The sequence below is a fragment of the Ambystoma mexicanum genome, chromosome 4q, assembly GCF_040938575.1.
Source record: "Ambystoma mexicanum isolate Mex_15411 chromosome 4q, UKY_AmexF1_1, whole genome shotgun sequence".
Taxonomy (NCBI): domain Eukaryota; kingdom Metazoa; phylum Chordata; class Amphibia; order Caudata; family Ambystomatidae; genus Ambystoma; species Ambystoma mexicanum.
This window is the reverse complement of record NC_090928.1, coordinates 937,876,043-937,948,131: the sequence shown is the minus strand read 5'-3', so window position 1 is coordinate 937,948,131 and position 72,089 is coordinate 937,876,043.

Below are 72,089 nucleotides of genomic sequence, written 5' to 3'. Positions count from 1 at the left end.
GGAGAATTAAATGGGAAAGAATACAGGGAACAAATCAACATTTACACAATTTGTCGGAGTACTTGTCCCTAGTTTTTGACATTTTGGACAGCACTGCATCTGCTGGTCATGTAATAGAACAGTTCACGAGGTTACAGGTGGCTTTGACCAAGGGATTCATGATTAACTACAAGAAGAATGTTAAGCCCTATAACAGAGGGTGGTTTGATGAAACTTGCATTGTTTCCCAAAATAACTCTTTCAAGGGCCTTGAAAGCACTGATGGGAGTAAGCAAGGAGATAACCCAGGACAGGGCGCATTATCGTGGGGAGTTAAAAAGAAGGAAGAGGGAAACTGAGGGGGAGTTATGGGAGTTATTTACTGTTTTACAGTAAAGGAAGTGTTGTTGCATTCAAACCAGCCACAACCTTTTTTAATGTATCCAGTATAGTGACCTGCAGTGGTTGTGGCACGAGTGTGGTAGATTATGCCTACTGTTGTGAAAGTTTTCTTGCCAAGAGATACTTGCCTGTGTGTGAAGCTAGTATGCTTGCTGTTGTTTTTGGTACCATCTGTGTTGTACCTTAAAAGCATTTGTATCAGATAGTGGCTATGTGAGTTTATGTGCAAGGTGGAACGATTGTCTGAATTGCAAAAAGTGCATAATATGGCATGATTTGCATTTTGCACGACCTGATGAAATGGAATGAATTCACAATTTGGTATAGATACAAACACACATTGTTCATTAGGGATGTGCTCTTGTGAAACATGATTGCAGAGACTGCATATATGTTTCCATGAGTATGACATCTGGAAGATATCATTTATAGGTATGGTTTTGGCTTCCAGTACTTGCAATACGTACATTCAAAATTCTTGTGGAACTTCCTATGTGTTTATGCTGAATTTTACCATTCCTGCAATGTAGTCCAATTCTTGCCTTATTCCTGAGACACTGTAAGTGTTGTCAGGATTATTTGTGGCATTTTATGAAGCTCAAGCATTTGCAAAAACAACTTGTCTGAGCCGTTCAAGAAAATATTTTGAACAATTGGCAATCGGAACAGGAGATTGATTGCTACATTTGCATAGCAATTTACACTGGTTGTGTTGGAAAATTTAAATGGTCCAGAGTTATGTCTCTGTGATTTTCTGGACCTCCACTCATTTTTTTTCAAGAAATATTTCTCTTTACATCTGCTGATGGATGTGCAGTTGTGTTTGCACTAAATCATTTTGTGGTGTGCTGCTTAATTCAGTAGCAGTTGTTTTTTGTGTCTTTGGTGGTACTGTTGGGAGATCTCATATAAATTCTGTTTGCATCAATTTTCTTTTTAAAACAACTTTACCTTTTTGAAGAACAGGCTAAATATCTAGATGGGGTGTGTAGAGTGCACGTAGTCTGTTGTAATCTAGGATGCAAGGAAAGTCAGCCTTGACTTTGTTGGCATCCAAATTGACTAGAAATAGTCCTTTGAATGTACGGAGTGTATGTGAAAGTGCTACATAACTCATACCTTCTTTAAAGACTGTGCTGCCACTGTCAATCAATGCCTGATGTAGGGTTACGCCTTGTGATTTGTGAATAGTGACTCCATATGCAAGAGACAGAGAGAATTGTTCTCTGTGTGTATACATGTCTTTGAAAAGAAGGATTCATGCTGTTGAGCATCCTAACTGTTTAACTTCTGAATGTTTGTCAAAGTGGATGTTGACAAACTCAATGTTGTTGTCATGTGGATACGTCTGGAAGCCAACAACTGTACCATTGACTAAACCTTGCACAACGTCAAGGTTATGTTTCAGAATTACTCTGCAGTTTAAACATAACATTAACATTTTCTCCAAACAAGCTGTGTTGGAGATACATTTTTCAAAGCTATTTAGTCATACTTTTGCTCGTTGACGCATAGGGAGTGCCATGCCGTGAAACTCCAGCTTGTATGTGGAGCTAATATGCACTATTGATTGCATTTTTTTTATCATTGTCTCATTGAATTGACTAAAGCTTGCTGGGTCTGGCATTAAGGACATGCATTTTACATTTTTTGTGCTAATTGTTCCATGACATCAGGAGCAGATGTGTTACGCCCATATAGCTCATGGATGAGTCTAATATTTAAGATCGATTGTGCATCTTTAGAAACAAGACCAGTTCTAATGCTTTTAAAATGTTAGCATAGGTGAGGGTCTGCAGGCTCATGCACGTTTTGAGTTAGTTCTCTATATTGGAAATATTGGCAGAGATTTACATTTCCCATGCTGCCAAGTGTGTTGCGGCAATGTTTGTGTCCTAGTAAGGTTTTAAAAATAGGTTTACCTTTCACTGGTGTGAATTGTAGGGGTCTCCAAAAACAATAAAGTGTTTTCCTCCAAAGAATTGCTTGTAATCTGTTTTTAGGACTTCTTGAAATCTGAGGTGAATTAAAGCCAACCATGCTCACCTCATCTATTAGGTTGTTGAAACATAAGGGTGGCGTCCTGCCACACAAATTCAAATAGATATAACTCTGCATTAACATTTGCTGCAAAGATTGTACCATTTAACATGCCAAGTATCAATGAAACTGTATACTTATGCTAAATGAAGATGTAAACAAAAAAACACATGTACATAGAGACCATTAGCCTATTTATTTAGCTGATGTCAAATGAACATGGGTTTGGTTTCCCATAGTCTTTTGTAATTTTTTGGAGGACAACACCTGCCTAATATTTGGCAGACATATTGAAAAACAGAAAAGCAAACATAAAAATCAGTCCAAATTGCTCATAAGTGAACATAGAGATGCCAATACATAGACATAGATGCAGGGCAGTCGTTCCGCAATGGATGCTGCTGGGGGTAGCCTCTATACAAATCAAATCTAAATCATGTTCCTATAGAGGAGCCCCCCTATATGAACATAAAGCACTTGGAAAATTAATTTATAAACATAGAGCTGAGACTAGTCTTCACAAGTACATCCTAATTAGCACTTGAAGAGTGAATTTATAAACAGTGAACTGAAGCCAGTCTTCACAGGTACATTCTAGTTGTTGTTTCCAGGGTGTGCCGGATATTGGGAGGTAACCAAGTCTTTGGTCAGTTCATCCTAATTAGCACTTGAAGAGTGAATTTATAAACAGTGATTTAGATATAATTTGTATAGAGGCTACCCCCAGCATCGATGTCTATGTATTGGCATCTCTATGTTCACTTATGAGCAATTTGGACTGATTTTTATGTTTACTTTTCTGTTTTTCAATATGTCTGCCAAATATTAGGCAGGTGTTGTCCTCCAAAAAATTACAAAAGACTATGGGAAACCAAACCCATGTTCATTTGACATCAGCTAAATAAATAGGCTAATGGTCACTATGTATATGTGTTTTTTTGTTTACATCTTCATTTAGCATAAGTATACAGTTTCATTGAAACTTGGCATGTTAAATGGTACAATCTTTGCAGCAAATGTGAATATCTATTTGTGTGGCAGGATGCCACCCTTATGTTTCAACAGTTTACAGCTCTGAAGTCCTTCCACACTCCTTGAGCAGTCCCTTTTGTTATTCTACCTCATCTATTAGGAGCATTCCATTTGTGTCAGAATTCTGTGTACTTCAGTAGCAGCTTCTGCTGATAGTCTGTAGTACTCTAATTTGTTTTGGAAGGAGCAGCAGTTGGTGTAAAGCAACACCTCCTATGTTGTAGGCAGCTAAAACTGTGGGGGCAGTTACAACAGATGAAAGGTTGTTGTCTGTTAGGTTTTGGAGGAATTTGCTGACGATTTTAATTAAGAATGTTTTTCCAGAACCAGCTTCACCAATTACATAGAAGAGCATAGGTTTATAATTTTGACCGCTACAAGTTTTACTTTCATGCTTCAAACCATGTTCAATTTCTTCACTCACTTGTAGGTAAATGCTAGGTTGCTCATGTCATGGTTTATTACACAGCACACGCAAGCCAGGGATCTCCTTCCACTACAATGAGTGTGGCGCACAATAAAAACTCTCTGATTTTTTTTATACTTCGGATCCTTTTTAAGAGGCCTCCAACCTGACTCGCACCCAACCTCCACAAAACCCCATGTTACAATGGACTAGGAACCAGGCCGGTGTGTATCAATAAGATATTTATTAATTTATTATTTAATGAGAATAAGCAGCCTACATCAGCCAACAATATTGTGGCATCACAAAAACAAAATATCCTTTTTGATGAAGCAGTATACTGAGATAACCCAAAATACATAGTGACAAGGATTTCCCTTTTACCTCTTTCACCACTACAATCAAAGAACAGTTCAAAACCAACCAAGGAAATGAATGCAAATAAACAGGAAAGTGCATGCACACAAAATTATGCTTGAGCCCCAGCAACCCTCACCCTCGTCCCCCAAACATGAAATAGGCTTGCCAGTTTTAGATGGAAGGCAGTGGCAAGGAGTGGGAACACAATCGAAAAATTGGATTTGGGATATAGTTCACAGAAACAATATCGGTAGCAAGCAAAGAATAGGAAAATTCATTTTTTAGAACACAATGGAAGAATGCGGTTTTTAATTATTTATCACAGAATAGAAATAGAAGAATAGAAAGACCTATACTTAGTAAGACAGGCCTATACTTGTTGGCCTATACTTAGTAAGACAGGCAGGGCTTTTAAAGAATACTAGTCAGCAAACAAGGGGAAGATCTGTTTTAGGATATTCGACACATGGGCAATGGGAAAGGAAATGCAAATGGAAATTCGTTTGTACCGCACAATGGGGAAAGTGGAACAGAAGGGAAAAATCAGTTTGGGGGATTTTGAGCACAATTTCAATGGGAAAGAAAATGCAAAGGGAATTCATTGTTACTGATGCTTAAATGACAGGCGAGCTCTGGGAAACGTGGTAGCTCACAAGGGGAAAATCGTGTTTGTTTAGGATGACAGTTGCAATGGGGAAATACAGCTGCAGATGGAAATTCGTTTAGCAGGGCAAAATTTAAACACAGAGACAATACTGGACAACACTTTATGACAATACCAGTTCACAATACACAGGGAAAATATGGTTGGTTTCAAATTCCAACAATGCAAATCCCATTAAATAAATGGGCAAATTAATTGATTTGCTTAGAAAAATACACTAAGGATTTACACAGGCAATTGGGGATTCTTCAATGGGGCAATGCCTGAAATACACAGGCAAATGGGGATTTTGAAATGGGGAATTATCTAATGCAATGCTACCAGAATACCAGGTCTACACACTCTATGGTTTTGGGGGTTTAGTTCTACTTACAGGAGAGGTATGGACTGAACATCAGGAGCATCAGAGCACCACTGCTGGGGCAGCCAATGGGGCCAGTCAAGGATGTCCTCTTTCCTCTAAGGGGTCCCAAGTCAGCTCCTAAGTCTACTGACTCCCCTGCAAGATTAGGCCTCACTGCTAGTGCTGGGATGTTCCTCCAGATTTCAGCCGTAGATCACCTCAGGTGTTAGTAGAAAGAGCCCTGATCTGAGGCGGGGTGACTTAGTTATAGGGAAAATGACATCACTATTGTGTCATAGTTCCAGCAGAAGGGATTGGTGGAGTGTCACTAGTCCACGCCCATCTGTGTGCTGATAGGTCCAGAAAATGTGGGAGTGCTTTGGGACACCAGGGGAGAAGACCACTCCATCATTTTCCTTCGACAGGGGGCTTGGTCTGGTTCAGGGAAAATCTCACTGCATGACAAGTGCCCTTAATCTCCATGTTTTGACAAATATGAATGTATTTTTGAAACCTGTATTTTGCCCGTGACTCACATAAGCCTTGTCAGGTGTCTGTGGGAGTTCCTGTGCGGAGCTACAGTTTTTAATCATTTATTCGAGAATTATATCAGTGAGAACTATGGCCGCTGGTGGGTGGCATATGACTCATAATTTGCATGTTTTAATCAACTTTTCATCTCTCTCACAGTCGCAAGGAGGGCCACATTACGTTTTCCTAAATACATTGGGCTATGTAGGTCCCACAAAAATCATTTTGGGATGCCCAGAAGGGGTGAGCGGACACCTTTCCATAAATCCCACAATGACTAGTGTGGGGTAAATATTATTGATTTTACACAAAGAAAATAATTTCTCCCATTTTACACAATGGACAGCCAAAAGCACTCCTTGGCCCCACCCCCACCCTTGCAAGTCCCTGTTCCTGGCAGAGACATCAAGAGGGGTTCTGTATTGAGATTAGCTTACACATTCCAAGGGCTAACGGCCAGCTAATGCAATTTCTATTGCAACCTGTGTGACCTGAGACTTAAAACTGGAGAGTAGTCCTGACATTATCTTGTCCATACTGTGAATTTGATCTCTATGCCTCCTATTCTTTGTATATTTAAGTTACACTTTTGAAGAAATCACAAGCAAAGAGAAATGCATGGCCTTCACACACTCAGACAAAATTGCCTCTTAACTCACATTTCCATTTAAAATGAACTCTTGAAAAGCACACAATTTTAACATGTAGAAGTGTCACTGCAAAGTTGTTCCCTGCATATGGGAGTTAAATGAGGGCATCATAATTACATTTTAAAGGATTTGATGCACATCTGGCTTTTCAGCTTGTTACTTTGGAGGCAAAATCGAAATGTCATTTTGGTTGATTTCAGCAATGAAAGGCCTTCATTTTACTTCAGCAGTTTAAACCCAGTTCAGCATCCCAGTATGTCAGAAACAAACTTCATATTTGGAAACTCTTGCAGACACTTTGATGAGCATTACTTTAGTTAAAGGGAAAAATGAATATTCATGCATTTGTTTCTTTCACAGTACAAATGCTTCATTTGTGCTGCAAAGGTTGGAAAAACAATCTCAGCATTTTCCTTTCATATTCTGGGCAGTGTTGTTTCTGAGACTGTTACTCCAGCTCTCCAATAATTTGGCAAACTTTGCTACCTGTCTTTCCCTTTTGCCAGGCAGTTGGCAACCTTAAATGTCTTAATGTTTTGAAGCCCAATTTCACTCCTTTTCACCTTGCTTCCATAAACCTCATGTCTCACATTATTTCAGTGCAGGCCTTTTACTTAGAGGCATGTCCCCCACTGACTCTGGCCTTGTATTTATGGCATCCAGCGGCTATTTCACCCCACATATTCCCCCTCCTGGCTCTTTGATGTATTTATGCAGAGAGAGGAGCAAGGAGAGAATGGGATGTCCATTTTACATTGCCTGGGTTCATCCCAGGAATCTCCTTTACAGCGCTTCTGCTCTTTTGCTGGTCCTGATGGAGTGGTGCTCTGGTCGGTCCTCTACACTTTTTGGATTATTATTTCCATTATGTTTTTGATCCTGGGTCTCTACCGATCCGGCGGCTCCACCTCGGGCCTATAGAGGCAAGGAGTTATTTAATCTGCCAAGAAGAAAGGAGAGATTAATTATTTCATAAGATATTATTTTTCCCAGGTAGGGACGTGAAAATTGACAACAAAAGAACAAGAGACACATACCATATATACATTAGAAACTTTTTTTCTTACATTCCAATCCTTCATAATCACTTCAAAATAGCAATAATCGTTCTACTCCCTGTAAATGTCTGATTTTCTTCGCTCGTTCCAATTCTTTTACCTTTACACTTCAGATAGTTCATGGGCTCTACCCTCACTGGGTTCTTCAATCAGTCACAAGTTCTGCCTGGGATGACAACACTTCAACTGATTGATATGAACCCATTTCTCTTCCATTTGTTCTCCTTTAGGGATGCAGATCTTATAGGCGACAGGTGAAATGTTATCTATGATTTCAAAGGTGATGCGCCAGGATGGGAGGAACTTCCGCTCTTTGGTCTGGTTTCTTTGAAAATTGTACAAGTAGACCTTGTCTCCAACTTGGTAGTCTTTGTTAGTGGTCTTTAAGTCGTAGTGGGTTTTCATCCCCTCTGCCGACTTTTCCCGATTTCGCTGAGCATACGCAAAAGCATGCTGAAGGTGGTTTTGCAAATTCTCAATGTATTCATGGGTCGTGGACACATTGATCAGGGTCTGCTCTTGAGTTCTGTAGAACAGATGCTGAGGTAGCACCATTTTCTGTCCAGTCATGAGCTTGAATGGAGAGATTTATGTTGCAGAAGATGGTGTAGACCTGATGGCCATTAAGACAAGTGGTAGTCGGATGTCCCAAGTAGGCCCAGAGTTCACCACAAACATCTTTAGGATGCCCACAGTCATTTTATTTTACCCCTCAGCTCCCTCACTAGAGCCTGGGTAGTATGCAATGTGGAGTTTTCTCTTTACCCCGAGTATCTCCCACATCTTTGTCATCACCTCACTGGTAAAGTGACTTCCTCAGTCCTATTCAATCCTTTGGGGAAGGCCAAAACGTGAGAAGATGTGATTGATCATCAGGGCAGCTGCTGTTTCTGCCGTGAAATTTGGGGCTGGGAGGCATTCCACCAACTTGGTAAACAAGCATGTCACAGATACATGTGACATGGGTCATGGGTCGCCGGATAGCTTAACTGCTTCCCTCTGCATCAATAAAAAGCAACACCACTAAATCTGTGCACATTTTTTATGCAGAAGGAGGCACCTCGAATACTGCTAGGGCTAATACCCTCACCTTTTCTCCCCACAGGCTTCACTCTCATGGGGGAAGGCTGTCAGTTTTGTTGCTCCTGATAGGGGGCCGGCCTGGATCCTCCGGTATGGCGGCTGGGTTGGCACACCCTGAAGGCACCCTGCAGGCTAACACCTACGCCCTTTCACCCCCGCAAGCTTTGCTTTTCAGGGGGGTGCAGGCAGTTTTGGTGCTCATGGAAGGGGGAGGGGCCTGGTTCCTCTGGTACGGTCTCTGGGTTGGGACACCCTGAAGGCACCCTGCAGGCTAATACTGGCGCCCTTTCCCCCAGCAGGATTCTATGCAAATGATACATGTTATCTCAGACAGAAAAAGAACACATGTAGCAAGCATGTTGCATCTGGGTTGGTGATGCTTGGATCTTAATAAAACTGCACATATATTGGATGCTGTTCGGCTGGTTTCCTTGTATGAAAATGGTGTGTTTTTATCTTCCTTTGCTCTGTCTCCCTTAGAATCATGACCAAGCCACGGTGTCGAGGCCCTCCTCAGGGAAAACTCCAATGCTTGCATCTGTCTCAAAATGAAGTAAAAGCACTGCATTTTCGCCATACATGCAATTTACAACAATACACACTGATATCGACTTTGAAAGAAAAATGAGGATTTACAAAAGTCTCTTTTGAAGGGTGGGCATCTCATCGCCACCACTGCAAGTGTTAGAGGGTTTGGTATGCCAGATCACTTTGCAGTGTCCTGGAAGTGTGTGTGCTGGAGGATGGGGGCACACCAGTAAGGAAGTCCATTGAAGTCACTTTATTTTGCTTGGGGTCAACAAGGCAATTGCATGAACATCTATGGTGACCAGAATGAAAGTCCGTAGAATGGGGCTGTCCGAGGCATTCATTTGCTTCTGTTTTATTGTTGTGCAGATCTTCAAAGAAACAGTTCAAACACTATTTGACAGGCTCTCCAAATTAGTGTTTATTTGATAAAAGTTGTTTGAAGGATATCTGTTATCTTCACAGAATCATACAGGTGATTTTCACAAGTTAGCCCTCAACACGTGTTTCCCCACTTCATTTTAAGTGGTTCATCAGGAGGTAAGTTCGCATTAGTTGCTTATGTCTTATGCTGGTATAGTAGTTGAATTCCTGTGCATCATAGTAAATAAAGGATCGTTCTGATTTGTATTTCTTTACTGGTAAGAGGTCAGTCCCTGGATTTCTCCTTTGATGCGATTAGGCCGGATTCAAGATCGTAGCTGCGAACTTACCTCCTGATGAACCACTTAAATAGAAGTGGGGAAACACGTGTTGAGGACTAAACATGTGAAAATCACCTGTATGATTCTGTGAAGATAACAGATATCCTTCAAACAACTCTTATCAAATAAACACTCATTTGGAGCGCCTGTCAAATAGTGTTTGAACTCTTTGTTTGATGTTTTGCTATGCTCTCTTCAGCCTTGGGAGCAATCAAACACCCATGTAGGCAGCACCAATAAGATTAAGGACATATTTCAAACAATATTATAACATCCAATTACTCACCTGGCTCACTCCTTTTCAAGGCTGTTTTTTTGTTGTGCAGATCTCACTGGAATTCTTTTGCAGTGCACGGCCCTGTTGCCGGCTGCCAAGCTATCCATATTGGCATGTTGTTTACTTTGTGTTGACACGCTATCAAGTGATGATATTACAAACTATTTACATATGGCATTTTTGAGTACCCTTGGAAGGAGGACAGGCTAAGTGGTTTGCACCAGGATCATAGAAATCGTCGATTGAGAACGATGAGGAAAGGGGCAAGAAATCATGACCCTGCAACACAATTTGCCGTGGAGTGTCATGCTGTGTGAAGAGTTGCAAGTGCCTATAACAAGAATGCATCATTCCATGTTTTCTGGGGGCTTGCATGTTAAGCAGACACATTTCTTGCATTGCAGAATACGTATTAAATGATGGACTGATATACAAGGCAGCACATGGGTGCCTCACAAAAGGCAGAAGAAAGCAGTGGACATCCTACACTCTCAGCGGTTACTGTGGTGGGCAATGAGGTCACCCTGGTGAGTGGTCATTATTTTTGGAAAGGAAATGCACTCTTAGGAGAAAACGCATCTTCCTGGTGCAGAGGAAGACGTGTCCACTCTCTTCTGCCCTCTCTGCATACTCAGTCTAAGCAGAACAATGTGTTTTTTGTGCCTTTAATCCATTACACATGGGCATTTTAGAACCTCAGTAGATAGAGTGAAAGAGGGATCTATAAAAGCAGGTGGTGGCTGGAAGGCAGAGCCACATGGATGCAGAGTTGAGAGGAGGCGATGAGGTCTGCAGATGTTACAGAGAGAGCGGGCACCAGGCCCCGGGAGACGAGCTGAACTGCCTGAGAGCTGTGATGCAAACAGCATTGGCAACAGGTAGCCAGTCTGACATGGACCTGGCCTGTCGCCCCTCCCCCTCAGGCCAGTCTGCTTATCAGAAGATGGAAGGATGTGAAAGTGCGAGAGGGTGAGCACATGGAAGGAGGTGATAGGTGTGGGCAACAGCTAAAGAGCAACTCCCAGGAAACTGTGCTTGAAGTGGCAGCCCTGGGGCTTGATCAGGAGCACCCCCCAGTGCAGCCTTCCATGCCCTTGTGAAGTCTTTCTTCTGTGTCTGGCAAGGTGCACATTGGATAGGAATACATGCTGCGACCCAACCTGCGGACACCAATCCCTGACGTACATAAGTGGGAACCTGACATGGAAAAAGTAAAGTGAATCTGTGGATATGCATCTATCTTCAAATGCCATCTTCCCCGCACTATACCACGTAGCATTAGGTTTGACTCAAACTAGGTGGTAAAAAAGGAAAAGCTAGGAGTCAGAACTGAAACGCAAAAATAAATGAAAGGGCAAACGTAGTGAGGGGATTATAGAGGAGCCCATAGGGTCTGATTTACAGAAAAAAGAGCTAAGTTCCAGCAAAAATTGTTGGCGCATGCGCTAGGATTGCGCTAGGATTGTGCGGTGCAAATATATCGTGTGAGAAGGCGATTTATAGAGATAAGTGCAAGTAAGGACCAACAGTGCAAAGAAAATAGGATTGAACGACCACCAACGCTCCTACTGCAAAACAAGGAACCATCGAAACCTACCGTTTTGCGCACATTACGAGCGTTACACCAGATGCAGCAAAAAAAACACAAATAGCATGGTGAGTACCCACAAGCAACCTCCAAGAGCTGCATCCATACCATCAACAACCTCATGTGTAAAATAAATCAGCAGACCCAAAATGCAGTGTGCACCTACACCCACCATTCCCACCACCTGTACCCCTACAAGATTAAGCCACCAACAAATTAAGCCACCCACATGCACAGTGCACCCATACCCGCTATTTCCACCCCTTTTACCCCCACCAAACTAAGCAACCTGCATGCACAGTGCACCCACACTAAAATATTGCTACTCCCTGTACACCCACGAAACTGAGCCACCCACATGCAAAGGGCACCTACACCCACTATTCGCACCCCCTGTACACTCACATGCAAAGGGCACTTACACTCACTATTCCCACCCCCTTTACACCCACCAATTCAAGCCATCCACATGCAAAGGACACCTACACCCAACATTCCCACCCCCTGAACATGCACCAAATTAAGCCACCCACATGAACAGTGCACTTATGGCCACCATTTCCACCCTCTGTACTCCCACCAAACTAAGCCATAAACATGCGCAGTGTACCCACACCCACTAGTCTTACTCCCCGTACACCCACAAAACTGAGCCACCCACATGCAAAGGGAATCTACACCCATTCCCTGTACACCCAATGAACTAAGCCACCCACATGCAAAGGGCACCTACACCCACTATTCCCACCCCCGTTACACACACCAAACCAAGCCACCCACATGCAAAGCACACCTACACCCATTATTCCCAACTCCTTTCCACCCACCAAACCAAGCCACCCACATGCAAAGGGCACCTACACCCACCATTCCCACCCCCTGTATACCCACCAAATTAAGCCACCCACATGCACATGGAACCTATACCCACTATTCCCACCCCCAGTACCCCCAGCAATCACACCACACTCCTAATTCCATACCCACGCATCCCCCTCAAAGGACCAGCACACAGAAGGTGACCACAAAACCACAACAACACAGCACCCAAACACCCCCCATGAATCCAAAAACAGACCACAAGTCCAAACCATATAAATGTGACATGGCTGTCATAATCAACACCCACCAGAGGGGGCACAACAGTGGATGAGCGCTATCAACCCCAGCTAGCGGTCGTGTCGAGCAGCATGCAGATGCCCTATCTGCACCTGTATGCATGCAACAGGAAGTCAGGAAGCCAACCACCCCACACCTGGTATGTGTGCCCCTAGTGCAGGCGCTGCCCATTTGCCCTGAGGACAGACTGACGCTGAAGAGAGGCCTAAAGCTGTGGGCCATGCGGCACCCTGCCCCTGGCAGGGACTTCAGTAGAAGAGCATGATGTGCACTGTGAGGTGGACCATGACACACTCTGCCATCAATCCTGATCACTGGGTACCCACCAAGCAGAACAAAATGCCCATAGTTGAATGTGAGTCACAACTAAGCACATCAGCAGGATGCACAGGCAAGGAGAATGCAGTGAGGGCTGGACCTTGTGCCTAGTGAGGGTCACATCAGGCTGAGTCCTCATGATACTACACCATAAAATAACACATGCCTGTGGCCACATGAAAAATCCAAGACATGCCAGTGCCCAGCCCAATGACCAACATATTTCACCAGAAGTGTCACCACCTCCAGTGTGCAACCACAACACCCTACGGTAACCATTGATCAAACATCATTCCAACTACAACCTGTATGTGTTACAATACGAATGAGTGTCCACAATCTGTGATGCCACTGTTAATTGTTATAACCTCAATTACTGACATTGTCACTGTATGTATGGTGCAACTACTCATCAAACATAACACCCCTCCTGAGCAAATTGACTCCATGTGTCTCGCCACAAAAACATGGTGGAGGACTACCACCTGATTGGCTCAGCACATCCACATGAATGTGTTGACACATCATTCCAAGAAGTGAGAGTGACCAGTTGGCCATGTCATCCCCATCCACCCTAGTACACCTGTCGGAAAAAACGAATACTACCCAGATGTGTCTGCACACCACACAATAACATGTACCAAACCCATGCATATGCATCGACTAGATGCATGGACTGAGAAGGCAACAATGATTACATCTACATATACTGAGCCATCGGCTCATTTCTGTGATCCTGACACCTGCATACAACACACATTTGATTTGTTGGCAATGTGCACACGTAAGCCCGAATCCTGCATGCACAGTAGACAGATGCATGTACCAATGCCACACAGAACATTGTCAACACAAAACTATGACAGGCTGAGTGTTCACCCATGAATCCCAATAAGCATACCACATGAGAATGGGGCATGCACCATCAAGAACAGACCAGTGTGAGATGCACTACAAAAGATGTCTGCACACACACAAAAGCATTGTAGAAATTGATTCTCAAACAAAAAATAACCACACGATTCTAATCAAACAAAAACCCCAACTGTATTGGAATTTAGACAGAACAAAAAGCATGGAACAACATTCCAAGAAAAAATGTACAGGAATTCTTCTTCAAAAAACAACAATAATGAGGCAAAAACTAAATAAAAGAAAACATCAACAGTCACGGTGGCAATCCAAGTCCTGATAACTCCAGCTGCAATGATGCAACAGACTTTGCCACCAATTGCCACAGGCATGCCTCAGTGTTGTCCCTGAGGGCCTGCAGGCTCTGTCAAGTGGACTGCCCAATTTTGAGTGCAGCCCTCCTGCTCTCCCGCAGAATGGCGGCACTAAACTGCTCCATCCTTGTACGTGGCACATTCTGGCAGCCTCCTCCTCCATAGCCTGCAGTCTTTCTCCCTCCTGCTGCCACATGTGCTGCAGTTGGCATGTCATTGCCACATCAATCCTTTGCCTTGCCTGCTGCCTCCCCTTCCAGATCAAGATTGCCTGCTGTGTTCTCAGTGCCTCGAGCCGTCAGCATTCTTGTCTCTGCTGCAGCAACTGCTCCTGCTAGCTGGCAGCCCGCCTCTGGTGCTGGGCCTCACTCTGGCAAGATGACTGACCCCTGGAGGGGAGTACTGCCCCACCACTTGCCTCAATTGCCATGTCCACCTCCACTGCCTGATCATGAGAGAATGAAATTCCAGACCCTGATACTGCCAGAATGTCCGCTGTGTCCACTTGCGCCCCACAGAACGAGAAGGAGGCACCAGACTAGTTAGTGGGTGGATATGGGCAGAGGATCCTGGGCTGGTTACCACCACAGAGTGTGGGGCACTGCTGCTGATGAGGAGGTTGGTGTTACGTGTGCCGCCTGTGCCATTTTCACCACACACAGCAGTGCACCAGCCATCTGTAACACCAAGTGGTACACCTGCCCGTAATGGCTGAAAGGTTGGCCAAGGATCATATCCATGGACTCAAGTGCAGCCACCTGCCTGCTACGGCCTGAGATCATCAAGGGCAACACTGCATCCCGGATTGTATTAGCAGCACTCACTGACAGGGTAGTATGTCTAGTGGCATCAACAAATGTGTGCAGCCCTGCCCCAGGCACATGTCCCCATCCGGCATATTGGATGATGTACCACCACCAGACACCATGGCCAGGCCACCAATTGCGCCCTCCCCCTCAACCACTCCTAGCTCTGACACCCCAGATGGCACCTCTCTGGCAACCGCCCTCTATAGGGGGATTGCAGAATCCCCCTGCACCTTAGCCCCTGAGGACTCACCTTCAGGTCCATGCCAACATCCCTCATGTCATCCCCAGCGCCATCAGAGGATGTATCCTCGGTAGCCACCTGTTCCTCCGATGATGTCAATGATGGCATCCATCGGCATGGTCAGCGCCGCCTCCGGGAATGTCTTAGGCTTGTGACTGTTTCGTCCTCGGTGCTGGACTCCACATCAGCATATGACACTGGATGGGAAGTCAGAGAGGAGAGGCAGTTCAGCATGTTTGTACACATGTGCATGTGCAAAGATCGGCATGATAACATGCCACCATCCCACACACAAATGGCACGACCCAATCACAACATGACTGTGATGAATCACCATGAACAAACATGTGAGAACTAAATACAAGATGACAAACCCCTTCAAATGCATACATGGATCTGCAGAGTATGAGCAGTCACCTCCCCAAGGGCAAAATAGTCACCATGTCCAACTGGGAACATGTATATGGTGTTTGTGTGGACTGGAACATATGACCAAGACACACAGCCATTATCATTGCAGTATCAACACAACCATTCCTCACACTTCACTGACCTAGTAACCTCCTCCCGCATATAACCAAGGCTCATGGACATGGTTAAGGTGGACATGGCATACACATCCTGCCACATTAAACTGCCTGTACCTGGTCCTGCAGTACAAGGACCTGCATGTGAAGACCCGGGTTCACCCTCAGTAGTATCCTGAGATGCAGAGGAGATATTCTATGCCGCCCGCCTGAGTGCAACTCCTCAGAGGTTCCTGCCTGGATGGCAGGGGAGTTGCTAGGTCTGGAAAAGACCCGGGGCTAAGCTGATGTCGGAACTGTTGGGACTGGGGGCTAGCTGGCCTTTTGGCTGTAGCTCCTGAGATTCTATCCGGGGCTACAACCAAAAGATCAGGGGCTATAGCCCCCTTAGCCCCCCCTAGCAACGCCGCTGCTGGATGGCCACCCTGGTCTTCTTTTTGCACCAAATCCTCATCTCGTCCCATCTCTTTTTAACGTGTTCATGGGTACGTTCAGCCGCACCCTCTACATTAACTGCAGCATTGATGTTCCGCCAGATCCTCTGCATACCAACTGCCCCAAGCTGCTGCTCCGGCTGGACCTGAGCGTCATAGTGCTGCAGCACTTGTTTGCATAGAATGGCCACTTCTTCCACTGAGAAGTTAGCTGCCCTCATCCGCGCTACTCTTGAGGTGGAGGTGTCCGACATAATGATGTTGATGCTGGTTGTCTGAAACAGGTTCTGGGATGCACCTGTAACAGAGACGAAATTGTAAGGACCTTCAATGTGATGACGTAACAACACTCTGAGCCACTCGTAGCGCACCTACACTTCATGGCTCATAATATGCTCCCAGCACATCGTCCCCCATGCATGGCCCAATGTTGACTCAGCCATCTAAGGCAAATCACCCACTGCATACATACACCATGTCCAGCTGTGCATGTCCCTGCAGCCCACCGACTATGTACACTTGCCAGCATCGTCCATTCATCTGCTGCAGTGGATCCCATATGCATTAGTATTAAATTACAGGCAAACTACTAGGTATTACAAAAATAACCATGCAACAGGTGCAGAGCATTGCATGTTTGAGCTCCCACACGAAAGACAATGTGCCCCCCAACAGTACTCCCTCCTAAAGAGTGCCACCATCCCACCCCCACCGGCCAGCATGCACACGCAGTGCCACCACTTGCCCATGTCCTCTCACGCCACTCACCTGCAGTGAGTATCAATAGGTAGCAATGCAGCGTGGATTGGGCAATGGCACACCTGCAAAGTACTGCAAATTGCACGAGCTGTCCACAACAGATGCCACGGAGTGTCTGGGAGAGTTGGCAGGAAAGCTCCCTGTGGACCCAAGCAACTCCAGATGGAACAGACGGGTAGGTCAGTTTCACGTAAGTTACGCACATCACAGCATGCATAGTGTGCACACGCAGCAAACTACGAATACTGTGCGCAAGCACAGGGTGCATCTGTGCATCTTATTTGCAACAGTGATCGGACACGGAGAAGTCCTATGCTCAGTTATAATGGCATAGGTGGAGTATACACAGCGCAAGCGCAGGACAGCATTAATTGCTACTGTAGATCTCCATGGACACAGACATGGATAGGAGGGGTACTGGCAGAGCTGGGAGACCATTGAAAGTGAGGGGTCCAGCGCCTCAATGTTCCAGGGCAAGGGCACAAACACCATGTGCTGGAAATGTACCACTGCTAGAGGCAGGCAATAGCACAGCCACTGAAGTCGACACAAGTACCCCTACAAGCCAAGGGCCGCCAACTCTCAGTGAGAAGGGGCCAGTTCGCTAGCGCACAATTACGGACGAAGAATTGCAGATCCTCATGGACTTCGTTTAGGAGAACCAGTCCAAGATGTACCCCTGGGGTAGGGGCACAGTTACACAGGCCCAGTGTAACCCGAGTGGTAGGAGGCGACGGACCTTGTGAATGCCTGTGGTGTGGAGAGGCACACTGCAAAAGAGGTAAAGAAGCGCATGGATGACCTGACCAGGCATACAAAGGAGAAGCTGGAAGAGAGAGTGTGTCCTCTGCACAGGCAACTAGTGGTGGGCCGCCACACATAGAGGAACTCAAACGTTTTGGGGAGGTAGCCTCTGGCCTCATCTCAAGTGAACAGGTCATTGGCGCCAAAGCCATTGACACCTTTGGGCATGCTGCAGGTGAGTGATATGTGTGACTGATCGCTGTGATTGTGATGCCATTTTGCATGTCCAAGTGGGTGTGGATTGCTAATGCAGGGTGGCATGCACTTCATGGTATTGGCGTACAGGCTGCACATACATGGGTTACAATGTTATGCTCAGTGCATTGTTGCCGTTGGCTGCATAGGGTAGACATCACTGTACCATGGCAGTGTATGACATTGTCACCAAGGCACTGTTTCCAGCTGCTGCATGACAGCATGCACAGCATCTGTGCCCATATCTGTGTGGTGTGTACTGTCAATGTTATGTGGACACGCATGCCTCCAACAATGCCATTGGCTCATGCATGTGTGTGTCATTCAATGCTCTGGTCACACAGAGACCCAGGGATGTGTGCAATGGCAGTGTACTGAAGGAGGTTGGACCATAACCTCCGGCCCTCATGCTGGTAGCAGACTGGCAGCAGACTGGCCAGCCATGCATAACCAGGATGCATGTGTATGCACGAGTCCAGGCTAAGTTTGGCATGAAGGTGCATACTGGTGATATCCGTGTGGGTCCTCTGCATGTTATTTGTGGTGCATGTTTGTGTTGGTCCCTTTATGCAACCTTCATTCTGACCTTTGCAGGGGGAGGACTGTCAGCTTTGCATTGCCTAGTCACACAGGGGTGGGAGTGCAATTACGCTGGCCAATGATTGCACATGGCCATGTCCACACATGTGGACTTGATTCACTGTCTAACGGGTTGCAGGGTTGGCATCAGAGTGCAGCAGTCTCTTGCCACCTTGGCACACAGGACCTGGGTTTGCACCTGTGCCACTGTGTATCCATTTCATACTCCTACTGCCGTCATTCACCTGCTTGATCATCAAATGGTCCTTTGACTGGCCATTCACGGCCAGCTATGTGTTGGCATGCTTTTGCCTGTTCTGCCACAATTTACACTTCATGCTTGCACAGTAAGTGTGTCTACATGGTGATGTTGACATGTGTGTTTACTGTAGCAGGCACATGTCATTATGCACCTCCATGAATGTTGACTAGGTCCGGTCTGATGGGGCTACATTGGGAGGCTGAAAGTGGCTTGTATTGTACATGGGCCTTACATGAAAATGCATGCCACCATGAGTGTAGTACATGTGCATCCTGATGGCTTACGTATCATGCTGTGGTTGCATGGTTTTTGCTCTACTCAGCCATCAGGATTACAGTGCCATCATGTGAGTTGTGTTCAGGGTGTCTGGGGTGCAATGGTGATTCGGATAGATTGGACATGGATGTGGGACTGGACTATGGGAGCAGGGTTGGAATCTGTTGCATGTGTCTGTTGGCCATTTTCACTGCTTGCATCTCATGTGTGTCATGGATGTATTTGCAGGTGTTGCCCTAATTGGTGTTGTCTTACGTCTTGTAGGTGGAGCCACAGCTCAAGTGGACCAGGTGGCTGGGGATCATCAGGGGATGCACAACCAGGCAGCAGCAGTGGTTGCACTGCTGTGCATGGCGAGAACCCACAGCTGTTGCAGGCCATCCTCAACATGTCCGCACTGGCATCTTCAGGGAAGGAGGAGGGGGATGATGTGGCAGGGTTCCTGAGGCAGTTGGTGGATGAACAACCAATGAGAGTTCTCAAGGACATGTTTATGCTTGAACTGGTAGGGGGGACTGAGCCCGAGGGTGTCCAGGAGATCGTGGCCTTGCATGTGGTGAGTCAGGCATCACCGTGCAACACTGTGCCTGGAACACTGCCCACACCCATCCCGGTGGCAGAGGAAGCGTGTGCCTGTAGTGGGGTGCATCTGGACCCGGAAGCCGCACTGGTGCAACCACCCAGGCAGGGTGACACTGCATCTTCGTGTATACGGTGCCCAGGCACACGTGGAAGACGTTTGCCTGCTCCACACCTGGACTGGGCAGATGAGTTGGTCCAGGAAATCTTGCAGCAAGGTGTGGTAATGCTGGACATTGGCAGTGACATGCATCGCCTGGCTGAAAGCTTTATCACGACTAATTCTACAATGACCTAGAAGTATCAGCTGTTGCGTAGTGAGGGATCCGCCCTGGGGTTCCGTCTGCATGATGTGATGAAGGCTTCAAGGGAGAGTCTACATCTTGAGATGTCTGCCCTGAAGGACACCATCAGTGCACAGATGGAGGCATCAAGGGCTGCTGTGCAGGCAGACATGGGTAAGGCACAGAAGGAGAGTCACCAGGACCTGTTTGCACTTGGCAGCCTGTTGCATGCCCCCGTGTCACGTGTTGCAGCCACACAGGAGGGCAAGGCATTGTCAGTGCATGGCCATGGTGTTGCTTCCCATGGTGATCCACAGGATGGATTGTATCTGTTTTTGTTTTAGTGGTGATATTTGGTTCCCTTCACTGAGTGGTGTAGTACATTCACAATTCACCAAGACCCCTTTCTCATCACCCCGCTGACTTTGTGCACGGACATGGATTTTTTTTTTCATTGTCATTTTGCTTTTCTGTCCACAGAGGAATCATTTGTTTTCTTACTTGCACTTTGCCATCATGTGTCGTGGCCAGCAGGTCCTGATACGGTGGTGGTTTCAAAGAGACACAGAAGCTGGTATGGTCTGCCAGGCATGTTCAGTGATGTCAACTAGCATGCTGGTTTCTAAAGTGTCATGATCTGACATACAGGTAAATATGTTGTTTGGTCATAATTTGCTTTTTGTGTGGTATAGGTGTGACAGGGCACATGCACACTAATGGTAATGTATCTGTTTGCTGTTAGGTCACTTTGCACTGACGGCTCCCACACTCCATGTGAATGCAAACATGACACTCTCCAAAATTCGATTTCCCCATTTCCTCTGCTGTACACTGGCCCTGCTGACACTTATGAGGGGGCACAGTGTTAGGTGGAGGTGGTAGGGACGCACAGCACAATGTCAGAGGAACAAGGTAATGTGGTTTCTGGCTGTCGTTTGCATGTTTGTTGTCCTATGCATTCTGGTACTGTCCTGAGTGTCATAGGTGGGTTGTTCCCCATATGTGCAGGTCTGGTGTTAAGTGGGTGACTGTCACAGGCAGCTGACATGGGGGTGCTACTACTACTATTGTTCTGTGCCACGTTTGGGCATTTTCTGCATGCTTGTGGTAGTTTGCACACTTGTGGTGCTAATGTGCGAGTGTTTCTGGTGATGGCCCATTAACTGTCGTCTGGGACTGTTTCTGGGTTATTAGGTGTCATGAACTGTGTTCTTTGAATACTATGTTCTGCCATGTTTGTTCTCAGGTAACCAGTACATCATGCATGTGCATCACGCACGCATGAGCCTCACCGTCAACATATTTTTCTTTTGAGGTGACATGCTGGCACATTTTTCATACATTTCAGATGTTGGCATTTATTTAATTTCATTATTTTCATTGCCCATTTGTACAGCGCTTATACATCAAGTGAATTGTGTGTCATAGTGCCCACAGGCCAACAGGGAAGGGATATGGGAATAAACAACACATATGACAGTGAAGGATGGAGGCGGCCCAACTAGGCCTTTTGTGCATTCAGAACGTGCAACTGATGTGTGAGTGAAGAGATGAGGGAGTGGGGGCTAAGTGCTAGGTGTATCAAGTGGTAAGTTCTAGGAAGTGAGCAGCAGTAAATACCTAGGTGGAGGGTTCAGCCAGCAATGAATAGGCAAGTGCAAGCCTGTGGTGACATAGGCCAGTGGGTGCAAAGGAAAAGTGCTGGAAAGGTTGGAGGCTGTGGGCAATTGGCTGTGGGATGTGAGGACCTGGGAGCTCGCATAAGGGCACTGGTCACCAATCTCAGCTACTGTGGAATGTATCAAAGGAGTGAGGAAGGGAAGGAGGAGGTGAACAGTAAGGTCTTGAGGAGCTTCGAAATTTTAAGATCTGTCTCAAGATGAAGAGGAAGGGAGAGGCTGTTCCATAGGAGGAATCCTGCTGAGGAAAGTGATCAGCCACCAACTCACTGTTTGATGAAGCACTCAACTCACAGTGAGTTGGTGCCAGTGGAATGTAGAGACCTGGAGGGTGAGTATCTGGTGGTAGGAAGTTGTAGGTAGAGTGGACCCTGGGCCAGACTGCTTTGTGGATGATGCAGAGGGATTTTATTTTGTTCCTTGAGCTCTGCCACCAGCTTTGACACACTCCTACCTGACGGCTACAAGATCCTCTCCGTGCCCAGGCCCAACCGTTCAGGGGGTGGTGTTGCCCTTATCTTCCCTGAGTGGATTCCTGCCACTGTCACTCCTACGCAGACCTACTCCTCTTTTGAATGCCTTGTCTGCCGACTTTCTCTCTCTCCTAGCCATTCCCTTACCGTGGCTACTATCTATCGGCCACCTGGCCAAATTTCCTCCTTCCTCTCGGAGTGGGCTGACCTCTCCTCCTCACTCCTGTCCTCAACCACCCAACTCCTCTTTCTCGGTGACTTCAACATCCATCTCGATGCCTCCTGTCCCCCCTCAGGTCTCTTCCGCGAACTCTGCAACTCTCTCTCACTCTCTATTCTCCCGTCTGGGCCTACTCACTCTGCAGGGCACACTCTTGATGCTCTGATCTCTTCTGACCTTCCCCTCTCCCTCCCTCTCTCCACTCCTCTCTCTTGGAGCGATCACTTTCTCCTATCCTCCCACCTCTCCCTCCCTACCCCACAGGCAAAGCCACCCTCCTCACTACCACCCACCTTCTCGGTCATCCGACCCATGAAGCGCGTGTCAGCTGAGGCCTTCGCTGCTACCTTCTCAGCCCCTTCTCCCCCCTCGGCTGACTCCCACCCTGACGCAGCCCTCTCCATGCTCTACTCCTCTATATCTGATACTCTCGATATCCTTGCCCCCGTCATGAGAATCCGCCTGAAGCCCAAAGCCAAATGCAACTCCTGGTATGACTCGGATCTCGTCACCCTAAAACGCAAGTGCAGGGTGGCAGAGAGGAAATGGCGTGCTTCATGTTTATCCTCTGACAAACTGGCCTGCCGCCTGCTCCAAAGGCAATACCGGCTCTCCGTTCTCACCAAGAAGAGAGCCCTTATCCAAGCCCGCATCTCTGAGGCATCTAACAACTCGGCCGAACTCTTTAAAATCTGCAAGGAGCTGGCCAACCCTGCTGCAGTCTCTACCTCTCCTGTCCCCTCCCAGGCCCTCTGCACTGCACTGGCCTCGCACTTCATCTCAAAAACTCAGGACATCCTGTCCTCGCTCTCCTCCTCTCTCCTCCCTCCCTCTCTTCCCTGCTCTTCCTCTTGCTCTCCTGCAGCCGCCCCTCCGCCCTCCTTCTCTGCTTTTCCACCTTTTTCTGCTGATGAGGTTTCCAGACAAGTCCGATCTATGAAAACCTCGTCTAAACAGGTTCACCCCTGTTCCTCCAAAACCATCAAGGACCACATCGACTCCCTGGCTCCTGCCCTGGCTGACTTTTGCAACCACTCATTCGCCTCTGGAGTCTTCCCATCCCCCCTCAAGCACTCCCTTGTGCACCCCCTCCTCAAGAAACCCTCTTCTGACCCCTCCTGCCCGGCCAACTATCGCCCAATCTCCATTACTCCCTTCCTGGGCAAGCTCCTGGAGAAATTGGCCATCTCCCAGCTTAACCTCCATGCTGAATATGTTGGTAATCTTCATGACCATCAATCCGGCTTCAGAGCGGCCAGAAGCACGGAAACTGCTCTCCTGAACATCCGTGAGGACCTGCTCCTGAACCTCGATTCCAACACTCCCTGTGTTCTCATTCTGCTCGATCTCTCCTCTGCCTTTGACACTGTCAACCATGCCATCCTGCTCAACCGTCTCCGTGATAACCTGGGTATCACTGGTCAGGCTCTGGCATGGCTGACCTCTTTCCTTTCTGGTCGACCCTCCCAGGTCCAAATGGGCTCCTTCCTCTCTGACATCTTTTTCTCCACCTGTGGTGTCCCCCAGGGATCCAACCTCTCTCCCTGGCTTTTCAATCAGTATCTGGCACTCCTTGCCCACCGCATCGCCGCTCTCTGCCCCCACTTTCAGTGCTATGCGGACGATACCCAGCTCATTTTCAGGCTACCCTCGGCCTCCTCCTCTCCTTCCCTCATCTCCGACTGTCTGTCTGCTATCCAGGAATGGTGTGCCGCCAATGACCTCTGCCTTAACGCCAGTAAGACTGAGATTCTACTCATCGGCACACCCACTCCCTCCTTTCCTGCAGCTCTCTGGCCGGCCTCCCTTGGCCCCCTTCCTGCCACTACCTGCAAAGCTAAAAACCTCGGGGTCATCTTCGACTCCACACTCTCCTTCTCTCCTCATATTTCCGACGTCTCTAAGAAGTCACATTACCAACTGCACCTCCTCAGAGGTATTCTTCCCTTCCTCTCCTTCCCCCAGAAGCTCACTGTCTCCCGAGCCCTGGTTCTCTCAAGGCTGGACTACTGTAATAGCCTCTATCTTAATCTGCCTGCCTCCACTCTCCGCCCTCTGCAACTTATCCAGAACAGAACTGCGAGACTTGTCCTTGGCCTCAAGCCCAGGGACCGTATCTCTCCAGGACTGAAATCTCTTCACTGGCTCCCAGTGGCTGCGAGGATTAAGTTCAAAACCCTCTGCATTGTCCACAAGGCCTTCTGGGGCCTGGGGCCACAATACCTTCAACTCTCTCTTCCTAAATATCTGCCTTCACGAGCCCTTCGCTCATCCGTCTCCAACTCCCTCATGGTCAGCCGCTTCTCGAAGCAACGAGCTGGGGGCAGATCTCTCTCCGCAGCAGGGGCCTCCCTCTGGAACAGCCTTCCTGCTTCCCTGAAACTTGAGGAGAACCATCTCCGGTTCCGGAAGCACCTCAAAACCTTCCTCTTCGCTTCTGCCTTCTCTCTCCCTCTCCCCTGCTAAACCTGCTTAACTCCCCTCCGAAGTCTGCACTTAACCTGCATCTGGGCCACTCTGTGACCTCGGCCCAGGGCCCAGCCACTCTCCACTTGCACTGCCTCCCTGGCTCCCCCTGCACTGCGGGACTGTCACTGCATCCCTACAGCCCCCTTCCCAGCACTTGCTCTGCACTTACCTCGCACTTGCCACCAGCTGGCCCTTTTATTTATTATTTATTATTTTATTACGCTACTTACCTTGTATTGCACTTTCCCCCCCACCTCCTCCCCCTGCACTTCTCCTTTTCCCCTTACCTCTGCACTTGCGCGATCTGAATGACACCTGGCCTAGTAGGATCGTTTGTCTGTCTTCACCTTGTTTCCCCCCCTCCCTGCCTCGTCGCGCCTTGAAACACTCGTGTATAGGCGCGTTACAAATACCATATCATATCATATCATATCATATCTTGCAGCATCTGGGGACCAATGGAGAATTTTTGGTGCTCGAGAGATGTGGTCCCTGGGCTTGAGGCCAAGGATGAGTCGTGCAGCCCTACTCTGGTTTGGCTGGAGGGGTTGTAGAGGAGAAAAGGGTAGATTAAGGAAAAGGCTGTTGCAGTAGTCTAGCCTTGAGATAACCGGAACTCTGGAGATATTGAGCTTGTGGGGGTAGGTTAGGTGAGGGAGATTTCCATTGAGTGGGTGGAGTTTGACGAGGGACTTATTGTCAAGGACCCGAACTTGAGGAATGAATGGGAGAGAGGAGTCAAAGATTACTCCAAGGTTTCTGCCTTCAGATGTAGGAGTAGGTAGAGAGCCCATAGAAGATGGTCAGAGTGAGGGAGAGAGACAGGGAGCAGGAGTCTCAATTGGAAGGATCTGATTCTTGCTGGCGTTGAGGCAGAGATGATTGGAAGTACACCAGCACTGGATGGCAGATATGCAGTCAGGAATGATGGAGGAAGTAAGTAGATGTTCAGAGGGTAGTTTGAAGGAGAGTTGTGTGTCATCTGCATTGCACTGGGAGTTGGGGAGTATGTGTGAATTACTTAGTAATGTGTTGCCATGTGTCCCTGTCGTGTTTATTTGTTTGCTTCTGTCAGTGGCTTAGGGTATGCATTGTGTGGTAGTGGTGTCACTGACCATGTTTGCATATTTTTCAATGGGGTTGTCAGTGGGGGATGTGTGTGTTTTCAACAGGTATGATTCACACACCATATGTCCACCCTTGTATGCCATTCTCAGGTAGTTGTGTATGGCCCAATTGGACTTGCCATGTTTCATCATCATAGGCATTCAAGGATGTGGGTATGGTGTGACTTTCACACTATACGTTTTTCAAGTGAAGTATGTCTTCACTAGCAGGTTGCGTATGTGCTGGCCCCTCACCCTTTGTCCTGCTGTTGGCATGAGACCTGCCCGTGGCTGCAACCCCTCAACCACCTCTACTGGTATGCCACTGAAGGTGGCAATGTTGTGCAATATACAACATGCCAACATTATTTTGCATGACAAAGCTGGTGCATACAACAGTACTCCATCTGAATGATCATGGCGGTGGAAGCATGATTTTAGCACTCCAAACATCCTCTCAATTATGCCATGGGTCGCAAAGTGTGCTGTGTTGTAACAGGCCTCTGCTGGTATGGTCGGATTTCTGATTGGTGTCATCAGGAAAGATGATATGCAATGTCCCCTGTGGATGAGTAAACAACAGTATTTGGTGATGGGATTGTTTGGAATGGTGGATTGTATTGGATGTGAACCCCTTGTGTGTTCATGTGTGTGTGTGCTGGCTGATACTCACCAATGAGTCACTTGTTGCTGAATGTTCCTGATGCCAGTGACTGATGAATGGGGGAAAGGCATAGTACATAGCTGTTGTGGGTGTATCCAGGGTAGTTTGCATTGACATGCATTATGAGACCCTTGGCATCACAGATTACCTGCAAGTTCAGTGAATGCCAATTTTTCCGGTTCCGGTGTAAAGGAGGAGCCAAGTAACCCCACTCCAACTGCCCCGCCTACATTACCTGAAAAAACAAACCAAAGTATGTGACGTATACAGAACAGTTAAACCAACAAAGAGAAGAGCGTCATATCTGTGCAGTACTCATAAGAATACCTACACCTAAAAGAATATGGGAGGTAAAGTACCCATTGAGGAAATCATCAGGGCCGGACTGGGAATGAAAAGTGGCCCTGGAAAATGTTTTCAAAGTGGCCTCATATTCTGCTGAACGAGCGAGCACAGCGTCTGAGCCCAACCCTTCTATGAGGGTATTGGCAGTATCCTCCAAGAAAATGTTGAATAAAATTAGTCAAAATGAGTGCATTTAAAGCATGTTTTAAAGATATATGGATTAAAAAGTTAGTTTTAAATAAGTTCATGATCTCTCAAAGTAGATCTTCAATGATAGAGGGGCCTACGACATTACACGTTTTGCCGATGTGAAAAACGAATTCTGGTATTAAAGGTGCCCAGAGAACACGGTTCCCTATCCATTTCATCCTATTCCCGTGCTGGTAAGTACACACAGATAAAAGACATTCTTAAACGAGCATTGGCAATGCCATCAGTTTTGGCTTTTGTGTAGGCATGGGAAAGGCATTTTCCAAGCACTTTCGTAGTGGTATTAACTGTCCATTGATGGTAGCAGCTGCAAAGTGGTGAGAGTACGTGGGCATATAATAGCACAGCCTGGTGAATGCCTAATATTTATACACAAGCTCAAACTGTTGGCTTTGCCAATGCTTGTTTTTAACAGGACTTCAGTGAAGGACACGCATAGTACTTATAAATTGAGTGGCTGAAGGCAGGCCCGGTCGACATGTTTATTTCACAAGTAGCGCTTTTACAGTTCCAATAAAATCATTAACTCTCAGAAGACTGCTTTGAGAAAACACTGGCAGGCACTTTAGGCAGGCAGTTTGATGGTAAGGCTTGTTAAAGCTAGCTCAAATACAGCATAGGAGGACGTGTTTTAGGTGAACAGGGGCAGAAAGCTGGTAGAAAAGGCCATAGGGATTAGCAAAGCAATGGCCAGTCAATGGGTGGGTAAATAACCAAACAATATGTACAAGCTTTGTGTCCCGCCTCACATGCTATTTCTTCCTAGCTGTACTCTAATGCAATAGTTTCAGCTTATAGGTGGCACTTTCGCCAAAACTAACAAAAAGGTTGACTTGGTATGAGATCAGTGAGTTATGCCAATGAAGCGCCCACAATGGTGCAACAAAGTGGCTCGCACATGTGCCGTCAACCATAGTGGTTTGCTTTTCGGTGGCTCCACTTCGCCAATGCCAATGTGTTGGGAGAGTTTGGGGCCTCATTCAGCACCATACATGCGGCGAAGGGGGTGTTTTTTTTTTACCTGTGCCCGTTTCACCTTTTTGATTGGAATCACTGTTGTTTTGTAGAAGTGAGAGGGCTCAATAGGCGGGCTAGACACTACTCATCCTTGTACTTCTGCGGGGCAGTAGTCATTTTGTCACTAGCGGGAAAGTGAAAGGCTGCTCCGACCTCCGGTGGAACGAGTGGTTGTAGAAAGGTCAGATGCACAAAGCAAGGTGATGAGTCAAAAGTCCAGTACGAGGTCGCTCTCACCTCCCAGCAGGTGGATGGCACAGAATGTGACAGCTTGCCGACCACAAACCCCACATTCAAACAATAGCTACATTTTTCCTTACAAAAAATGTATGTTTATTGTATTTGTATTTATTATTCTTATATATCGCTTTACTCCAAAGCGCTTATAGCTGAGTCAATTTGGCAGACTGTCACACAAGAAATCCTGGTTTGTGGTCCTAGCTTCAAGTCCACTCTATTCTGCCTCTACCTATATTTAGCAGGGATTTCACCAACTACAACAGCAGCGAGACAGGACAGTGATGTCAAGAAGCTACAAGAATACTTTGATAACGTTAGGCCTAGCACAAACATAACTATTTACTAAGTCAGACAACTCAAGATACAAAAGATGTGCGTAGATGCCAGGTCCACTCTAGTGGGTAATTACACAACTCACTCCATCAATCTCCACAGCCCACTGACTCATGCCTGCATTGTACACAGCAGACAAATCGGTGCTTTGCATGTTGCACACTCCCGAATTGTAATTCCCTGCACAGGACACAACGCTCCCTGTGAAGACTCTTCCCTGTTCAAAGTAAATCATCCATGCAAGATTATTGCGCAATGTCACCAGGCATGGGGTCCTTCCACTTGACTGCAGTTGAAAGTACCTACGCCTTCTCTGTTAATCGCTTTGCTTTCCATCCCATCCCGTTGGTTTCCGATTGACTTTTGTTCCCCGCCTCCCTCTGCCAATTGAAACGCGTTTCCCAATTCCTTGCTCTTGTAGAATGTGTGGAAAGGTTGCCGTTTATCGCCCCAGGAGCCAGTCCTTTAAACCCCAAGTCTGGCCCCTTGCCAATATACATAAATTGTCCACAAAGAAAACCAATAACCAGGACACCAAAAATAAATAAAGTGCAAGTATTAGCAATGAGTCATAAAGAAAACAGATGAGAAACGCTATATACGATAATCAATGAGTCCACCCAATTACTAATTGGTCATCCAGCAATGCACTCCAAGAAATGCCAGAGGAATAGGTGGCCTGGCTACCTTACCCTGAAACGGCAACATGACAGACTGAGCTATTCCTTGACCTTGACAGAGCAGGAAAGTGCACCGATTTATAATGCCTTTCTCATCATCAAAAATTTAAATAATATAAATAAGTATAAAATTGCTACTATAAAAGGCCAATGTATAATCATACCATCTCCCACTAAAACTTCGATCTATGTGCTTGCTCTGGCATTGCCACATCCTTTGTGCCAACTCAAGGCCACGCAAATTAATACACCCCGTGCACAACAGAGTAAATAAGCACTACCACACCATTGATACATTACCATTTGTATGCTCCATTATATCTGCAAAATAAATAAATAACAAGTGGTAGCCGTGAGTGTGTGGCGGGCGCAACTGGCGCTGGCGCCATGGCAGCAAATGGCAACTTGCCGAAGTGAGCGTGCCCTCCATTCCCTGTAACACTGTAAAACCATTTGCTGTTGTTGCTCTGCATTCATGCAGTGTCACAGCCTGCACAGGGCCTGCTAGTACCATTATGGCACTACCTGGCAAATGCCTATCTCATGCCTACACAAAACAGTTGGCTGTAACAATGCTTGTTTTTAAGGCATACTTCTAACACCTTTACCAGTTATAGATTCATATGTTCCCATCAGGGCTTCGTGTCTGGCCAGCATCACTCTTATAAAAATATGAAATATAATGAATGGGATTGAGCGAGCGAGAGCGACCACAGGCGCAGGAGAATGTGTGGTCCGGTGTGAGGGGCAGAGGAGGGGTGGACAGCCTAAGGGAGAGCCGAAGGTGTGCTGTGGGGGAGCGCAGGTGGCGTGAAATTTGAGCTCTGGACACGGGGTGGGGGAGGGGCAGGAACAGTACAATCTTCGGGTTTTAAACTAAACATTTGGCAGCAGAGCTGTGGCGCATGGGATCATGGAGGCGACATCTTAGGAGACAAGGGAGAGCGCAAGACAGTGCGAGTCAAAGGGAGATGGAACCTAGAGAGGGAGGGTGAGGGGGAGAGAGAGAGCCATAGTGAGAAAGAGAGCGGGAGATGTAGGGGGTGAGGGTGCAGAGAGAAAGTGACAGTGTGAAGCCCTGGGGGCTGGTTTGTGCCCACACCCAGGGCGCCACGAGGGAAGCCTGAAGCGTCTTGCAGCTTACCTGACACTCAATATTCTTGACTTGCGTCTTGCAAGTTGCTATTAGGCCTCATGCAGCCCGGGCCAGCTCCCTGCAGCCTGCCCCGCTGACCCCTGCGCTGCCAGTGCCAATGTGTGCACAGTGCACGTGACGCAGCCTGAGCTGCCCAGCCCAGGAGGCCCTCATGCACAGGTGCGGGGCGGGCCCAGCACAGCTGCTGGGAAGAAAAAAAATGGCAGCGCATGCCTCGGTCACACTGTGGTGGCAGCCAATTCAAGGCAAACCACCCAGGCGGAGCCGAGGCAAACTCAAAGCAATGTTTTTAATGAAGTGTATCCTTCCGCTCATAAAAGAGGCCCTAAGGCCCTAAGGCCTACAGGGGGATGTCCCGGTGTCCCGGTGGGGCAGTCCAGCCCTTGGCTCGGCACAGACGACGCCAGGAGCCTCTCGCTCGCTGGCACTGATCAAGCACATCTCGGGGTTGGCAAGCCCCCAAACAACCAATGGCGTGTACCCTACCCATCCGAGGATACAGTAATAGTGATTCGTGGCATGAACCCCTGTGTCTGACATAGTGCTAATGTAAGCTTCAAGTGTACCGGTGTGGCACACAGTTAGTTGGAGCTCGAGTGTATAACAATAACTGTGTAAGCTTCAGTTACACAGTTTGTGACAGAATAATAGTGAATGGCACATATGTCAGAGTACAATACAGTAATGGTACACGTTTCATGTGTGCAATTTTAGATACAGTTATTGCTTACTGCAACTGCATGATACAGTGACAGTGCAAGCTTATGCTATGCATTTTTTACACAGTTATAGCCAATGGCAGATTTGCCAGTTAATCACACAGTGACTTTACAAGCTTCTGGTATACATTTCTGGACATAGTTATAGTTAATGGCAAGTAGCCAGTTAATCACACAGTGACAGTGAAAACATTTGGTATACAGTTCAACACAGTTATAGCCAATGGCAGAGTTCCCAATGAATCATACAGTGACAGCCCGGTTCGCCACTACAACAGTTTTAACAAAAAGGTGCAACCCACAATTCTTTTAAATTGCTGCACGTTAACAGGCACAGTACCTGTCAACGTGCTACATTTGAAAATAATTATGCTTTTGAATTTGGCGTGAGGGAGTTTAGACGTGGCTGCATTGTCAGCCACGTCCAAACGTCCCTCGCGCCAATTCAGCTGTTCCAGAAAGGCTCCTGCGCCAAAATGGGTGCGCCGAACTGGCTCGCGGCAAAACGGCAGCGCCAAAAGAGGGTGTACCGGGCCTGGGGTCACGCGGCAGCATTTATATTTGCCGGGGGTGTCTTTTTCAGGTGTGCAGTCACTGTTTGAAAGGATTAGCGCTTCTCATGGGCACCAATGGAAAGTAGCCACATTGGCAAATGGAAATGAATTACTTTTGGGGGGTGGGTGGGAAGGGGCTGGAGTGTGGCTCAAGAGGGAACAGTTATTTAATTTTGATAAAATGTGTTGGAATTTGTACAATGAGAGAACTTGACACAGCCTTTAAAAAAAAATTGCATTGTATAACCGCACACATGTTAAACATACAATGCATTTTAGTTTAAAGTGTCGGATCTAAAAAAGTGCAAGGTTATATATAATGGGTCTAAATTGTACTGATGTATAGCACAGGTGCACGGGTCGGTATTGGAGTCAATGCGGAACGCGTGGCACGAGGGTGCAGGCGCAAAATTGCCAGCACTGATGTGTGAATAACGCCAGGGGCTTTGCCTTGTGTTGTGTGCGGAGCCGGCTCTGGGTATTGCCGGAATGCAGCGGGGGAAGGGGGAAGGGGCAGGAGGGTTGGGTGGTTTGAGGGGGTGGCCTTGTTTAGGTGCATTTTGGGATACTCCTAGGTGCGTTGGCGGTGGGAATCTGGGTCCTCCGGGGAGGAGTTGTGCACCTTTGCTGCACGGCCCAAGGAGCCCAACCTCCCTGCACGGGCACTCGGGCACCTAGGAAGGGTCGGCACTGTGGCACAGCTGGCTAATGCCGTGGCGAGTGATTGTTGAAGTAGAGCCGGGAGAGAGTTAACTGCTTGTATCAATGACGCTGCCATAGAGCACTTTCATTAGAATGTGTAAAGGAGTAAGATGGCCCCAACCTTGGTGGGTTAGCCCCTCCACCCCCCACCGAAATGTAGGTTTGATGCACCCCTGGTGCTAACTTGTGTCCTTGCTCCTGGTTCATGATAGCTGCAGCAGGGGGCCAGGGGCACGCACGTGTGGTTCCTCTCGTGCCCAGCACAGGAGGCCCTCATGCACAGGTGCGGGTCGGGTACATCCCAGCCCAGCCCAGCTGCTGGGAAGAAAAAAAATTGCAGCGCATGCCTCGGTCACACTGTGGTGGCAGCCAATTCAAGGCATACCACCCAGGCGGAACCAAGGCAAAATAAATGCGATGTCCTTCCGCTCAAAAAAGAGGCCCTACGGGCCTGAGGCCTAACGGGGGATGTACCGGTGTCCCGGTGGGGCAGTCCAGCCCTGGAAATCATACCTACATACAAGGCAATATGATGGCCATTTGAACGAGATTCCTGGAGAAGCAGAGAAACTAAATGGCAAAGATGAATGGTGACGTCACACAAAATCGAATTGACACCCATAGAAGAGAAAATTAGACCAAAGGATGCAGGCGATTTATAAACCATCAAGAAAGTACCAAGGATACGTGATATCTTGGGATCAAGGTGAAGAAACCTATGCCACAGACCTGATGAAGATACTTAGTTAGTTTTAAGGTGTACAGATGCTATGAAACGCAAGCAGCAAAGCAATCATGAAGCTAGCCACATGATTTTGAATAGTTAGACAGCGGCAAGCGCCAACATATACATATAAACATTCATATGGACAAGTAAAGGATGGATGTTTCCACTACGTATATCGGCAGTACTGAACAAAGCAAGAAGGCCTCCATTTTCAGTGTGTCACAGTTAATAAAGCAATTGAATGCACAACATGCATCTCAGTTAAAGGAGATTACAGAGCCAAGAGAGCCAAGGTCTTATCAAACTGGATTTGGCTGACATTGGATACAATTAACGTGAAGGAACAGATATTCCTGTTCAGAAAGGTCCAGCAGAACAAAAAACGCCAGAGGGCTATTGGAGATTAAAATCAAATACACTAAAAGGCTCGATTTCATGGTGTCCAGTCACGTGTAGAGGGAAGTTGGACGAGCAAGATGATCACACCTACGCACGAAGGCTGGCTGTGCCCATACTCCTTAAAAATTCTCAGGACACTGTAAAAACACAAGGCCAAATTCAGAGCACTAATTGACATTAGAACATTGAGGTGATGATAGATGATATGCAAATTGGTGGGAAGCTGGTGCTAAAGACAAGCTCACCCGCACCTGGTTGTTCAGTCTGCATGCTGCTAGACTTAGGTGGAAAAGTGCTGACGGAGTTAGAAGCTAACCAATTGTAGGTGGCTGCGTAATTAAGGGTCCTGTAGCTTGTGTAGCCAATGGGACGTTGTACATTTAGTGACGTTCATAGGGGCCATTTTGAGGGGAGGGCTTAGTTGCCCACCTGATATTAAGTATCCGATCACCTTCCTTCACTGCTCTATACAGATATAGAGCCTATACTTAGAAATACACTTATACCCAATCACACCCTTTGTTATGTTTTTGTAGTTTGCCACGTAGGATGACGTTGGTAATGCCGCAGGTCAAAACGTCAATGACGACCAATTTTGGGTAGAAGAGCCCAGTTTTTTATGAAGTAAGTAGAGTCAGAGGATCGAGCGATTGCTGATGTTCATTGTACTCCCTGTTTTAGATACTTGACATTAAAACAGACGAACTTTGACAAACTATTTGTGTCATCTTGATTATTGATGTATAAATAAAATCTGCATCCCCATCCATCTCCAGGGTAGTGCTACTCATCTTAAAGGGCTGTCTGAGAGAACACCCAGCTCACTGGTATATGTGTTCTGTGGGGATGTAGTGCCACATGGGTGCAGTCTATTGCCCCAAGTACTGATGGGAAGTGGGCAATGGCATTACATTCTTGTACCACTCTTTATCTGCAAATTGCATAGCATGTCTGTGGGGGTCATTCCGAGGTTGGAGGTAAGGAATTACCGGCACCGGTAAGGGTGCCGATGCGGGTATTCCCTTACCTCCGTATTCCGAGGTCCCTTTGCGGGTCCTTCCTTACCTCCTGCTTTTAGCAGGAGTTAAGTACGGGACCCGCTAAGGTACTTCGGAGGTAATTACGGTACCATCATTTACGGTGCCGTAATTACCTCCTTCCCCATTCCCATTGAGCCCTATGGGGCAGAAATTGGAATGGGAAAGGGCAAAAGGTGAATGGGGAATTACCGGTCCCTCCAACCCTGGAATGGACCGGTAATTACTCCATTCACCATGCCGGATTTGGGACGGCTTCGGAGGCAACCATGGAGCTAATTACTCCATGGTTAGCTCCAAACCCGGAATGAGGCCCTATGTGGCTGTGCACAAGTGCATTAATGCATCTTATGACCTGCTTGAGGCAGTGTGATTGGGTGGGCTGTGAGATAACCTCAACAATGGCTGTGTGCCAGTCCCCAGAAAGTGGAGTGCAGTTAGGACTTTCACCAAGGGCGGTATTGGCTGCGAACGCATGGTTCACGAAACTACATCATTCTCCCTCTCTCTGACCAATTCATGGATAAGATGGGGGTGGAGCGATATGTGCCGTACATTTCCTCATCGGGCATGCCAAAGATTGTGGTGTGTGTATGGTAGATTCGGGCCCTCCTCCTCCTTTGTCTCTTCCTTCCATGTAGCAGTAGGTATGCAAGCAATGCAGGGACGGGCAATGTGGTGACCTTTTGCTGTGATTGTGCTTGGTCAGGGGCGGCGGTAGGATTTTTGTGCTTTTTTGTTGTTGCAGATGCAGATGGGATTCTGTAAATACAGGGTTGTTTGCACTTCATGGGGCGTGTTTGTGCATTGTCACAGTGCTTCCCTCCTCATGCGCATGTTTTCCCTCATTTCTCCCATTTAGTGAGGGCTTTTGCATATTCCGCCCCTTCTTGCTTTTGCACTGGCCAGTCCCGCCCACGATGGTCAAGGCTCACGGACATGGCACACTATTTTTACATGTGGCACAGTGCCTTTTTCTAGTGCAAAATGCTTATGCACCACGCAAAATATCTGTGAATTAGGCACTATACATTCATAAGAAAAGGAATAGCACAATTGCAAAATTATGATTCCCCAGGATTGGGAAGTTGGACAGCAGTGCAAGGGCCTGTGAAAGCTCTGTGTTACTTTCGTGGTTACTCTTTTTGTAGGGAGTCTAACGTACACACATATTTTCAGGGTTGTTGCTTCAGGTAAGGCTTAGCGCTTCCAAATGGGAGCATTGATGCCGGGTAGTCGCAACCAGAGAGATTGGGAATGCAGGAGAAGCTACCCGAAGCTTTACAAATACATTAGAAAGACGGCCAGGCATTATTCCACAAACCTGGCTCTCGGGTCAGGGGCCAGTGTCAAAGCTTCAATTACAAAAGGGGGCCAGGCTCTGCTGATGAACAGGGGGCAGTGTTGAATAACAGAACCAAGTCATCTAATATAATACCAGATAAACTGACAAATCTCACTTTGCACGATACTGGGCTTGTGTCCCTCTCATATCATCCACTCCACCCAGACAGATACCAAGAAATGTAAGGAGATTAGATTCTTAAGCAATGGAGGAGGTGAAATCAATCGTTTCCATGCATACTGTTCTGATTTCCGCTTTGTGAAATTAATTGGCACACCTTGACACAAATGTGCAAAGGAACAAAATATAACTCAATTAAACATTTTTCTGAATTGCACCATTTCTCCAGTTAGTCTTGTACTTAAAAATATAAATGATTACAATTCCGCGCATTTAAATAGTCTGCTTATGGAGCAGTGGGATTGGCCTGCAGACTGTGCAATACGACTCCGGAGAACGCCATGAGCCCTAATTCCAAGAGAGACAGAACAAGAACAAATAAATAAAGAACATAAGATGGCGGAATGACATGCACAGCTCATTTCCACACATTTACATATATTGCAACTCATGAGAATATATCCCCATATGTTTTAGGACGCAGGCCAGGAAAGCTGAGTAGCCTTGGCTCAGTGGAGAGCGGACGGCTGTTGCATTTCACTAGCATTGCGTTTCATGCTGGATCTTTGTTGAACCCCTGCACTGTTGACCCAAGCAATGCAACAATATCACACTAGAGGAAATTCAACTATCCTCCTGATTCGTTTTTTCATTCACTGACACTGATACCTTTATAGTGGAAGCAACAGATGGTGAAAAGGAAATTGGAAAAGAGAACATTTCCAATGCAGAGATGTCCTCCAATCAGAGCAGCGCATGACTCTTTGGCACTGCACAAGACACTGCAAGGGGAATATCTGGTTGTCAGAAGCAAATGGAAGTGTTTTAGTGAATGGTTTATAGTAATTTCATAGACTTTACACTGGTTTGGTTACACAGGTTAATCAAAATGAAACGACTGAAAACAAATCTCCAAACAGCTAAGCTAAAAATTAAAAAAAGCAACACATCTTAACTTAATATTTGAATGAAAAAGCAAAGACTAGATCAAAATAAAAAGAACACTACGAACCAGGAGCAGCATGGGTTCAAGCAGGTGGGGAGAGTGCTTTAAAATTGAACGGTGCTCGGGGACACTGGGACCTTCTCCCTCTTTGAAATTATACCTTCACAAATGGAAATATGTAAGTGCAAAAAGGAGGGGTGCTGAGATGAGGTAAGGTGCACGTGACAGGACGGGAACACTTCTCTGTAGTTTGAAATCCACTAAGAAAAACATTGAACATTTAAAGAGAACACTATTTGTTCAGGAAAAAGAAGTACAATGATACATGTAATTGTGTCTATTTTCTTAAAATAAAATATCTGTATTTTGATTATTTACATGGCCTTGAATATAAAATGAGTTATGAGGTAATGTAAGGCAGGTCACAACGCTACATTACATTTGTAATAGGCTTCAGCCAGGGCCACCATGCTGCTACATGAGCAAAGGGAAGTTTTAAGTACTTCTCACTTCGGAGTAGAAATAATCTTAATTTGAGATGAGTAGATCAAACGAACGCGTCCCAGGCAAATGTTAATGCACTTCGTAGATGTTCGTTTATTATTATTCTGAATAGATGTCATCAAAGAATTGAAAATAGCCAACACATTTTTGGGTCACAAGCGGTCATTAGAGATGCAAACAAAAGATATAAAGTTTCACAAAACTAAACAATGCCAACAATATTTATTTAACACATCAAGAAAAGTGACAAAGAACATAAAAAGGTTCATCCGTTTACAATGACACATTTGCAAGTCACAATGTGCAAAACTAAAAATGTATTTAGCATGTGTTTTTATCTGAGAAAAAAAAAGTATAGGATATAATGTCACTATGTAAGCATACGTGATGTAAGTGTTGGCACCCAAATAATTGAAAACAGTTTTTACAACGGGGTGTTTTGAAGTACATACTTTTGTCAAATGATTCATGTTAAAGATTATGAATTGTCATATTTAAAGAAATTTAGCGCATACTTTTAAGGAACTGGTGATCCTCACATGATGTTGTTCGATTTGATGGTCCTCACCATATTGGTCCTTAACACCAAGGATACATGCATGATAGTAATCATTGCCCACCTGTGAACTTTAGCATAGATTATGAGTGTTAGCTCATATCATGCTATAGAGTAATGTAAATGTGGTCATGGCTCAAAAATTAGGTCTTAATCTTTGTTCAATTTCATCACCATCTTAAAGTGCGACCTCTGGCTGGCAATTGTTTCTTAAGCCACATCCTTTGTGGTTAACTAAATGCTAATGCTTGAAATAGATGTGTTTTGTGTAATATATATATATTTTTTTTATTTGAAACTTCAGCATGATAACCTCAATGTAAACATTCAGATCTCAAGCTTTTGTTACAAGTTGTTGATCATCAATATTAACAGAAATCCATATTCATAAAAAAAGGGTGTAATACGTCCAAGTAGATATATGAATTGCTAGACAATCACAGTTTGTCAAGTCGTAGTGAATCTAAAAAGTTAACTACAGCACAACTCAATTTAATGCAGTGTCCAGCACTGGCGTAGGTCCACCAATCTCGATTTCCTTCTACTGCAGGCATAAATCCACTTAAATGCTGTGTCCGGTGTGCTGCAAGCCGCTCGCACTTTGTTAGCAGGTGTTCGATTGTTTCTGTGTCGTTATTACAGAAGCGACACATATTATCTTTTCCTTCATTAACGTGTCGACGCCACAGCATCTCTTTTGTTCTAAGCGCGTTTAAGCGGAGTCTCAGGAATTGGGTCCTATGATGACGAGAGGGACAGTTTGTTAAGTACTTGCTTGGCATATTTAGTTTATGGGTGCCAGGACCGGAGTCTAAAGTAGTCGGCATTTGATGACGACGGTCGGTGTTCTGAATCCAGCACCAGAGTTCGAACTTCTTTTTTTGTTACTTGGGGGCGCATGATCAAGTCATTCAAGTTTAGATCAGCAGCAGTTAGAATTGAGATCATAATCTCTTTCCACTCATCTAGTAACTTCGATGAGCTCTGGCATGGTTGTGTGCAAAGGATTTGAAAAGCTGGGGTCACTGGAGTTAGGCACATCTTGTGCAAAGCCATTAGTGATTTCCACAGAACACAAGTGTGGAACGGGTTCAAGGACAATTCATATCTTATTTTGACCATCGAAATGTATGAAGGTAGCCTTAGAAATCGCCGCCAAAAAAGCCCGTCCATTTTCTGCCAAAATAAAGTATCAATATTCCATCCGGCTTCTGATCGAAAGGTAATTGCTGGAACAACCTTTAAGGCGTAGAAGGTTAGAACTGGGGTGAGGGTGAATTTGCCATAATTTCTGTTCAGCAGCCTCGCTTGGATGGTAAGTTATGTCATTCTGTTTTCTATGTCGAGTTTCCAGTGGTGTTCATGTAGGGACTTGTTAAATGTGATTCCCAAGTAGAGAATAGAGTTGACGATCCCGAGAACTTTCCCATCGACTGTCCATGAGAAAGCTTTCCGTTTTTTGGAATCCCGTTCGCCAATTATAACGACCTTTGTCTTATCGATGTTCAGGGTCAGGTCATTGATGCTTAAATATTCTTGTAAATTCACTAACTGCCGCTGAAGGCCAATTTGGGTACGGTCTAGGAGCACCACGTCGTCGGCATAGATTATGCAACAGATTTTGTTCTGGTTGACTTTGGGAGGAAAGCATCTTAGATTTTTTCTGAAATCTGGTAGATCACAAATGAACATTTTAAACAGGTCGGCTGCCAACAGAAACCCTTGTTTTACTCCTTTGGTTGTGGGTATTTGGTTAGATAAAGCGCCATGATCATTCAGCCTGATGCGGATGGTGGTTTGGGAATGAAGAGCTTTTATAGGGTCGATTAAGTTGCGGGGACAATTCCAGTTATTCAATTTTTGCCACAATTTGTCTCGATTAATGCTGTCAAAGGCGCCTTTAAGATGGATTAAGGCCATGTAGAGATGGGTCTTGGACTTGAGTGTTTCCAACTTTAGTATGTTTAATAATAGTAGATTGACTTCCACACCCACACCTTTGGTGAAGCCAGTTTGTCTGATGTCGAAGATGTGGTTAGACACAGACCATGTTGCTAATTTTTGACACAGAAATGAGGCGAAGATTTTTCCTATTGTGTCCAACAGGGCAATCGGGCAATAGTTGGCAGGGTCAGCCCAATTGCCCTTTTTATATATTGGCACAATAATCGCTTTGTGCCAGGAATCTGGAATCGACGTCGATGCAGACAATCGCAGGAACAGCATTTCAATGAACGTTGCCCACTGTTCAACATTTTCCTTGAGCATCATGTTGGAAATTAGGTCCGGAACAGCAGCATGTGATCTTTTTAAGGCTCGTATTGCTAACTCAATGTCCTCCTTGGTGATACTTATATCCCATGAAGTCAGACCGAGGTCAGAGACTGTTGTTGGTTCCAGGGATAGATCACCAAAGAGGTTTGAGAAGTATTGTTCCCATTTTCCTGCATCAATTACATTTGACATCATGGAAGAGTGCTGGACATTGCCTGTGTTCAGAATTACCCAGATTTCACGGGAATTCTTTGTAATCAGAACCTTCATTAGTGCCTCTGCTCGTTCTTGGTCGATGATTATTTTCTGCGATTTTAGCCAATTACGATATGTTCGACGCCGCTGACGAATTTTTGTTTGAATCAAGGTGTTGTTGCTGGTCGCGGAACTAGATTTTTTTATCACGCGAATGTTGCGTCTCATGGCCTTTTTTTCTTGCGATAGTGTCACTGAGGATATGTGTTTGTACTTTATACCCAATTTTGAAAAATGGGATTTAGGGGTGACAAAGTCGTATAATAAAGGAGCATAGTTCACAGACAAAGCTGTGTCGTGGAGAAATTTTTGGCCTATTTTCTCGATCTTTGGTCCGTCAATCCGCAGACGGTTTCCTCCTGCGTTGACAGGGATTGAGGGTTTGAATTGGTTACAGTCTGTTTGCCATTCTATGATACAGGATAGACGCAGAAGATTGTGATCACTGGATGGCATCTAAGTTACTGTCAAAGTTGTCTCCTCCTCTAGTAGGTTGCATGAGACCCAGAAATAGTCAATTATTGAATGTACCTTTTGATTGGACCAGGTTGGTTGCGGTGGTTGATCACCTGGGACATGTCCATTTGCCATCATGCAATTGCGGTTTCCAAGAGAGAGACTCCAGAGATGGCTCCTTGTAGATAGATCATCCACTGACAATAGTTTGTATTTTCCAGCGCTGCGATCATAGCTGAACCAGAAACAATTCAAATCACTGGCACATATTATTGTCAAGTTTTTGTAAGTCAAAAGTGTCTTATCAATAATTGTTGTGACCGTATCTATAAAGGTCTTTGTGCTTATTTTGCTTGGATTCCAGTATGCATTTAGGATTAACAAATGTTTTCTCGCAGAGGTTCTTGTTTCGGCAGTTTTTAATAGGGCTCCTTGTACAAATGGATTCGGGTTGAATGAGTCCACAAGACTCCACCAAGAAATTATTTTAATCAGCATCAGGAGCCCGGACGATGGACGTCCCATCGGGTTTTTGATGGCTGGGTTTAATAAGGAGACAAAGCCGTCTCTAATTGGTGGGTCGGTTAGCCATGTCTCTTGGAGACAGATAGCGAATACATTGTCCAGATCAAGATCGCAAGAGTTGAATAGATGAGTGAATCCATGGGTATTCCAGGATAAGAAATCCCATTTGCATTCAGCAGGGATAACTGATGGCTAGCGCTGAATTGTAGCAGCGTGTCGCTTGACACTTTTTTGCGCCTAGGTGGAAAGCGGTCTTAAGTTATTTGGAATTGATATTTCTTGGCGAATATCTGCACGTCGTTGTTCGTTGCTTCCTTGGAGGCTACCTCTTGGGCTTGATGGTAACGGGCTAGGCCTGAGGGATAATGGTTCGATTGAGATGTCGAACCCAAAGACGAGCAGGTCTTCTGTGGCGTTCAACAGGGTATTTCTGACTGAGGCAGAGGTTATATGTAAAAGAACTTGGTCACAACATTTCTTCGTGGCATACTCCACGACTCGAATGTCTTTCGATCGAATGGTGCAGAGTGATGGAATACAGGAAAAAAGTTTCATCACGTTGTGTCGGTTCAAATTAAGTTTGCGGTCTTCATGGTGGACATTTTGTAAGCAGAGTTTGCAATTTGGGTTTCCAGGTCCAGATTTTGCAGCAGCGTGGACTCGTGAAATAAACCGAGGTTGTTTTTGTGACTGGAGTCTCGGTTGCTTGGGGTTCAAGAACCCCGATGTTTTCTGTCCTCGTTCAGGATCTTTTGTTCTGTAGTCCAAGTTCTTATTCTGCCAGGGATCTGGTTTAGAACTAGACGAGGGTGTCGCACCAGCAACTTTGGGATTTTTTTGGAGTTGACCAGTTTGCTGGTCGATAAGAGAACCATCTGAATATATTGAGAGATCGCAAAGATCGATCTCAGATCCTGATGGGTTACTCATAAGACTTTCATGGTCTGATTCTAAGCGTTGTCTTTTTTTTGCAGGCGCCACAAAGTTTGGGTGTCTGGCCACCGAGGGTTCTTCCAACGAAATACCATTTTGGGGCAAAGAGGCTGGTAATTTAGACCGGGAAATTAAACCTGGCTTGGTTGGAAGTATAATATTTCTGATATATTTTCTTTGCTTCGTTTTCTGTTCACGATTTTTTTGTTCTTTCGTGCCTGCCGAAGTGCAAACGTTTGAAATTCTTTTTACTGGGAATTTTTGAACCGGCTTGGAGGTGACCAATATTGATTTGGCAAGACCACCAAAGATGCCAAAAGAACTTGTAGGATTCAATGGAATGGCAAGAGGGGGTGGGCATTTTGGATGTTCCTTTGATGTGGTGTTTGGAATAACCTCTTGAGGCGCTGTGTCCAGATTAATTATTCCGACTTCGTCGATTGGACGACCAGTGGCTTTTTCGGTATGCTCACTCTCAGGAGAAATAACAGGCAAGTGTGAATTGTTTGCGCAATCAAGGGAGGGCATAGAGTCAAGGAACAGGTACTGTGGTTGTAATAGAGGCATTACGTTGGTATCTACGGCTGGCCTTGGAGAATCTTTGACTAGCGCCGAATTTGAATGTGTTGAACGGCGCATCCACTTTACGGCTTCATGAAGGCCATCTGATAGAGTGTCATTTTGGCAGAGGTGCCGTGCGGCAAGATCACTTAGCCGCTCTTGGCATCGCAGGGTCTGTTCAGCCTCCCGAGATAACTGGGATTGTAAAAAATTGGTCACGGCCTCAAATTTGTCCATCTTTTCTTTTAGGGTAATGATTACAGAAGTCTGGTCTTTGAAGGCTTCATGAAGTGATTCATACATTTTTAGGAAGGGTAACAATGCAGCGGACGAGGCAACCAAGACATTGTTGTAGATCTGCATCGCTGCAGCGGACGAGAGACTTGGTTTAGATTTGGAGCCGGATTTTTCGCCACTGCTTGACTGTGAGTTGTTAGCAGAATCAGAATGGACATCGCTAACACCAGAGGTGTTGACAACTGGCAGGGCTAGACTGTCACGTGGTTGTTGTGCAACTTTGGTGCGTGAGCTTGCTCTCCTGGGTGTGCTGAGAATGTCTTTGTTAATTGTAAGCACGTGTGATTTTGGTGGAGTGTCTTTCACGCTAAGGCCTGCCAGACCTCCAGGGTTTTCACCGTCGACTGGATTTGCACTAGTGCGAAGAGAGGTCAGTTTTAAATTTCGTAAATTGCGCCGATTGTCACTTGCGAAGAAAGGCAGATTGTCCAAACCAGCGTCATATTGGAAAATATTTTGAGTATTCATGACAGAGTTAGTCCAGGGACATAACTGAGGAAGCTTTGACATGCATGGCCGATCTTGAGGCTCAGTGCAGAGGGGCTCGGATGAAGTGGTGGTATTTCGATGTTTCCTTGGTAGCATTTCAGTTGTCTCACCTTCCAAAGATCGAGGGATATTCATTTCATGCCCACTACTGCTGACTGCATGAGGATTCATGGTGTCAGTTTCAGTGTCGCAACTAATTGCAACTTTAATATTTGGGCACTGGATTTCATGTGTGAATTGATTGGAGGTGTACACACTCTTGTTAATACTCGTGTTTTCGTCGCCTTCTTGAGAGGCTTCCGTTAGCTCTGCGTCGGTGCAATCAAAGGGGGAGAAAAATTCATCAGCTGTTGCCGAAGTTAGCAGGTTAGGATCAGTTCGTTTACAGTTGGCTGCTAGAGACAAACCGGATGGACTTACAGGTACATGAGGTAAATCAGTCAACGTAAGTAAATGGCATGGAGGTAGGGTTTTAAAATGTATCGAATCATTGGCAGGGGCGATGATTGGTTCGCGCTCAGCAGGGACTTCGGCGGGAGCGGCATCCTTTGCAGCCTCTGCACAGGCGGATGTATTCAGCTCACCGGCTCCCGCGGGCTGACAAATGATTACTTCTGGAAGTAGTGAAGCCTGATCAGGAGCAATATCACTGCTACCAGGTAAAGAAGGATTATTCATCTCGCCCCTGTCATCTGTTAGCTTGTAAGTTTCAAGCATAGATGTTGGGGTGCGCAATGGTAATATGAGGGGGGGCGAGTTGACAGCACACGTTTTCAATGGTAAGCTGGGCAGTAATGCTGAGACTGATGGTATATCAGACGAAGAGTCAGTAGGGGAAGCTAGTTCGATAGGATGTTGAACAAGTTTAGGAGCGCTTACCTTTACAGCCTCAGGAAGTGAGTCGGCCTTTAAGGCAGTCCACGGGTTTTGCATCTGATGTTGTTGGATGGTTTTCCTGAGCGTGTGCGGCCCTCCATTTTCTGTTTGAGCAGTCATTGTGGATAAGTGGCTGCCAGTCGCTGTCTGATGCATGCTCCACGCGTGAGCTGAAGATTTATCGTCTCAACCTTCTGAAGTGCCTTGAAGCGCCAGTACACAAATGGCAGTCACGTAGAGAAATACGTGGCTGCAGCTCCTCTCCGGCTGAATTTTCCAATGGAGTGTGATGTAGATTAGCTCTGCGCACAACTCCGTAGTTGCTAAGAAGGGATCAAAGAGGTGATTCCTCCACAGTCTCCCCGGGTAAAATGAACGCGTCACCAGCGCCAAACAGCCGCTCAACAGCCTCCAGGCCTTTACCCCTGTCGGGCTTAACGCCGCAAGGGTGGCAGCCTGTGTCTTTTCAATGAGCCCAGGATCACGTGATCAGGACACGTGTCGGGCGTGGCCCCGCCTCCTCCAGGAAGCAAGGTGCAGCACTGATGCCGCCAAGAGCCTAGGAGTAGCTCGCAATGCCGGGTGAAAGTTTGCAGCTTTCAGATTCAAAGTAAGAGTTCCTTGAGGTAAGCAGCGCACAGGGTGGGCGGCAGCCTGTGTCTTTTCAATGAGCCCAGGATCACGTGATCAAGACACGTGTCGGGCGTGGCCCCGTCTCCTCCAGGAAGCAAGGTGCAGCAGTGATGCCGGCAAGAGCCTAGGAGTAGCTTGCAATGCCGGGTGAAAGTTTGCAGCTTTCAGATTCAAAGTAAGAGTTCCTTGAGGTAAGCAGCACACAGGGCGGGCGGCAGCCTGTGTCTTTTCAATGAGCCCAGGATCACGTGATCAGGACACGTGTCGGGCATGGCCCCGCCTCCTCCAGGAAGCGAGGTGCAGCAGTGATGCCGGCAAGAGCCTAGGAGTAGCTTGCAATGCCGGGTGAAAGTTTGCAGCTTTCAGATTCAAAGTAAGAGTTCCTTGAGGTAAGCAGCGCACAAGGCGGGCGGCAGCCTGTGTCTTTTCAATGAGCCCAGGATCACGTTATCAGGGCACGTGTCGGGCGTGGCCCCGCCTCCTCCAGGAAGCGAGGTGCAGCAGTGATGCCGGCAAGAGCCTAGGAGTAGCTCGCAATGCCGGGTGAAAGTTTGCAGCTTTCAGATTCAAAGTAAGAGTTCCTTGAGGTAAGCAGCGTGATATTAACTGTTCTCATTTAAACTAATTACTTATGAAAAGACCATAACATGTGTTAAGAGACACTAAACCAATTTCATGAAAGGTATATTTGGAGTAGGCATATTTCCTTTTTCTGAACACGACATGCATGGCATAAATATCGAAAGGAAAACGTTGTCAATTGCAAAATGCAAGCATGATGTTCAAGAGCAGGCAGTTTCTGTGTGGTCATAGACATTTAAGAATGGATATTAAAAACAGATGAAATAGCATTCACAAATCAAATGTGCATGTATTAGTTATAAATAATCAATGCATGAAAGGAAGAGAATAGAAAAAGAGGCTGCAAACATGAACAAGCCTCTCTGTATTTTTAGTTGCCAATAACACAATAATTTCCTTATCAGAATGTATTCCTTCATCTGTTGTTCTGAGTTGACGTATGTATCTTATCATAATCTAAATGTACGGTCCCCTCCTCTCGCTGGAATCATTATATGTTCAATTTCCATAAACTAAAATGTTCAATGTTCTCTGTAGAATGGTACTGGTATAATGATACTGATGCCATTGCATTGCATGTAAATAGTTAATGTCACTGTTTATGATAGCATGTGTAGGTTAACAGATCCTAGCTTTCATGGGCCTACATGTACTCCCTACATAGACTATTTTACAGGTGCAATCAATTGTGTAAGCAGTTTACATCACCACGAAATTGATGAATATTTAAAATGGAAATGTCCTTTGTGATCTATTGTTGTGGCTAATTTGCATATTTTGCATGATGCACATTTGCAAAAATCCTCTTTTTTGCGGGTTAGACATTTGGCCTCCATGATTTCTGGTTTCAAATGAGTATGTCAACATTTATTTGAAACCTGTTTTTGAAGTTAATCAAAGCATTAGGATCAAGCTTATCACTAGTTCTTTCATTCAAGTTGTTGCTAATTTTCATGGAAAATCTTGTGAATTCCATGACTCTATAAACACCTTTATTTTTATGTTTGTCTTTCAAGCAGGTGCGCCTAATTGTGCTATACGTTTTCAGTGCAGCTTTACTTATTACTTCCTCAGAATTACCTCATGCTTTAGAGATAGGACTTCTTTTACTTGTAATTCAAATATATTATCCTCACTAGAATACAGGGTGTTGTTTTAAAGCTTGCTTACTATCCTGCTCCAGGGCACTAGGTGAATCACCCTTGTGAGTTGAAAATGTCATGCCTTGCTAATGCCCCAGCATGAAGAATATGGAACTTTCCCAAGGTGGAGGATTTCCTCTTCTGTATTATCTTATTATCTACACATGTAAATGCCTCATACAGTACTTTTCATTGGGATTTGTAATACTGGCTTCCACAAATGTACCCTTTTGCCAGTTGTGGGATGTATTGACCCACTCCACTATGCTATGAGGCATCACGCTGCCAGTTATGGGGAGAGAAAAGGCAACAATGGCGGCAAAACCCTTGTGCGTGCCAAAAACCTACAAAAACCTACCAAAACCGTGTGCTCCAGCACACAAAAAGAGGGATGCACAACCTGCTACCCATGGTGCATATGTGGTGGGGTAGAGCACACCCTGCCGAAATGTGCCATGGGCTCCATGACCAGCAAACCGAGTGCAGATAGAGAAGCAGCACTTTGCAAATGGAACCCCAAAATGTGCCTTCAAATGTCATTTGCTTTGCTTTGTTGCTAAAAACTCCAAAATGCCTATAACACAACATTTTTACATTCAAAATCTTGCCTGATGCTAAAATTCATTTATCTAATGAAACATTGTAAATATAAAAAGTCCTAATATGAAGAGCAAAACATTCATCAGAAAACTGGAAAGTCTGCAAACTGACCGCCTTTATGCCAAAATCTGGGTGCAGTACCCTGGGCAGCCTGAATGACAGCTGTCAGAGGAGTTCCTGATGAAACTTTAAAAAGTGAGCTAAAACTCAAAAGCCTGCTGGATTAGCAAACAGAAAAAGGATTGTTGCCAAAAAGGAATACAGATCTTAGTTGTGTTTTCGATCCCACAGATTTAAGGCTAAGAAAGTAATGTATTATGTTCGATGCAACAAAGTTGATTTTGCTGGATTTAAAAGTTAATTAGCCTGACTGGGGCTGCAAGAACTGGAAAAGCAGTTTTTTTCCTGGAAGGAGGGCCTTCCTCCCAGCAGAAACTCACCGGGAGGTGTTAATTGCAGGTTAGAGCAGAATCTTGTCTACAGAAGGCAAAGGAACAATGACAAAGTTGCAGCCCTGAAACTGGAAGTGCGAAAAGGGGTCGTAAATGGCCTCTGCAAGGAACAAGTTAGGAGGGGGATGCCTTGGACTGCATGGAGACAAAAAGAGGCAGAGCCAAGTGACCATCTGTTGCTAAACATGAACAAAGAACACATTTTAAAAGACTTATAACTTGCTATTCAAAATGGTGAAAAATATAAAAATGACAGAGTTGTTAATTTAATTTCTGGCTGCACGGGGGAAGAGGCGGCAGAACTGTGTGACATGTTCTGGACAGGAATGGCAAGATATGTGATTTTATGCAAAATGTATTACTTTTAGAATAATGAAAATGTACATGCCCATCCCTATGTTAAACATGCACATTTGTGGAAAGTTGCATAAAATTTGGAAACTGTGTGGCTAGCGAAAAGGACACATTTCTGTAGAAAGTTAAAACAAGATCCTACAGCTGAGAGATTTTGATGAAAAGATGCTACACAAAATATGGCATCTTTGTGTGTAATTTGTATAAAAGTGACTAATGTAGAAATGTGTAGAAATGTGTGTTTAGTGTAAAATCCGATTTTGAGACCAGTGGCTAAAGGGAGGTCTCTGAGGACTGTAACGCAAATCATAAAATGTGACATCAGCAGGCCTTGACCCAATCACCCCAAATGCAAGGCAGAGATGAAGCATTGACCCTATCCCAGATCAACGGGGCAATCTTAGCTAAACTGGCCCCTACACCCCTTTCATGATGTCATTTTATAGTATAAATATAGACCTCTGACCACACACAGGGACACAGATCCACTCTCCAGAAACTTGGCAAAGCAAAGGCCTGTGCATAGCTGAACCATTCTCAGCTAGGCCTCAAATTCTAGAACAGAACCCAAAAGCCTAGGGAAGCATCATAATACAGCCGGTCGTGCTGTTAATGCTTGCCTGCTGAATTGAAATATCCTCAGAACCAAGAAGGGCAGATCCCGTGCCGTCCTGTGCGGTGCTGTGACCAGAGAGCCTTGCTGACACTGTCGAGTCAGATGTGCCCAGCTGTCCATCCCTGATAGATCCGATTCAATGGTCCAGAATCCTGATGGCCCAAAATCTTAAATCCATTTGTTTTGTGAGTATTAACAGGAAGCTAGAAACTGTAGATTCCCGTGCATTATCTTGTCCCCTCCTAACCTCTGAACTATCCTTACCTCCATGATCAGTAACATTGTCTAAATCCATAGTTAAATCTTATTCTGTCTATCTGTAAAAGCATCCTTTTCCCTAGTCTTTTTGTTAACTTTGATCTATTAATTTCATTCGAGTGACCAGCCTAGCGCTCCAAGGTGGACAGCGAGGAACCAGGACTGAGTCGTGAATCACTCCTGACTCTTACGTTGTGCCGTCCTGGTGGCTTAGCTTGGATGCTCTAGTGCATATTCAATATTTTTCTGTTTTTAAAACTGAAGCCTCTTTCCATTCTCGCGCCTATCTCGCAAAAATGACCTTTACTAAAACCCATATAACTCCCTTAATTTATGTGATAGAAACAACATTTCAACTCCTACTTGTACCTAACATCCATAGCTATCCATAGAACCCAAAACATTTCAAAACAGTGCAATTCTCCCGTTATCACGAATATCGCGCGCGGAAATGTTTGCCACAAGTTCCCATTTTGAGAAATGTTTACACGTGCGAAATAGTTTCCATTTGTTTCCGACCTGGACTTTAAGAATTCAAATGTTTTCTTTGGACTAAATCATTGCTGGTGATTGTGTGCAACTGTTCAAAGTGGCTACCGTAGGAATTTATAATAATTTAAGCATTTTTCCACATGTTTAGAGTTCTTGCTCAGCCACTTTAAAAGTCATGTTGACAGTTGAAAAGCCCACTTAGTTTTTCTCTTTCTGTGTAAGGGGGAAGTGAGACACTGTTTGATCTGTACTATTTCTGAATACCTGCTATGTCCTCACAGTTATTTAAATTTGCTTATTGGTGGGTGGAGGTGCGTTGCAGGGGGAATTTCTAACCATAGTGCTATCTGATCTGAAACCAACACAAAAGTATTATTTTCTGTGCTGCATTTGATTTGCTCACTACTTAGTCCTAGTGTATTAAAGATATTATTCAGTGTTCTGTCACCCCATTGGTGATTGTTGTTTACCTAGTAAAATATATATTGTGATTTTGATCTTAAATAAATAAATAAATAATACCTTTTACAAACCAGCCTGATTCTTGGTCCAGCATGACCCGGGGTATTTTTAAGTAAGGGGTGTGATACGAGTGGAACATCTTTCAAATAATTGGATCTATATATCAAATAAGTTTTTCCATTGCACAGTACACTAGGCTGAGAGCAGAGTGTATCGCCTGATTGAAGTCCTTAACAAATCTGGGGGCTCCAGTCCGGGATTTGATTGATTGCCACCCATAACAGTCTAGCACAGAAGTCTAACCTGCAGAGTAATAATACTTTGTGTGGTGTGAGTACTGTGCCACACTATATAAGCGCCCCTAAAATAAATACTCTAGAAATAAGGCCTGTTTGAAAAAGTAAATTTACCCTGAAGTAAGCCAGAAGGAAATTTACATTTCCCAAATGGTGACCCCAGTGGAAATCAATATTGCAAGGGAACACAGACTGCACAAATTGTTTGTCAGGGTGAAAGGGTAGAACAAGACGAACAGGTATGGCTGCAGGGAATAAAACAAGAAGTCACTGAAACCAAACTTAATAGCTAGCAGGACAAGGGGCCATTACATCAAGCACTCATTGAGCTGTACATGACCCCTAAAATAAAAAAGGAGCAATGCAAAATTGCCAAAATAGCGGCCTACCTGTACCTCCACATAGGAGTCATACAGGAAAAGTATGCAGACCATGCAGATTTCACAAAGAGGCAAGGGGAAGCCCTGCAGAAAATCCAGAGCAATCTGGACTCTGCAGAGCAAAGGCTCCAGGATAGCAAGTAATCTGAAACAGACGCTAGGCAGTACGCCACCAAACTGCAAGAAGAACTGACACTCTTACTGCAAAAGAATGCAGAGCAAGATGTCCAGGTACTGACACTACAAAAAGAGTGTCAGGAAAGGTTGGACTCCCTACAACAGAGTCAACAAAAACGGGCACAACAATTAACTTTTAATAGAGTTTGCGCAGAACAGGTGGTCATCATACAGGACCAGATAGACAAATTAAAAGAGGAAAATAATAAATGAATCATTAAAGACCTAGAATCCCAAATAGAGTTTGATGAGGAGCGCCAGAAATATGGTGCCCTTAAAAAACAGAGGGACGACCTGGCTGAACAGAGGGGCACTCTAACTCAGGAAAGGGACACCTTAGGCCAGGAAATCAGTCATTTAAAAACAAAGTTAGAAGAAAATCACCTGGCCCTTCAGGAACTTGGTGAAATCAAAATGTGGAGGAGGATGCTCGGGCAAAGAACAATAAGACCAGTAAGGACCAAACTCAGGAGGTGAGTCTCCTGCAGCAAATATTGGCCCAATACTCCCAATTCAGGCAGGAAGCACAGAGAGACAATGAGGCTCTCTGTGAAAAGAATGATAGGCTCCATCAACAGATAGCCATGCAAGAACAACTCATAGAGACCAGTAAGGCCTTAAGAGAGGAGCAAAAAGGTCAGAAATTGGCATGTTATCAGGAAATAGGGGCTGAAAGAGATGAGGTAAAATGGGAGAGAGAAACCCCTGAGCATAACCTCAGGGACTTTAATCCCTTCAATTCCATGGACTCTGACCCCCTCATGTCCACTGGCTCATATGAACCAAGGGCCACAGGGATGGCAGACTTCCACACAATGGGAAATATGGGACTGACGGATCAACACCTCCCAGAAATGGATGGACGGGCACCCATGTACAGGTTCCCAAATATTAGGGTCAGCCTCTCTGGCCAGGGCGACTCCAGTGAGGGGAGAATCAGAGAACTGGATCCTCAGAAATATCATCTACCAAGGGATCAGTCAGTCAAATTTGGTGGGGAATTCCAAGAGACTAGGCATACAAAGAGCATTTTAAAAACCTCTTCCCAGCTAGGACAGTGGTGGGGGTACTCAGCCAATCCTGGGAGCCAGGGAGAGTCAGAAGACTCTTCCGAGCACCACAGGTTTCAGGAGACTAGGCCCCCACATTCTGCCAGCCATTCCCAAGCTCGCAGAATCAGGGAGAGCCTAGAGGAACAGACAGCCACCTCTGGTAGCTGTGCCTCTGAGTCAGAGGATGAGTGGACCAGGGTGACCAGAGCTAAAAAGGCCAACAAAGTTAAGAGAGCTTTACTGAAAGATCCCCTGAAGCAAATCAAAGCTATTAGGAGAGTCATCATGCCCTACCACAAAAATACCAAATATTCAGTTTCGGAGCACTTTGAAATGTTTGAGCAAATGATGGAGACTTTTCACCTGAAGGACAGCCAAAGCTGTATCCAGTATGTAAAGTGGACATTTTCACCTGAATACTCCAGCTTCTTTGCAGGGCTGGAGGATCAGAACCATTCAAGATGGTCCACCTTTAGGGCGGCCATCCTAAAGCATTTTTCCATTCATAGAAACCCTCAAGAGGCCTGCAAGGCAGCCTACAACCTGCAATGTGGGGAAGACCAGGCCCCACCAGAATTTGTCCAAGAACGGAAACGTGCCATTGCGCAGACCTCCAGAAGGGTGCGCACTGACAGTAGGGAATTTATTAATACCTTCTTTCATGCCCTCCCTAAATACATTATGACCCAGTTAGTGAGGGACTTTCATGAGAAAAGATCACTAGACTGGGTCATTGAACAAGCAACTCGCATCTATGAAGTGCAAGTGGGAGTGGGGTCCCGAACACGCCGAGGCAGTAAGACAACTCAAATCAAGCCTCTCACAAGCGCCTTGCCTAGCTTACCCTGTCAAAAACAATGAGTTCTTCTTGGAGACAGGGTTCTCAAATACATGCTTGACTGCAGTATTATATCAAAAGCATGACAGGGTTAATAAAGTAATCTCCTATGCGAGTAAGACTTTTTCCTCTGTGGAGGAAACATTCAATGATTGTGAGAAGGCACTCCTGGCAACGGTGTGGGCATTGAAGAATGACCACCTGTTTATCCAGGGGCAACACATCATAGTGGAGACTCCACACCAGCCTCTGCAATATCTTCAAAGTGACAAAATCAGGGCCGGAAATGTGAGCAATTCCCGAATTACTTCCTGGATTCTGTCAATGCAAGGCTTTCCTGTGGAGGTCAGATATGGCCAAAGCAAGAAGAGTCCCCTCGCGCAAGGTCTGGCTGACTTGCATGATTGTGCCAGAGAAAACTGTCTCAAGGACGAAAGTCTTAAAATCAAGGACACCATTGAGGCATACCTTAATTCCCCACACAAAGTTCATGAAGAAGACAAGTGTGAGGGATTGCTCACTGTCAATGTGGATGGGTGCTCTTACCATGTTGACAACAACAGGGAAAAGGAATTTGTGGCCAGCGCAGGGAATGCATAGGTGAATGATGCCCCAGAACCCTCCGCTGAGTACAAAATTGGTTCCCGAAGTAGTCAAGTGTCATAGCTGATGGCTGTGCATCAAGCCATCCTCACTGCCGTCCAACTCCACAAACTGGTCATAATCACTGATTCAGATTATGTACGTGACGGGTTTGTGGAGCACCTGGTTAACAGGAAAACCAGAGGCATGCTATGTGGTAATAATAAACTTTCAAAACATGGAAAATGAATACAAAATATTGATGATCTGGTCATCATCTACTGATGACCATCTACTGGAAAAAGATCAAAGGTCTTTCTAAAGTAGAGGGACCAGACAAAACCGGAAATGACCTACCTGATCAGCTGACCAAAACCAGAGCCATCCAGGGGGATCTACTTGAGAGTCCCTGGTGGGGGAAATCCACTGCTATCACTAGGTCCCAGACAAATGCACACAATGAACTCTCAACTGCAGAATGGAGTAAGGAGACCCCAGATGCTGATTCGATTACGGCTCAAAAATGGGATCCAATAATTGGTAAGTTTTATCAACACATTGAGGACCCTGAGAACTTTCGCCTGACGGATACCGATTACATTGGGAAAGAGGACCTCAGAGTGTTGATGAAATGTCCAAAAATGTTCCGAATCCAAGACGGTTTGCTGGTGAGGAGATCCATATCTGGCCATGACCAGTGGGTGGTCCCTACCTCATTCCGAAGCCTGATGCTAATTCACGCCCATGATGCAACCACAGCCGGTCATTGGGGGTTTCATACAACATTAGAAATCCTGCAAGAGGCTGCATACTGGCCACACATGGGCACAACCTCGACCAATACTTGAAGGGGTGTCTTGTGTGTGCACAATTTCAGCCAACATCACTCACACACCGTGCTCCCCTCCAAAAGAGCGGGATGACACTGTCTTGGTCAGATTTGCAAGTCGATTTATCGGGCCTGTGATTCGCTCCTCTAGGGGGATCAAGTGCATGTTGACTGTAACATGCTTGTTCACTAAATGGGTGGAATTTCTCCCGGCCCCAAATTGCAAGGCAGAAACAGCAGCTGCCCTGATGATCAATCACATCTTCTCGCATTTTGGACTACCCCAAAGGATTGAATTAGACTGAAGTGGCCACTTCACTAGCGAAGTGATGACAAAGATGTGGGAGATACTTGGGGTCAAAAAGAAACTACACATTACCTACCGGCAGTCCTCTGGTGGTGGAGTTGAGAGGCACAACAAAACTATTGTGAGCATATTAAAAAAAAGTTTGTGGCAGATTCTGAGCCAAGTTGGGACATTCAATTACCCCTTGTCCTGATGGCCATCAGATCTACCCCTTCTTCTGCAACAAAAATGTCTCCATTTGAGCTGATGACTGGACGAAGGATGGTGCTACTGCAGCATCAGCTCTACAGAACCCAAGAGCAGACCTTGATAAATGCCTCCACAACTCATGAGTATGTTGAGAATCTGAGAAAACACCTTCAACATGCTTTTGCCTATGCTCTGCAGACAGTATGAAGATCCACTATGATCTTACGACAACTAAAAAGGAATACCAAGTAGGAGACCGGGCTACTCGTACAATTTCCAAAGGAACCAAGCCAAAGAGCACAAATTCCTCCCAAGTTGGCGGGATCTTTTTGAAATTGTGGACAGGATCTCACCAGTCGCCTACAGAATCCGCATCCCCAAGAACAGTTTGGCAGAAGGGGAAGACAAGTGGGTCCACATCCAGCTGAAGAGTTGCCATCCAGGAATACTTTGCGGCAAATAGAGGCACCAACCGGAAACCCAGATGGGGAATAGTGCCAATTATAACCAATGCAAGTGTCTTTCCCACTGCTGACATCCCCAAATGACTTGTGGACACAGGAGTGGGAAAATATCCATAACCATGCTATGATCTATCTTCTAGCATCTGGGCTAAGAATCATCCAAAGGGATTACCAAGGAAGACCACTCAGGGACTGGGAGGAAAGACCCAAGGAGCCCGGAGTGCCGCTCTATACTCCCAATCAGAACCAGCAATACTCCTGACCAGAACCGGCGAGGTGAGCGCGTCGCCTCCAACACTGACTGGAGAAGCAGCGGAATTTCTCCACATGGACAAAAGAAAAGAACATCCCAATCTCCGACTTCCCCTTGATGTACGATCAAAACCAAGTCAGGGGGGCTCTGTGGGATGTATTGTCCCACTCCGCTATGCTATGCGGCATCACCCTGCCAGTTTTGGGGAAAGAAACAGCAACAATGGGGGCAAAACCCTTCTGCACACCAAAAACCTACAAAAAACTACCAAAACCGTGTGCTCCAGCACACAAAAAGAGGGACGCACAACCTGCCACCCATGGTGCATATGTGGTGGGATAGAGCACACCCTGCCGAAATGTGCCAGTGGGCTCCATGACCAGCAAACCGAGTGCAGACAGAGAACCTGCACTTTGCAAATGAAACCCCAAAATGTGCCTACAAATGTCATTTGCTTTGTTGCTAAAAACTCCAAAATGCCTATAACACAACACTTTTACATTCAAAATCTTGCCTGGTGCTAAAATTCATGTATCTAATGAAGCATTGTAAATATATAAAGTCCCATTATGAAGAGCAAAACATTCATCAGAAAACTGGAAAGTCTGTAAACTGACAGCCTCATGCCAAAATCTGGGTGCAGTACCCTGGTCCGCCTGAATGACAGCTGTCAGAGGAGTTCCTGATCAAACTTTAAAAAGTGAGCTAAAACTCAAAAGCCGCCTGGATTAGCAAACAGGAAAAGGATTGTTGCCAAAAAGGAATGCAGATCTTAGTTGTGTTTTCGATCCCACAGATTTAAGGCTAGAAAATAATCTATTATGTTTGATGCTGGATTTAAAAGTTAATTAGCCTTACTGGGTCTGCAAGAACTGGAAAAGCAGTTTTTGTCCTGGAAAGAGGGCCTTCCTCTCAGCAGAAACTCACAGGGAGGAGTTAATTGCAGGTTAGAGCAGAATCTTGTCTACAGAAGGCAAAGGAACAATGACAAAGTTGCAGCCAAGGAAATTGGAAGTGTGAATAGGGAGACAAAAAGAGGCAGAGCCAAGCGGCCATCTGTTGTTGAACATGAACAAAGAACACATTTTAAAAGACTTATAACTTGCTATTCAAAATAGTGAAAAATATAAAAATGAGTCGTTAATTTAATTTCTGGCTGCACGTGTGAAGAGGCGGCAGAACTGTGTGATATGTTCTAGACAGGAATGGCAAGATATGTGATTTTATGCAAAATGTATTACTGTTAGAATCGTGAAAATGTACACGCCTATCCCTATGTTATACACGCACATTTGTGGAAAGTTGCATAAAATTTGGAAGCTGTGTGCATAGCGAAAAGGACAAAATTCTGTAGAAAGTTAAAACAAGATACTACAGCTGCGAGATTTTGATGAAAAGATGCTACACAAAATATGGTATCTTTGTGTGTAATTTTTATAAAAGTGACTAATGTAGAAATGTATGTTTAGTGTAAAATCCGATTTTGAGACCACTGGCTCCTGATTGCCTGAATAATTTCATGTTTAAAGCACACCAAAGACAACAGGCGATCATTTTGAACAACATATTTCAAGACATCTTAAAGACCACTACTCTTCCAATCTCATGGCGCACATCAGTGATCGTTCCAATATTCAGAAAGGGCGATCGCTCTCTAGCTACCAACTACCGTCAATAGCACTACTCGACGCACCCGGCAAGATATTCACGAGGCTGGTGCTAAGAGATTTCAATGAATGGACCAAGACACATCAACATCGTGATCCAAATAAAACAGGTTTTGTGGCAAGAATGGGGACGATGATCAATATACTCATGCTCCATACCTTTAAAGAACAAGCCCACTCGACAAAAAAGCCAATATTCTTTGCTTTCTTTGATTTGCACTCTGCTTTTGACTCAGTGTCGAGAGTCAAACTTATGTCAAAACTAGTAAAAGCAGAATGCCCTCCTACTTTGTGCGATATCATATATGGCCTACATGCCGAGACCTGAATACAGGTCAGACTTACTATGGCAGGACTCTTATCATCTCCCCCATTGCAACAGCGAGAGGGCTGAAGCAAGGATGTACACTCGCTTCAGCCCTCTTCAACTTTTTTATCCATGACATCAAGCATATTTTCCCACACATCTGTTCTGATTCTTCAAAAATAGCTAATATCTCCATTCAAGCGGTATGGTATGCAGATGATTTAGTTCTGATCTCAAAAATGCTGATAGGCCGAGAGAAACTGTTAAGCGCACCTTCCTTGTATTTGGATCAAAATGAGCTTTTAATCTTAACAAAACACAGATTGTTACGTATTCCCCTGGCAAATCGAAGAGAAATAGAATGAATTGGAACATCAAGAATGTTAAATTGAAAGTTGTCCTGAATACATGTACTTGGGGATGATGTTCAATGGAGCACCTCATCTTAACACACAATGGGAATCAATACAGTGTAAACTGGTTACAGCCATATCGCAGACCAGAGTGATCCTTCACAAATATGGGAAGTTCTCCATCAATTCGGCCCTAAGATTTTGGATCCAGAAAGTTATTCCTACGCTTTTGTGTGGACTGGAGGCACAATCTGTTATATCAACCACCTCCCTTAACAAATTAGTGGCATAATTCTGAGGACAAGTTCTCCATCTTCCCCAATCTGTTCCAGGACCTTGGCTGCGATACGAGCTGGGGCTGATTTTGCTAACTGCCTCATACAATTGGCGTTTATGTCTGGTTCCGACCAATGTGAACATTGTACTTAGAACGCTATCAATGTACATTTTTTTTTCTCAACACTCCTTTGCTCTAAAATGGACAAACCACATCTTTCGAATTTTAGCGAATGCAAATCTATCTGTAGAAGTGCTTGGAACTAATCCTGATAGAGCAAAATGTAAAATCTATCAATCAGATTGGATAGAGACCAGAAGACTGTGATTGAATTACAAACACTTCAGCAATGAACATTATGGTGAACAAAAGTTCAGAACCAGTTATTCGGAATTCTATAATGCGGCTTCAACTGAATCTCTGGCCCACACGAGATTTGGTGGCCTAACGCAAATCATCAGTATGCAAAGAAATGTCGGTTGTTTCTATTTGGATCAAGCAGTAAAAGAAACGATGGAACATCTCATAGTGAACTGTCCGGTCTTAATCCAATTGAGAGAAAAGTACTTTACTAAGCATCTAACTTATTTTGGAAACATGTTGTCTGAATTCAGGTGGCCAATGATTTTGTCTACAGCATCCATTAGCATTCGATTGTAACCTGCAATTCCATCAGATCACTAGATCTGCATGGCCGAAATGAACTGGAAAGACGTCCTGGGTCTGAATCTGATACGTAATCCCTGTTTTTGAATAGCCTTTTAGAAGTCTGAAACAATAGATTGATGTGTGGGATGAATCCTACATCAAAGGCATTGGCCGATTATTCAAAACATCTATGTAACAAAATATCTCATGCTTCACACATTGCATTTTTCATTGACTATCTGTGAAATTGGAACATGTTGTTTATCGGTCAATAGTTGGCCGTTTGTGCTTTGATCTTTATATGATTGCACTTATCTGCCTTGTTTACTTTGATTGAATTGTATTCATCATGGTGTGAATAGGCAACCACATTTATCTTAACAGACCTGGTCACAACTAAGTTGAAGTAAGGCTGTCTCTATATGTTAGTTGCATTATTTGTTCAATAAGTTTGTTTTATCAATTGTTACATTTATTGAAAAGTTGATTAACTTCAGCTAAATCAATTTAAAAAAAAGAATATGTTTGGGTGGTAACCAGGACAGTGTTCCACATTTTTATTTTGACTGTTTCTTATTCTGACCACTTGATCTCCCCTCCTCCACTCTGTGCATTATGCTTGTGTACGAAGCTGCCCAGTGTTTTTTCATTTTCTTTTATATCTATGCTGTGTTCCGGCCCCTTGGACTCCCACCTCAACTGTACATTATGTTTCGTTGATAACCAAGGCATTGTTACTTTATTGTATTATAATGTTGAGCTGTTCTGATTATGAAAACCATGCCCAATGATACATAAACTCAATTTAAAAAAAAGCAGGTGGCACATGTGATGGTGTAGATGTTGATGGGGAAGATCCTAAGAACAGCCGGTTCAAGGGAAAAGCTGCCACCAGCCTCGAATGGTTCAACGGGATAGCCTCCAGTGGGTAATGACAGCCTTTCATCAAGCCAGCCTTGAAGCATCTGGTCAAACTACTTTGTTGAGACAGTAGCTCCAAGAAGGGTCCAGGATTCCGGATTTATTTTGAGGTCATAATGAACATATGATTCTTCACAGGGAACATTATGCAGGGGCAGGGGCTGTATTTTAGGTGGTATACCTAAAGGAAAATTGAGAAATATGCATTAAGAAAAACATTGACCACAAACACTCCTCTTCAGTAGCCTTTATGGGGAAGAGAGGTTCACTTGGTTCTGAACCCCTCCAGGATATTTTGAACTAAACCAGATCAAGCTCATCTGAGCACAATCTAAGGGGTATTTCAAATCTCAAGTGTCTGCATAAATGCACTAAAAAAGCAGAACTCTTGTAGGGCATTTCATAGTTTCTGTTGAAGGCCTTGGCCCAGATACCTATGCAAGAATGATAAACCACATTAGGAAGGTGTTCCCCATGATGGTGGAGGGCAATGGGACAGCAACCAACATGCAAATGTGCTGTATTCCCCTTCTCTAACTGCTGGTACAATTATGTTACTCATCGTTTATACTGTGCAAGTAACCCAATAGACAACATTAATAAATACTGTAGGCTTTATTGAAAGACATCTGTCATATGAATGTGTGCTTGCATGCTTTCTGCCATTTGAAAAAATGTTATGATAAACTTGGCAACTTAAATGTTCGTGTTCTATATGGAAATGATACACATAATGTTTTTTACAAATCGCATCAGAGACCAGGTAATATATGTTTAGAACAACCTATTGTTGGATTGCTATTATACGTAAGAATGGCTTAAATTGAACATATTCTCTTTGCAAGGGGCATACTATATATAGTCAACCTTTATATTTAATCTTTGCTGACCTTTACATCGCATTTGATGCAGTATGTCAGAATGAGCTATTTGCATCGTTGCCCCATAAAACATGGTGGCAGTTATCTCTAATTTATAGTGGGATACTGTTGCTTTATTAAATTTGATCCAGGGGGAGAATTCACCCACAGGTTTCTTGTGAGTAGATGTGCCAGCCGGGATTTTGTGTTGACTCTGTTTTTGCTTTGTTTATTAAGATCTGGAGGAGTATATAATATAATGAAATTCCATGGAGGAAGAGACAAGGAACACACTTTGGAAGTATATTGAGCCAGAGATCAAGCAGCAGCCTTATTTAAGGGTGAGATGTGGGGTCAATGTAATCTTCAATCTCTTGTGCCGAAATAATCCAGGCTTTTGAATTCTCTGCTTAGTCTCTCTACTGGAGCGCTAACTCTTCCTCTCTAAATGCAATTAGGGATTCATGAGGGGGGGGGGTCTGTGAGGCTAAACGTAGAGTACTTCTGTACTGGTGTGAATTTTGGATTAAGGGATCATGTGTTTCTTATCAAAGATATTTTCTTCATTTATTGACTCAAAATGGCTCTAACAATATCCCTTGGTTTATACATGGAAGTTAGCCAGTGATCTTGTTTTAAGTATTCTCTGGGATTGTGTTCATGTATTGCCAAGAGATTATTTTCCTGCTGAACCAACTATTAAACAGGTTTATGAATCATGTTTATATTCTTGCAATTTGGCCACTCTGTTTCCATCAAGTATGCATACTAGATTTATCGAGAGGACAACCTACATAGGACCTGACCTGTACCTGAAAAATGAAGATCATTAAACCAGACTGCTTTTTTGAAATTTGGTTTCGGAATCTTACTATTAGGAGTTTTTATATGCAAGCAGACACATGCACACGTTGGCAGCACTTCTGTGAAGACATATATCACTTTTTGATATTTTGTCCTCATTATCTTACTCTGAGGAAAAGATGGCTTCTTCCTTTATTTAGGAAAAACAATATTACAACAGTAAAACAGGCCTTTTCTTTTTGTCTCCAAAGTGTAACAGAGTCTTCCGTTGGATGTAGATGATGGGGGCTATAGGAGGGGCGGTCTTTGTAAAATGGAATTTTCCACTGCACTGAATGCCTTTTCTCAAAGCAGGACTAGATTTATTGAGAAACATTTTGTGGCTGAGGCACACACTGAAGGATGTGCTTGCCTAGCAAGCTGCCTGAGGCCAGTCAATGCGCTTACTTGTTCCGGGGCTGCAGAATTATTTAGACATTTTCCCTGTGATTTAACTAAATCCCAGATAGCATTTAGTTGTTTGTGAGCTCTGTTCAAAACGCAATATCACTGAAAAAGGGAATATATTGCAAGGCGTGTGTGCCTTGTGATGTGTAATAAAAAGATAAAACCATTGGAGGCATCATCATATTAAGACGTTCTACTACTCTTTGGAATATCTGGAAGCTTTGAATGTGGAGTTGCATTGCATAGAAAATATAATAATTGAAGTCTATTCTTCAGAGAACACATTGAAGTGGGGTGTGGTGAGGTAAACTCCGTTTCTTGAAAACAGTGAGTGAGGAAATACCCACTGTCCAAGTAGTCCAAAGGCAACATACATTTTGAGAAACCCACAGCTTTCCAATTATTTGTAACAAACTGCCCAGTGGCTATGCTCAAGCTAATAATCACTAGTTTAACATAGATGGTGTCTAATTTTAGATTTGAAGCAGTTCAATGGATCATTTCAAAACTGTAACTGAAGTAAATAGTTTTTTAAAACTTATTCTGAGATGTGCCATACCATTTGATTTCAGTCTGTGCATGAGTTTAACATAGAGATAATTATCTACTGCAGATCGTTTGATTTAATTGTTTTTTGTGTGAAATTACCAGTTGCAAGTTGTGTGACTAGATATAGAGAAAAGCAGTATTGCAATTTGAATTATGTAATAACATACCAGCGCATATTAGCTTGAATAGTAGTGCCACGGACAGGAATCATCATGCACTCTGAAACTACTTCGTTGGGGATTTGGCACAGTTTTAACATAACATAAAGTACCATAACAAAACGAATTTGCTTTTCTATGTATGGAGGTTTGGTTGCATTTAAATGAAACCGTTAGTGAAATAAAAATAGGCAGGCTGTAGTCACTATTGTTATCATAATTAATTTGTCATGTTTTGAGGTGACTTTCCCAGGATTGTAGGTGACTCCTCACCTACCCTTCCTCTCAATCACATTGTATCCTAGCGTTCAGTCATGGTTTCCCTTCTCTTTTTTTTGTACACTATTCCCTTTGCTTCAATTATTTCTTCCTTTGCTCTTTCTCATCACTTCTAAACTGATGATTCTCAGCTCTTTCTTTTCTATCTCTTCCTTAATGCCAACCATTCACTAAACTATCTCTGCCTGTCTTTGGCGAGCCAGTCTTGGATGTTCAATCACTTTCTTCACCACAATCCCTCCAAAACAGAGGTCCTTTTCTTTCCCACTGCTACTTTCCCTCCCCTCCTAACTCCCTGTTCTTTCCTCCCAATTCTCTATTTATCTCTTCATCTGCACGGAACCTTGGTGTTTATTTTGATTCTTTCCTTACTTTCACATCTCAGATTTCTTCACTTGCTTTTTTCGTCCGCTTTCAGCTCTATAACTACTTGCAAACAAGACCCTTTCTCTCCTTACAAGCCAACAAGCTTCCTGAATCCACTCTTATTTTCTCTCGTCTTTCTATTGCTCCTCCCTTCTCTTTGACCTCTGTGGTAGGTCAGAAGAAGGTGAGGGAGTCACTGGTGGCATTTTAGCAATCAGTTTTACTTAAATAATAAAGGAAAAGGCCAATCTATCCCCAATAGAATGTTCAACCTACCTAATGCCAATCTAACTAGTGTGTTCATCAGCAGTGAAAGTGTCCAAAGTAATAAACGGTCCTCTGTCCCAAACTACCCTATTCTGTCCCTACCACTGTTCAAAAAGGTTCAAAGAAAAAGGGGTCTGGGAAAATTACTCTGTTCTCCTGGACAGGCTTTTATAGCCTCAACAAGTCTTTCTTGAGATAGATTTTGGTGATTCTCTGAACAAGCTCCTTTAATTATTCCAAGGGGCTCTTATCCCGCTGGCGCTCCACTTTTCCTATGACTGACACAGTTCCTTGTTCAAGTTGAAGCTTTCATAGCCACTGATCCTGGTCTCGGCTATCCTCCAAACCAATAAATGTCTCTATGTTCCTTGGCAACTTAGGAAATACTTGGGATCTTCCCCCCTTACTGCAGGTTTAGTTTCACATACAATTCTTCCAGTATCTGTCGACAATTCCTCCCTGTTCACTTCTCTCTTTCTCTTAATGTTTCATGTATTTTATACCTTGCAACACTGTCCCTTGATAGTTTACTTTCTCTTCCCAATAGTGACACCATGCGCTTGTACTGTGATGAGTATGGGTGGTCCTTTGGTAAACTCTGTTACTCTTCTAACATTCATTGGTACTGGGACATAGTCCATTGATAATCTCTGTTAAATTCACACCATTCACTTGTAGTGGGACAGTCTGATTACTCTCCTGGTACTGGGACAAGTATGATTGGTCCCTTGGTAATCTTCATTCCATTCGTGCCACTTCCCCACCTGGGTCTTCTGCCATACCTGTTACCTCTGTCATACAGGATAGGTGTCACTGGTTCTTCACGCTGGGTCCGGGTTGTCCATCTGACATAACCTACGTGGACTTATTCTGCTTTCTTCTTCTTCATATGGCTCTGCAGAGCCATTACTGGTACAGTCTCAATGTTGTTCACGGACCGCTTAGTCCACCCGGTCTGGGTCATGACACTGCCTCCAGGCTTATGCTTCCCGAATGCTTCTCTCTTGCCTCTGTCTTGGCTGCCAGCACCACAACAGGCAGCTTTAGGTTTTCCGACTGCTTTCTCAGCTTGGATTCAAACTCCCGGGTTCATGGGACAAGATCTCTCTTCTTTGGTCCTTCCTTGGTTTTTATGAGGAAGTGCTGGGCCCTCGCCCACAAAAGGCCCACAGCCTTTGTCTCTTTCCATGGTGCACTCATCATGCTTCCCCCTATCTTCTTCGTCTCAGTGTGGTTGGCTGCTAATCACTGATTACTATTCATGGTTTTCCTATTCTTCTTCTTTTCACAGTATGAGTGGTTGGAGGGAATGTTTTGATTCCTTTATGTTACAGTTAACTGCTCAGGAGACGGTTATAGGGAGTTCCTGGACGGAACAGGAGTCCTTGTCCCCAATAAGGGGTCTCTCCCTGTGAGGTTCTGCTGACCGCCACCCATAGGGGGATTTTAGCATAGTGGGCTCACCTCCCTAGTCTCACAGGGACATGATCCCCTCTAGGGAGAAGTGACAAGATCTCGTGAATCGTCACACTTTCTACCTCTCATCTTTCCCTGTTGTGTTCGGTATATAATTCTTCTTTTTGTCTTCTTTTCTCTCGCTCCCTGCGTTACTCTGTATGTTCAGCCCTAGTCTCTATTCACTGACTTCCATTTCACTCTCTTGTCCTTTTTAATTTCCTCTCCCTAGTTTTCAAATCTCCATAACTTGGATACCTACTATCTTTCCTCGCTTGTAGCTTTCTATTCTCATGCACGCACCTTACGTTAAGAATCCCAGTTTCTTCTTACTGTAGCCCCCGTGTCTCCTCCCACTTCCATTCCTTTCTCCTGTTGACCCCCTACCACCTGAACGTTCTTCCATTCTCTCTTCATTCCAATTCCTCTTATCCCATGTTTCATTCCTGTTTGAAGGACTATTTTCTGGCTCTCTAATTTCTTCCATTTCACATTTTGCTTTTCATGATTTTGTAACTTTTTTGTACAAAGCTTTGGCATAAAGTGCAATACATGATTGTGGTTTAGGGTACCACCTGCATTTTCCTGATTTGTTATTTTAAGTAAAATTCAACTATTCTGATTAAAACTGGCTGTTTCTTGTCCCTGATTGTGAGGTGGGATCATTGTAGTGCTGAGTGTTAGATCAGTGTCATGAACCACTATAAAAGTAAGTGTACATTTACTGCATTTAATTACAGTGCATAGTATACTTGTTGGCATATGTTTTATTTTAGGAGCAGGAACACAAGTACAGTCAGTACGGGAAATGTATGTAGTAGTTAATCCAGATTTGAATACTGTACAATGTAACACAAAGAGGGGTATGAACAGGCAGTCAGAAATGGGGGAAGGACAGTGTCTAGTGACTAAAACGCAGCAATGTGATAGGAACAGGGGGACTGGTGAAAGCTGCACTTGGACCAGCTACTGGTGTGGTGCAAAGTGGGGATGGAAAAAAACTGGAGGGAGCCAATGGGTTTGCCCCTTATATCCACAATATTTTGTTTATTTAATTCTTATAAAGCTGAGTGGTGCCGCCCTCCAGTCTTGCTTGCACAAAAGCATGGATGGTGGTCTTCAGAAGAGCAGGAAGTTCTGTCTTGTTGTCTGATCTGGTAAAGTGAACTTGTTTGCACAATTTCTCTTACTGCTCAAATGTGTTCAAATGTTCGAACAACATGCACACCATATCTCACGGGAGGTTCTTAAAGTTATAAATAATGAGTTGCTCATCCTCTGCTAAAAATGGTTTTGAGAATGTAATTGGGCAACAGGTACATAGATTTCTTCCTCAGACCAATGGGGAAGGGCCGAGGAGTTTGTGTGGCACGTGATGGATCAAGTAGGTTTGAAGTTGGTGGTGCCAAAAGGCTGAAGATGAGCAAGTGGCAGTTGGCCCTGTGTGGGTGTGGGTGTGGGTGAGGGATAGGCAGGCGTTAATCTGCATGCTGTTGGACATGTCATCAAGCCTGGTACAGTCTCCTCTCCAGTCCTACTCCAAAGTCAACTTCATCAGTGTCCATGATAAATTCAAGTTCATAAGTGGAAGTAGACACCCACTGCTCCTGCTCTTCACAAGCATGTCCAAAGTGCCACTGACTTCATTTTAAGAAACAGATGACATATAGGCCACCTGTGATCCAACAGCTTGCCAGATTTCCACAATATATCAAATCAAGACTGGAGAGGAAAATGTGCAGATTTGTCCGATTCATCAGTTTTGGTTCATCTATCAGTCATTGACCCTTTGGAAGGCTAGGTCCATTCCGGGGTAGGGTGCTTGCTGTCCCACTATGTTGTTCAGTCTAGCACCTCCTTCTCTAGTTTGAGGCTGCCTGACTGTGGGAGTTCTGCAAAGAAAATTCATAATATTTCAAGCATAAGGGAGAAACAGAGAGAAAGAGAGAGGGACAGAGCAAGAGGGCTAGAGGTGGATAGAGAGCGAGGTAGGGTGAGGAAGAGAAAGACAGAGACCGAAGGAGACATATAGACATTTTATATTACATTGTGTTAAATTAGCAGACTACCACATACCAGATCATATGACAGTAAGGTACTGATGAAAAGGAGAGAGACAGAGCCCACACTACACTGATAGAAATGCACAGAGAGAAACATTTCAAACGAGAGTGACAAAGACAGAATGAAAGCGATACTTAGAAAGACATAGAAGGAGAAACAGAGAGTGAGAGAAAGAAAGACAGAGAGAGAGAGGGAGAGAGAGCGAGAGAGATATCATAGAGAGAGAACAAGTGGTAGAGAAAGATGCATGGTATAAATCATAGTAACATAACATATCTAACTTGGAATTTACCATGAACAATCCATATGAGCTCTATAGGGTTGCACATGTCTTCCATCTTCAGATCTTTATTCTTGCAGGCTTCAGTTAAGATAAAGTACATTATATAATATTATATGATATCATATTGTACCATATTATGATTTATTATATCATATTATTTGTGTGATAAAATACTCCCTACCATACATTATAAGGATATTGCAAGTCACCAAGGAATTATGTGACCAAATAGAGGAACAAGGCCAAAGGCTGAGTTGCTTTATAAGGTCACACAACTCTAAGGTGACTTGCAATATCATTTTTATGCATGGTAGTGGGTATTTTATTTATTATAATGCATGACCACACACTGTCTTTCTTTTTAAAAACAAAATTGAGGTGTGCCGGTGTGGTGAGGTGCTGGGTTAGAACTACATTTGAAAAGACAAACTAAAGTCAATGCGACCCTTACAAACCAAATAAGATTGGGTTACTGCACGATAGAGGGACCAGCAGTCACCTCAAAAACTGCTAGTAGATACAAACACTTTAAAAATGTCACATCTAAATGATTGTGCAGCCCTAAGCGAATGGTAAATATCCTATTCAAATTGAATGTGTAACTGGATAACAAATACAGTGAAACAAAGAGTCCAAAGCAATAGATTCTTCAGTAAAAACAAAATGCTGTTGAAACAGATTTTATGAGTTGATGCAAAAACAAGACTGCCGACATGTGTTTCGACCCAAAACAACGGGTCCTTTTCAAGGCAAGACGTATGTTATTCAAATGAGTTGGAAAACCCAAGCCCTCCTTAGGGGCAGATATATGGGCCAATTCTAAAGTAGTTGATTCTCCTCAAGAATATAAACAGCAAATAACTGAAGCAGTCTCTGTTACTGATACATTGTGGTACATTCCCAGAACATTCCCAGAACATGGGAGTTTGTGATTTCGTGAAGCGTTTGGACTCTGGCCACATTGGGGAACCAGCCCCTGAACTTACAGTTGCAACGTTTGAACAAACTCCCATGTTCTGGGAATGTTCTGGGAATGTACCACAATGTATCAGTAACAGAGACTGCTTCAGTTATTTGCCGTTTATATTCTTGAGGAGAATCAACTACTTTAGAATTGGCCCATATATCTGCCCCTAAGGAGGGCTTGGGTTTTCCAACTCAGTTTGAATAACATACGTCTTGCCTTGAAAAGGACCCGTTGTTTTGGGTCGAAACACATGTCGGCAGTCTTGTTTTTGCATCAACTCATAAAATCTGTTTCGACAGTTTTTTTTTTGACTGAAGAATCTATTGCTTTGGACTCTTTGTTTCACTCTATTTGTTATCCAGTTACACATTCAATTTGAATAGGATATTTACCATTCGCTTAGGGCAGCGCAATCATTTAGAGGTGACATTTTTCAAGTGTCTTTCTTTTTAATACCTTGTCTCTTGCTTAATATAATCTAAGAGATCTTCCCTTTGCTGATCAAAATAATCAATATAAAATCTGTTTGGATTTAAAAAATGCAGCTTTTAATGTGTTGCAGAAAAATAGTTCAATCTGTTTAAAAAGATTTATTGAAAAATCTTTCATGTTGTGCTTTAAAATAAGTATTAACATGCATATTCTTGATAATCTTAATTAATGTCCAGAGGTGCACAATTTAAACATCATACCATAAAAAATGTCCTTGTCAATTACCCTGCTACAATGTGTCACAGAACAAGTTTGCATTTTGACAACTAAAAACACCTTCAGGCTGCATTAATAACTGATTGAGTGATTTGCAGTATAAGTACTGTAGTGGGGCAATTGTTGACTAGAGAGCATGTGCCCCCCTGCCTTCCTCAGAAGAAACGGATTATAAAATCAGAAAGGACACTTTGAAACTGCCTTTAAATTCTCCTGGAAATGCAGCTGGCACCAAGAATGGTTCGTTTTTTTTACACAAGTAGGGTACACATGAGGCATTAGCTTGCACAATTAATGTGCTTTTAAATAGAATAGACTAGGTTACAGGGAGGTGTGTACCCAGTATAGGGCCTCACTGTACACGTAGGGCAGCATTTCTGTAGGTAGGGTTATGTCACAGCTTACCCATAGGTAGATATATCATGTGACAGGTATGCACCAGGACTTGATAGAGAGCAAATAAATGCAGAGCAAATGTGTCCTGCAGAGACACATAACGTGACAACCTGCCATATTAAATTGCAACAGCAGAGAATTCAGCTTTGCAGCTTTAATACCAAGCCCATTTAGGCATGCTTGAACAAATACAGTTAATTAAGGGGAAATGCTATTTTGTGCATCCACCCGTCGAGGTAAATTGAGTTATGACAACACAGCAGACCGTTTCAAGTCCAAAGGACGAACTGAGCATCCCAGGAAGTCAGAAGTAGTTGGCAGATTAATGCCTCTGCGATAGGCTAGGCGTGACAGAGGGATGCAAAAAGCAACTAGAAAAAAAGCAATTGCTGCAATGAGATCTTAGCAGTGTGGAAGCAGAATGGCTCACAAAATAGTTATTCATAAATGTGTCAAGAATATGATGGAGCGATCACCGTTGCGAGAACATGTCCTTGAGACTCTGTGACTCATGGCAGGGGAGGTACAATGGGCTGTTTCATTTAATTAAAACAAGGCGATACACTTATCTCTCTCTCTATCTCTCTTATCTACATAAACATGTCATCATGCATCCAGTTCATGGATAGTGTGACCGGATTATAACTGATAAGCACATGTTCTGATTCACTGCAGAAGTAATTTAGGGCCTACCACTAATGTTCGAATATGATGAGTAACATACTTTTTTATGGGAAGGTTCATGGATGGGGACTTAGGTAACGGTTGTCCAATCCCGAGTTGTGCACATTTAGGATTCTATATGTAGCTTAATAGAGGGAATTGACAAGGGGGGTCCTGGGAGTCTCTCTGCCAGACATTAGTCCTGGTTACGAGAGACTTACCCAGAGTCTTTAGCTCACTATCTTTCACAGAGAAAAAATATGCCAAACATTTCAGTCTTTGTCCTGCCCTGGGGTAGTCAAGCACCAAAATGCTAGGCAATTCTCCTCTGAACAAGAGTACTAACAGCATCCCCAGACATGTGTTCGGTCTGGTTGGACCTCATCAGTAGGGAGGAGCTGTGCCTCTTAAAGAACAGTGAGCAAAGGGTCCACGTCTGGATTCCCCTAGTAACTTAGGCTGAGACCCAAAGTTACTTAAATATGCAAATTGACAAGGGGGGTCCTGGGAGTCTCTCTGCCAGACACTAGTCCTGGTTACGAGAGACTTACCCAGAGTCTTTAGCTCACTATCTTTCACAGAGAAGAAATGTCCCAAACATATCAGTCTTTGTCCTGCCCTGGGGCAATCCAGCACCAAAATGCTAGGCATTTCTCCTCTGAACAAGAGTACCAACAGCATCCCCAGACACGTGTTTCGGTCTGGTTGGACCTCATCAGCAGCGAGAAGCTGTGCCTCTCTAAGAATAGTGAGCAAGGGATCCACGTCTGGATTCCCCTAGTAACTTAGGGTGAGACCCAAAGTTACTTAAATATGCAAATTGACAGGGGGGGGTCCTGGGAGTCCCTCTGCCAGACATTATTCCTGGTTACGAGAGACTTACCCAGAGTCTTTAGCTCACTATCTTTCACAGAGAAGAAATGTCCCAAACATATCAGTCTTTGTCCTGCCCTGGGACAGTCCAGCACCAAAATGCTAGGCAATTCTCCTCTGAACAAGAGTACCAACAGCATCCCCAACACGTGTATCGGTCTGGTTGGACCTCATCAGTAGGAAGGAGCTGTGCCTCTCTAAGAATAGTGAGCAAGGGGTCCACGTCTGGATTCCCCTAGTAACTTAGGGTGAGACCCAAAGTTACTTAAATATTCAAATTGACAAGGGGGGGTCCTGGGGGTCTCTTTGCCAGACATTAGTCCTGGTTAGTGGTTAAGATTCATTCTAAACCTTCCAGCCATCACCTCTTTGTTTTTGCTTTGTCACCCTGAGTGGGACGGGTATGCCCAAACGTGGGTCCCGTGCCTGCTGTGCCTAGAGACCCAAGTTACTCCTCACTGATGAGCCCCAACAAGGGCGAAACATGTTTGGGGATGCTTGTGGTCTCGTGCAGAAGGGATGTGGCCTAGCAGTTTGGGCTGGACTGCCCCTTTTGGGGTGGGGCTAAGCCTGATTTGCATATGGTCTTTCCCCTTCTGTAATGGCTTGGCAGGCGAAGAACGGTGGTCTGGAGAGTTGCCCAGAGCAATGCCAGTGGTTAAGATTCATTCTAAACCTTCCAGCCTTCACATCTTTGTTTTTGCTTTGTCACCCTGAGTGGGACGGGTATGCCCAGACGTGGGTCCCGTGCCTGCTGGGCCTAGAGACCCAAGCTACTCCTCACTGATGAGCCCCAGCAAGGGCGAAACATGTTTGGGGATGCTTGTGGTCTCATGCAGAAGGGATGTGGCCTAGCAGTTCAGGCTGGACTGCCCCTTTTGGGGTGGGGCCAAGC